The 72089-nt window shown below is 39.8% G+C and overlaps 2 protein-coding genes across 2 annotated transcripts in view; one reads left to right on the forward strand and one right to left on the reverse strand.

The window, feature by feature from the left end:
- Nucleotides 1–5493: 5493 nt before the first annotated feature.
- On the forward strand, nt 5494–59254 carry gabrr1 (gamma-aminobutyric acid type A receptor subunit rho1). The gene is made up of 10 exons (XM_017697716.2): nt 5494–5932; nt 31717–31767; nt 31956–32062; nt 36597–36664; nt 37752–37975; nt 45545–45627; nt 48425–48565; nt 50483–50635; nt 52291–52487; nt 54751–59254. Exons 1-10 carry the CDS (start codon nt 5814–5816, stop codon nt 55051–55053), a joined length of 1446 nt encoding a protein of 481 aa, XP_017553205.1. The 5' UTR covers nt 5494–5813; the 3' UTR covers nt 55054–59254.
- A 1930-nt stretch (nt 59255–61184) lies between these two features.
- Nucleotides 61185–72089, reverse strand: part of LOC108427471 (peptidase M20 domain-containing protein 2) — a 16239-nt gene continuing 5334 nt past the window's right edge. Inside the window, 7 exon segments of the mRNA XM_037537645.1 lie at nt 61185–61612; nt 62044–62111; nt 62113–62149; nt 64123–64158; nt 64161–64242; nt 69136–69290; nt 71150–71292. Of these exon segments, the coding sequence (XP_037393542.1) occupies nt 61395–61612; nt 62044–62111; nt 62113–62149; nt 64123–64158; nt 64161–64242; nt 69136–69290; nt 71150–71292 (739 nt within the window). The 3' untranslated portion in view covers nt 61185–61394.

Genomic DNA, 72089 nt, shown 5'->3' on the forward strand with positions numbered 1-72089 from the left:
GGGTTGACCCACATAAACGTATACATGTCCTACATACATATTGATGTTACTAGGTTATACAGCTTTCTAGAACATTCTCTTCAGGACACTTCACAATGACTTTTACATTGTGCTTATGTAAACTGGTGCTACATACTGATAACAGAGCACAGCTGGACTCCATAATGGGTGGGGTCATGGGTGAGGAGTTTAGGATCTCTGAATGACTCAAACACCATTAATGGCTCAGTTTATCCAGGAACAGATGAAGGCCTGAGGACGTGATGAGAAGGCTTGTTGCCTTGTCCTGTGTAAGCTTGTCTATTATGAAACAGCGGCCCTCCCCCATCCCTGCTGCCTCCATAACAATGTCACATTATTTTTCAGCAACCTAATTCTACAGACTTATCAAGGACTTATAGCTTACTTATCCTCTATTTCAAACAGCAGCTATACTCCATCTCCTTACCCTGTGATCCTTACTAGGCTATTTAGGTTATCTGTGTAGCCTAGATTCTATAGATGTTGAGGTTTATATATGATCAGATGACATATTTTGAAGTAAGAGCAAACTTTAAAAAAGCAACAGTTTTCTATAAATAATGCACAGGCAAGGTATATTTGATTGACTCAAAAATAGAAATACGCAAAACTTTAGACACCCTTCCAGTGTGTAACCTCTAGTGGTGGGGTTACAGATTGCAACCAACTGAAGCCCCACCCCAACAACCTTGCCTATGGCGGCCTTTATGTTTTCTACCATTGCTGTTGTCTCGATTTTGCTTCTACGTGTTTCTGCTTCTTTTACGGCGAGGCTTGCTTTTTCTGATGATAAATCATAAATAAGATCCCCCTCTTGTCAAATTGTGCGTTCTTAAACTTCTCACAACCCAAAATCATTAACCAGCACCGGAGTTCTAACAATTTAACCTATTACGCATGTGCACATCATTGGTTTTGTGTAGTAACTTTGTGTTTAAAAAAGACATTTGCTGGTTACTTGTTCGAATTTTCCTGTTCCACCTCCTGCAGTTACATTCTAGCATCTTCTGGCGGTATAATAACTGCTGCACCATTCAAGGTTGAACGGGAACCTTTGAACAAGGAGCTGGTGAATAAGAAGCTGAATGTCAGTGCCGGAAAGTAACTGCTACATCACTAAAGGTGAGATGGGAGACTTCGAACAAGAAGGTGGTGAATAAGAAGCTGAATGTCAGTGCCAGAAAGTAATTGCTGCACCATTTAAGGTGGGATGTGAAAATTCAAACAAGAAGCTGGCTAAAGAGAAGCTTCAGTTTCATAGTTTTGATCCTTGTAGTATTTTTGATAAAGAGATTTAAGCTATCAAAATATCTTACCTGAACATTTATGTGGAGCTATGAATATGTACTATGGTTGGACATTTCGACTAGGATTCTTCTTTTTACATCTTCCAGACGCTCTGTAGCACCACCAAATCAAGCTGCCACTTTAATGTAAAAAACACAAAGGCACTCACTTAGAGCCCATGTTTGGTTTGATTTGCAATCTCACCATAGGACAAATTAGCACAAATCTTAGGGGTAAAACTGGATAACATTCTATTATCTTTGAGTTCATTCAATACAATGGAGAGGTATGACAGGTAAGATCTTTTTATAGGATTATTACACAGGAAAATCAGCTAATATTTACATATCCACTGTCTGACCTATGTGATGAGCTTTTTACCTATTCATAATTTAACCTATGTGATGCTGATGCTATGTACTGTCCAAATAGACAAATATTATGTACTTTTCACGCAACCCCTGTCCAACACTTGAATGATTGTCTTTTCATGTATTCATTGGAATATGCTGCACTATCCACTGTTTAGTCTGCAATCATGAAAATTGACATCATATAAAGAGAAACATCAGATAAAGAGCAAAACAAAGGCCCTAACACTGAACCTTGTGGGACACCAGAAGAAATGTTTATTGATGAATGACTTCCCAGAGCAAACCAAGAACTCTCCACTCATTAATTATTCATTAAATTGTCACTTATCATTATCATATACGATGCATTATCCATGCATGTCAACATAGGTATGCAAATTGATATCATGTTTCCTAATGACATATAAAAAGGTAAAACAAAGGCTACCATCTAACCTGTGTGATTAACTAGTCACTTAGCATATATGATGCAATATCCACTGTTTAATCTATGTGATGAACTATTCACTCACTCATGAAAATATATAATGCACTATGCACTGTTAAACCTGTGCAAAGAACTATTCACTGATTCATTAACATATGCAATGCACAGGGCTGTAACCAGGATCAGAATTTTAATTAGGTCCATTTTGCAGAAATGTGACCTACATTTTACAGTGAGTAAATAACTGCTAAATATGCGTAGCACACCAACTGTAAGTTTCTCCTTTAGTTTCTGTTTTTTTTTTCATCACTGCTCCTTTTCACCCATCCATAACTGTTATGCACCGTTTCCTTTCATTTGTTCCTTCCCCATCCCTGCGTTCTTCCATGAGCTGCTATTACTCCTCCACAAACTGATTTGACCCCATTAAAGTTTATTTTACTAATAATTCAACTATTTATTTATATGTTTAGCTTTAGCTGAAAATACACATTGAAAGCTACACTAAATCAAGTGATAATTTCACATTAATTTTATTTTATTTACATCTCTCATCATAATTTTGCCTACTATGGAGTCTGCAGCCTAAACTCAGCAGCTACTGGAACTAGACTTGAATGAAAATTAGAATTCATAACCATTGACCAACAGTGTTTGCACACAGAGGAATTAGACTTCCGCATTTATCCCAGCTGTGCAGTAAAACAGCACATATACATTAGTGAACACACACTAGGGGGCAGCGAGCACACTTGCCTGGAGCAGTAGGCAGCGTTCTCCATGGCGTCTGGGGTGCAGTCTGGGGTTAGGTGCCTTGCTCAAGGGCACTTCAGTCGCGGACTGTAGGCACAGGGGATCAAACCAGTGGCCTTCCAGTCACAATGCTGGTTCCCTAACCTGCAGCCCACAATTGCAACTGCGACCTCCAGCCCACGACTATGTGGACTGAAGACTAAAGCATGCTGGTTTAGCTAGCAACATTGTGGGTGCTCCAAATAAATCAAAAAGAAAGAATAATATCGAGTTTGCATATTATCATATTGTCGTGTATTCTGTGCAGACATGTATTATAATAATAGTGGTATTTCTACGTTTAGTCTCACAAATGGAGGACAGTGAAAAAAATCCCTTCTGAAACTTCTTTGACTTCTTTGTCTGCAAAATACTGCAACGTACAGCTCAAATCAAATCATCAAATTTGCTGATGACACGACTGTGGTGGGTCTGATCAGCAAGAACGACGAGTCAGCGTAGAGAGAGGAGGTGTAGCGGCTAACGGACTGCTGCAGAGCCAACAACCTGTCTCTGAATGTAGATACAACTAAGGAGATGGTTGTTGATTTCCGAAGAGCGCGAGGTGACCACCCCCCACTGAACAACCCTGGCTCTGCTGTGGAAATCGTCAGGAGCACCAAGTTCCTCTGTGTCCACATCACAGAGAACCTCACCTGGCCCCTCAACACCAACTCCATAGCCAAGAGAGCCCAGCAGCGCCTCTACTTCCTGCGGAGACTGAAGAAGGTTTATCTCTCCTCTCCCATCCTCACCATGTTCTACAGGGGGACTGGGGAGAGCATCCTGAGCAGCTGCATCATCGCTTGGTTTGGGAATTGCAGCGTCTCTGACCGCAAGACCCTGCAGCGTATAGTGAGGACAGCTGAGAAGATCATTGGGGTCTCTCTCCGCTCCATCATGGACATCTACACCACACGTTGTATGCAGAAAGCCACTAGCATTGTGGACGACCCCATCCATCCCTCACACAGACTTTTTTCACTGCTGCCGTCTGGCAGAAGGTACCGGAGCATCCATGCCACCACTGCCAGACTCTGCAACAGCTGTTTGATGCTCTGCTTGCACTATCTGGAATATTGCCGCTACACTGTGTTACTCAGGTTTTTTCTACCTCAGTAACTGCTGTGTTTATGTCTGTCATCTGACTGCGTGACTCACAGACCACAGCACATTAATATCTCTGCACCTTATTCCACTACCACATGTCCAGAATGAGAGCTGTGTCGGTGCTGCACTGTCCTGTCAGGTTACTGTGTCTAATCTCTGTTTAATTTATCATATTTATTGTTTCTAGTTTAATTTTTTGTTTGCATGCGATGTCTGCACGTTCACACTTTTTGTTCCTTGTTGCACCGTGATGTTCCTGGAAGAAAGTAGTTTCAGTCCACTGCGTACTTGTACATAGATGGAGTGACAATAAAAGCCTCTTGACTTGACTTGACTTGTCCTCGTAGCTAGTTGCGGTCATGATGACATACTGTCCACTGTTTAACCTGTGTAATGAACTATTCACTCAGCATATATGATGCACTATCCACAGTTTGATCTGCCTACATAGCCATGCAAACTGATATCATGTTTCCCGATGACATATAAAAAGAAAAGCAAATGCACTAAAACTGAACCTTGTGGGACCCCAAAAGAAACGTTACAGTTTTTGAGTAATGATTTTCCAGGTGAACAGGTTAATTGGAAACAGGTGAGCGTCATGATTGGATATAAAGGGAGCATCCCTGAAAGGCTCAGTCGTTCACAAGCAAGGACGGGGTGAGGTTCACCACTTTGTGAACAACTGCGTGAGCAAATAGTCCAACAGTTTAAGAACAATGTTTCTCAATGTGCAATTGCAAGGAATTTAGGGATTTCATCATCTACAGTCCATAATATCATCAAAAGATTCAGAGTATCCGGAGAAATGTCTGCAAATCAGAAAACCAACATTGAATGCCCGTGACCTTCGATCCCTCAGGCGTCAATGCATTAAAAACCGACATCATTCTGTAACAGATATTACCACTCGGGCTCAGGAACGGTGATGTAACACAGTGGTAAACACGCCCCTGTCCCAACTTTTTTCAACGTGTTGCAGGCATCAAATTCAAAATGAGTGAATATTTGCAAAAAACAATAAAGTTTATCCATTTGAACATTAAATATCTTGTCTTTGTAGTGTATTCAATTGAATATAGGTTGAAAAGGATTTACAAATCATCGTATTCTGTTTTTATTTATGTTTTACACAACGTCCCAACTTCAGTGGAATTGGGGTTGTATAATGCACTTATCCACTGTTTAGTCGATGTGATGAACTATTCACTCATTAATGAAAATATACATTGCGCTATGCACTGTTTAACCTCTGTGAAGAACTATTCTCTTGCTCATTGGCTTGTATGATGCATTATCCACTGTTAAACCTATGTGGATAAACTACGTGCTGATTCATTAACATGTGAAGCACTCTCCGCTATTTAACTTGTGCGATGCGCTATCCGCTTATCCACTGTTAACCCATGTAATGCACTCTACAGAATGCATAATGCGTGTTGCATAACGCCGCACTGGCGGGCAGTCAGACATAAAGCAGCGCTGGTTTATCACAGTTTAGCTACAGAACTACATTCCACTCCTTCCCCGTGCTCCGCGCATGCGCAGCAGGGCTCCAGGGGGCTGCCATCTGATGCCAATGTTGTATAGGTTCAGTCTCAGTCGCTCCCCGCTCACGGACGCGCGCGTGAACCACCGCTGAACGGGACTCTCCGTGCGTTTGTGCTCGCGCCCGCACGACTCCCTGACGGCTCGCGGGAGCCATGGCAGGGGGCACCTGAAGGGTGTGCGGAGGCGGCGCGCGACTTTGGAGGACTCCAGCCGCTTTCGCGCGCTTTTGGAGTGTGTGAGCGTGCGTGTGTATGAGGGGGAGCACCATGCACGCGGACGTGCTCGCCCTGTTAGTCGTGTGGCTCCTGTGCGCGTGCGGCGCCTCGTCTCGTTCGAGGGGACGGACGCTGCAGACCTACAGCCAGATCAGGTAGGAACGCACCTTAAACTCGTCTCGCGCGTTTTCAATTCCTTATGCTTATATTCGCTTCGTGCATGCTTTCATTGATCTCGTGCATGCTTTTATTGATCTCGTGCATGCTTTTATTGATCTCGTGCATGCTTTTATTTACCTTCTGCGTACTTTTACTCTCTATTCACTTCGAGTATGCTTTATTTAACTTGCCTCGTGCATGCTTTTATTTATCTCGTGCATGCTTTAATTACCTCGTGCGTGCTTTTATTCATCTCCTGCATGCTTTTTTCAATTCATGCATGTTTTTATTCCCCTTCTGCGTACTTTTATTCACTATGTGCATGCTTTATTTATTTCGTGCATGGTTTAATTACCTCGTACACGCTTTTAATTATCTCGTGCATGCTTTAATTACCTCGTGCATGCTTTTGTTTATCTTCTGCATGCTTTTTTCACTCCAGGCATGTTTTTATTCACCTTCTGCGTACTTTTATTCACTATTCACTTCGTGCATGCTTTTAATTACCTCGTGCACGCTTTTAATTACCTCGTGCATGCTTTTATTTATCTCGTGCATGCTTTATTCACTTCGTAGCTGCTTTTATTCACCTTCTGCTTACATTTGTCTCACATTCTGCCTGCGGTCGTTCCCTCTTCTATACGTTTCCATGCACTGCAAGTCGAAACGCGAAACGGGTGTAGTGCGCTCGCGCAAAGCGGGCCCAGCTCGCGCCCGAAGGGGTCTTGGTGTGAACTGGCTGATAGTGAAACGTAACGTGTAAACGTAACAAGATTGGGTAAATGGGAAAAAGCGTTTGTGAATAAAAGTAGTGCAAAAATAAACGCAAACAAAAGTTTATCCAGTGCTGTGGTGCCCTCGTGTGTTTCAAGTCACCAAGACGCTTGGATACACTGGAAACAGAGGATACAGCCATAGTTTACATTAATAATCAATGCAATTAATGAATAACTCTATACTTAAGACAGAAGCGCAGTAGCGCTGGCACGCAGGGTTCTGTGCGCATCATCCAAAGCGCTTTTACGCGCAGTGCTCTCCAGATGGCCGGAACAATCAGCCAAATGAATGTCACCTGAAGGAGAGAAATAATGAGCAGAACCTTTTTCTATACTCCTATATGGTGATATACGTGCATTACTACCCCTGGCTGTCTACCCAAAGAATGGCTCTAGTAATATTAATATTAATAATAGCAATAATACATTTTTATATAGAACACCTTTCACAAATCCAATGGAAAAAACACCTGTCGATATCTTTCAGTTGTTGCATTCAGCAGTTTTATATCTAGAGCCATGCCATTATAACAGATTATAACTGTTATAATGGCATTATAACAGAAAGATGATTCTTTAGTATAGAGAGTGGTTCTACATAGAACCATGAAGACTCAAAGACACATTTGCAGGCTTAAAAGATTCCTTGCATGATGGAATAGTGCTTCAGATTGATGGAGAGTGTGTTGTGTTGTATATGGTTCCTTGTTGAACCTTTTGGAAAAGGGTTCCATGTAGCACCAAAAAGGGTTCTGCTGTTGTTACAAGCTCAATGTCATACTGTTCTCCATCAGTCTGAAGAATCGTTTCACCATGCAAAGAACCAATTAAACATGTTCTTAGATTGTTCATGGTTCTGTATACAACCATTGTTTTTACTAAAGAACCCTTGAAGAACCATCTTTTTAAAGAGATTAAATGTCACCAGTGTCTTTCCTGAGAACCCTTGAAGAACCAACTTTTTAAAGAGTTCGTATCTAACCATTGCCTTTACAAAAGAATCCTTACAGAACAACCCTTTAAGAACCCCTTGAAGAGCCATCTTTTTAAAGAGTTTATAGATAATCATTTTTACTAAAGAAGCCTTGAAGATCCGTCTTTTTAAGAGTTTCTAGAAAACCTTTGTCTTTCCTAAGAACTGCTGAAGAAGTGTCTTTCTAAAGAGTTTGTATATAGTGATTGTTTTTACTTAAGAACCCTTGAAGAACCATTTTGTTATGAGCGCATGCTCGATTCTTAGAAGTCAATAACATATTGATCTTCAGCTTCACTACAGCCCGGTTGCCAAGCACTTCTGAACTGCTGGCCTTTTAATGTTTTAGATGTGTCTGTTTTGATCTTCAGAGCTGGAATCTGAAAAGAGACATCAGTGCTGCAAAAGTCATGCGCTGGCCACATTCTGTAAACAGCAAAAGCTTGTTTCTCACTACATTTCAGTGCATTTTCTCTTCAAACCCCACCCAGTAGCTCGAAAGAACATTGTCTTTGTTTGTTGGAGGCCTATATATAATTTATTCCTTATTTAACATTCTGTTTTTTGGGTTGGCCGATTTGTGCGAATCCACCAGATTTGCTAACAGATCATTTCCTCACTCACCATGACCTAAAATCCACACTGGTGATGTAACATTACACCTCCCCTCTGAGATTACAACACTTAAAGCATTCCGTTCCGAACCCTTTCCCATTCAAAAGACGCAACAGACAGGATTGTACGTCTGAAAGCAGTCCTTAGCTATAGGTCTCGCTAGGGTTGCAAAGGGGTGGAAAATTTCCGATAAATTTTATAAAATAAAATAAAAATAAATTTCCGATAAAATTTATTTTCCGGTAACTTTGCATGGGAACTTTGGAAATATTCCAAAATGTAAACTTTCCATGAAAATTTTGTGAATTTCTTGGAACTAATAGAAAATATTGGATAATTTAAAGGAACTATATCATACACTATCATCAATGTACCGTTTTTTTTTGTCAGCAGCAGACATGAAGGGCAGCAGATAAAAACAAAGACTTTCCATCCACATTAGCTGGTGTGAAATGTCCACACACATCAGATGATGCATGTGGCATTCTTCTGTTGAATAAAATGACAAAGTGTAAAAACACTAAAGCTAATGGTCTTCAAAATGTAATAATAATCAATAAGTATTAATTCTTGGTTACAGAAACCGGTTGAGGCAAAAAATATAGGTAGCTAGCCTGCTGGCTTTGGTAAACTAGTCTCTAAAAGGAAATTGCTCATTAAGCTTTTCTGATTTAGAAGATAGCAAGCAACTGGTCAGGTTTCTAGAAAGCATCTGGACATATGCTGTACATGTGATGGAGGAATGAACAGGGCATGCAGGGGTGTGGTCTCAGTGGCCCTTCAGTGTGTAATGTGCCATGTGCTTGGGATTGAGAAGCAGCTTTGCTATTCAACTGTTTTGGTATCATATCTAATTATTTAAGCCAGGATTATGCTTCAGTATATTTTTTACCAACTATATGTAAGTTTCTCACCTTTAGCTTTGAATATTTCCATTTTATTCCCATTAATTCCCCATTAATTCCCATAATTACCCGTTAATTTCCATTAATTCCCATGGTAAATTTCCCGACATTGCAAATTCCTGGAATTTTGCAACCCTAGGTCTCGCTCTGTCCATTATTGTCCATTGTTTGGCCAGCACGAGCGAGAGCCTGGCTATCAAATGCTCCGCTGTCTCTGATTACATAATCTCTAATCTGAAACACCATGAGTTAATGTCCTGTTTGTGATTTGTGTCATTTGCGTTTCATTGGCAGGGCGAGGCTGAATTTTGATAAACATACTGTCTGTTATGACCTTTATCAGGGGGACTTGATGTCCAGAGGTTTGAGGACACCCACTCACCAGACTTTCTTCTAAAATCAAGGGTATTAATATGTAGTTGGTCCATCTTTTGTTGCAGTAGCTCGCTCAAGTTTAGGAAAAGCTTTACACCAGATGTTGGAACATTGCTGTGAGGATATGATTGCATTCAGCATTCAAGAGCATTAGTGAGGTCAGGTTCTGACGTTGGATCATTAGATCTGGAGCACTCTGCCTCCACTTCAGCTCATTACAGAGGTACTGGGTGGAGTTCCATCACTCACAGCCCAATACTGGGGAGCTTTATACCCCTCTAGCCAACAGGCATGGGCATGGTAACCTTAGGCTCTTGGGCAGCTGCTCCAGACCCTCCAATTCCATTAGCAATCCTTTAATATGAAGAATATAGGTGCTGCACATCTTGATCGCATGTCTCAGTATTTGGGTAAAGTAGCTGAACTCACTAATTAGAAAAGGTGTCTGGATACTTTTGGGTGTACATGCAATACTAAATAATGACTTGAAGTAGTACATTTTGAACATCTGAGCTTTTAGGTAAGCATTAATAAAGTCTAACAGCAGCGCTTTTACTGCAAACTAACAAAACCACATAAAGTCCTTTCAGCATTTCTTTTCATTGTTTCATTCATACAGTGAAAATAAAAAACAAATCCAAAGTTATAGTTTCATAATTCATTATTAAATGTAGCAGCATGTGATACAGCTTTTCTCTATGGAAGTGTTGAAACTTACAGACAGTGTTGTTTAGGGCTGTAGTCAAGCCCCTCTTTGACAAGTCCAAGTCCAGTGGGAGTGAGACTTCGCCAAGTCCTAGAGTCGAGACCCAAAAACAAGTCCTCGAGTCCTTGATTCATGACATCACATGTTCATTTGGTGGAGTGGTTTAAAAGTGAGCAATACACATAGACTCATTTGGAATAGCACAATTAAAGCTGGGAATTCTACAGTTATTGCTATGTTTTGCTGCACTGTTTAAATGAAATGACACGGTTGCGTAATAATTACATAGTCATGTAATGAATTACATTGCTGTCCGAAAAAAATGGTAACAAAACACGACAAGTCAAGGTTTATTTATATAACGCTTACAACAGGCATGGCGCAAAGCTACAGAGCCCTGCTAGTGAGATTCCATATAAATGAAAATAATGTGTGGCCACGTCTTAGTAAGGCATTGGAACAAGTTAATTAAGCTTTGACCACTGCTTAATAAGGCATGATCTCATTCTTAAGTCATCAATAAAGTCATGGCCCCGACTTAATTAACTTGTTTCCAAGCCTTACTAAGTCATGGATCTCATTCCCACAAATTAAAATGGTGTGGCCAAAACTTAATTATCTCGTTCCCACGCATTAATATGGCATGGACAAAACTTAATTATCTCATTCCCACACATTAATATAGTGTGGCCAAAACTTAATTATCTCATTCCCAAACATTAATATGGTGTGGCCAAAACTTAATTAGTTCGCTCTCACTCATTAATATGGTATGGCCAAAACTTATATATCTCGTTCCCACGTCTTAATATGGCATGGCCAAAACTTAATTATCTCATTCCCACGCATTAATATGGTGTGGCCAAAACGTAATTATCTCGTTCCCACACATTAATATGGCATGGCCAAAACTTAATTAGTTCGCTCTCACTCATTAATATGGTATGGCCAAAACTTATTTATCTTGTTCCCATGCGTTAATGTGGCATGGCCAAAACTTATCTCGTTCCCATGCATTAATATGGCATGGCCAAAACTTACTTATCTTGTTCCCACGCATTAATGTGGCATGGCCAAAAGTAAATTATCTCGTTCCCACGCATTAATATGGCTTGGCCAAAACTTAATTATCTGTTACTGATACCTTACTAAGGATGTGGCAACGCGTTATTTTTGTTTCTATGGGATGTCACCAGCAGGGCTCTGTACAAAACAACTTTACAAAACAAAACGGCAAAAAGTTTTTCTTACTTTTAAGATTTTTTTTTAAAATTTCAAAATATATAATTTATAGAGCTTTTCTATTGATTCATTCACCATGAACGTCACAAAATGGAAAAGACAGCTGCTGCATTCAAATAAATGCAGAAAAAAAATGCAGAAAAGTTAGAGGATAAAGTTTTGGACATTAATATTTTGCAATAAAGTTGCATTGTGATTGTCAAAAAGTCTGAACTTCGAACTTTTTCAGTTTGTTTCAGTGCCACACATTGACGAAAATGTAAAAGATCATCTTTGCGAAACAAATCTGCACATACAAAAATAACTTCCGTTTATTTCATTAAAATGCATAACATATCTTCTTCTACACACACAATCACGAATGTGGTACAGATTGAAAGTTTAGAATTTGGCCCCAACAGTCCATTTCTAAATTTATTCAGATGTGAGACGTTTTCTCACTTTCTCAGAAGACTGTTGTGCATCAACACCCTGAGTGTCTTGGCGTTCAGTGCCGGCTCTGAAGGAATCCAACCAGTGCCAATGCCAATTAGATAAACCAGAGACAAACAGACACAGTGATCTGGATTCGAGTGGCTCCAGCGCAAGTCAGTACATGTTGAATACAACCAAAAAGATAAGAAAAGACACAAATAAATAAATAAATAAATACATAATTGAGAGTTTTTTGAATGATATTTGCTTTCAGTTGAGAAACTAAATTTGGTGAGATCAAGTTTGGGACAATGGAAACGACGTCTTGAGTCTGAGACTGGACAAGAGTACCGCAGCACTAGCATTCAGGTTCAGCTTTATTGGTCAACCTCACTGGCAAATGTATGAGATACAATGAAATACTTAAATGCTTAAATACTAAATACCGTAACAGCTTGGGGCTAAATGATTTATGATAAGAAGTGATACTTGACCGCTAGGTAGAGTTTGAAAGCATGCCAAGGTAGATTCAGCGTTAACCAGATTAACCTGCAACAAGTTCAGGATTGACGGGACTAACCTATGCTGGGTCAGGTTTGCACCCCTGGCCACCCAGAAGGAGAAGTGGCTTAGAAGATCTCAGGATGGTTGTCTTTGCTTTCAAGTGCCAAGCTTACAGATATAAGCATCTAATGAGGACTACAATACTGCTCTTCCCCAGCTACGCATTGATTTATTGTACTCTGCGAATTATGATGACATATCATTACATTTCACTCATTCAGAAAGACTGTCTAATCATGCTATTCTCTCTGAATACGTCTTGGTTGGCTGCGTCTCCTTTGTCTGCGGGTGTGACTGTGTAAACACGCTTGGTGTTGTTTGCGAATTCAGCTGCTTGATGATGAAGTTACATGCCTATAAACACTCGCCATTCAGTTCATATTGATTTACTGAGATGAGAATAGTCAAGAGGGTCTTTACTGTCCGGTTTTTCTTTGTTATGTTTTACTGCAAACCATCAATTCGAGGCAAAATATGGTCTCTGCAGCAGCATTTAAGGTGGAACGGAAAACTTGATTAAGAGGCAAACTTCAGTCTTGTCTAGTTCAATACCTGTACAGGAGTTTAAAGTTGACAAACATTGCGCACTCCAATAAGGTACTTCGTCCAAAGCATTACTTTATTTTTCCAGCTCTCAGAGTGATGAAGATTTATCTACTTGAACTGTTAAGTAAAGTCAGCCATTCAGACAGTTTAGCTCTTCATACAAATTGCATTTGTATACCTGTTGCTTATTCGGCGTCCAGCTTCAGCCCCTTCACATGTAATAACTCTCTCCATCTTTGAAAAGTGATTCCAATGTTGATTGTTGGTTTGAAATGCTTCTTGTCATTTACTGGTAGCACAAAATGTATTTTTCTAACAGTATGGAGACCTGCCGGCACAGTTTCATAATGTTTTCTGTGCCATGCAGACAGCGATGGGGGAGAATAATATGGTTTAGGGGAAAGTCCTGTAAAATGACAAATGGGAGGTCAGTGTAAACACAGGCAAGCTCTCCACTTTTTCAGGCACATAATACACTTACGTTGATGCTATAGCTAAAAAAGATATATTTTTAAGGTTATTTGCTTTAGTAATAAAAGGAAAAATGGCTTACAAACATTTTAGTTAAGCTAGTTAAATTCTGCCCTCCCAAAGCAACACTAGTGGCAGTTCAAAAAGATACGGTGGCTGGCTTCGGAGGGTACGTGTGCTAGCCTTCACTCTCCTATCGTGTTATTTTGTGATCTTTGGTGACCTAGCTATTGAGTAGAATTGGACTGGACTGAATTGGGGAGAAAATTGGATAAAAAAAGAGTGTATTATGCACAGTGGAAGTCATTTGTCAACAACGTCCTGAAACACTGCTGACTTCTCTGGGCTTGAGCTCATCTGAAATAAACTGCTGCGCAGTGGAAACGTGTTTTGTGGTTTGATGGGACAACTATTCTGATTGTTTATGGAAATAATGGATGTCATGTTTCTGGGCAAAAGAAGCATAGGAGCATCCAGATAGTTACCAGCATACAGTTCAAAAGCCGTTTGTCTTGTCATGGTATGAGGAGATTTTAGTGGTAACTTGCGCATCAGTGAAAGCATCATTATGCTGAACACATTTTGGAGCAATATATGCTGCCTTCTAGATGCTGTCTTTTTCAGGGACATCCATGCCTGTTTGAACATGACAACCCAGCCGCATTCCGCACATTACAACAGCATGGCTTTGCAATCGGAGTGCAGGAGCTAGACAGACCTGACTGCAGTCCAGAAATATCCAATTAAAAACTTGCATCTTATTAAGCTCAAAATACTCCCAAAAGGCCCTGTATGGTTGCGCAGCTGATCGCTGCTGTTGTAGCAAAACCTTTATCTCCATTTTTGTCATTTTTGGGTTTTTGATATAATTTGAAAATGCCTGTCGCCCTTTACATAGTGTGTAAATTTCATGAAGGATGGACCAAAAGAATTGGCCCAAAATTACTTGGAAAAATGTCTGGTTCCATTGACTTACATATAAAGTAAAGTATGTTTTTTCCTTCTCCTGTAAATTTAAGTTAAGGTTATGCAATGATATGTTTACAAAAAAACAATTCGTCATCAAAAGTTCATCAACATCAAATATTTTTGTACAGTTTTCATTTTAATACAGAGTTTACTAATCAGTTTCTGTTTTATTAGCATTTCACATACTGTCCCAACTTTCTTTGGAATTGAGGTTGTATTACAGGATTAAATTTAATGCTAGTTCAACTCTTTGCAGTAAATTTCACACTTACACACATGCATATACAGACCCTAGAAGCTCTAATGTTCATTCTGAAGAATGAACAGCCTTCGCACATCTCAGCTCAAAGTAGAAAAATCAGCTTAGTGTTCAGCTGGTGAAGTTCCAGGAAGCACTTTCCTGTTGCTCTTCACACTGTAGGTTCGCTTTTTTGGCAAGTACATCTTTGTGCTAATATGAATTTCTATCTGGGCCAACTTGCTTCAGTTTATTCTCCTGCTATTTTTATTTATATGTCATGCACAGATATATAAAAAACTCCAGGTGGAAGATTCTCAAGGGGTTCCTTGGCTTGTCAGTGTGGGGAAGCTCTTCTGGTGTAAAAGATAACTCTTTAGAGAGGTTCTGTGAGCACCTACCAAGCAGCGGTTGTACCTAAAACCACAGCTCATTGATATAAATGTGTCTTTTCCCACATGGGGGGGCAGGCGGACATGTCTTTCACTGACGGAATTCAGCGTAAAAATTCAAAGTAAGCACCTCGTTCCATCTCTCAACAGACGTGTTGAGCATGGAATGGAATATAGTTCCACTGGGACACGGTGCCGCATTTAACGTGGAGACTAGAGGATATGGCAACACAGTCAGTAAAAACAAAAGTCAATAAAATACAATAAATACAGACAGCAAACCACAAAACTGTCAAATAAACAATGTAAAAATGAAAGGAACCATATCATGTAAAACTTTGATGTTGTATGTGGGCCACCATTCACAGGACTTTAAGTAAGTAAGTAAGTAAGTAAGTGATACTTTTTTGATCCCACAACCGGGGAAATTCCACCTCCGCATTTAACCCATCCGTGAAGTGAAACACCACATACACACCAGTGAACACACACACTAGGGGGCAGTGAGCACACTTGCCCGGAGCGGTGGGCAGCCCTATCCACGGCACCCGGGGAGCAGTTGGGGGTTAGGTGTCTTGCTCAAGGACACCTCAGTCATGGACTGTCAGCCCTGGGGATCGAACCGGCAACCTTCCGGTCACAGGGCCAGATCCCTAACCTCCAGCCCACGACTGCCAGTCTATGTATGGAAATGTAGTGGCAACAACACTGTTTGGTTTTGTTTTCCTATGAAGAGTTTAATGTAGTATATAAGCAAAAAGTTTTAAAACATATTTTCCCCAGTTTATGTAGTCCATATTGTTATGTTCCTGCCTAAGTTTATAAGGCCAGAAGATGTAATACAGTGGGGTGTATGAAAAACCACACAAGGTATTTCTCAGTTCAAAGTGTATTTACAATTATTTACAACTATTTACATACAGCAAACAAGCAAGCCATCTCTTCAGGGGTAAGCCAGGCCAAAATAACAAACCAAACCCACTAACTCCACCCACAAATCTAAGTGAAGCATACTGTACTAAAGCCTCCTCCGGTGTTAAGAGTGCGGCTTCCAGTTGAAGTGTTTACTGAAGAATTTACTGAAACACTGAAATATACAGAATAAAGCTCATTACAGGCCTCAAAAGTCAGAGTTTAAACTAGTGCTGCCATTAGTGTTTTATCCAATATAGGAAAGGCAATGTACACCACCATTAGCTTGGCACTAACGTAACATTGAAGCTCTAACAGCACCAACGGCGAGAAATATAATACTGGAAATCCCACGGCAAAATTAAGCTTTGTATTTGTCTTTTCTTTACATCTCCAAGCTGGGACTGACTTCTCTGGCACTGACTAGTGACATGTTTTGTTGATTTTCTGAGTGACACACATTTTAATGCACAATTTCTATTTATTTACCAAGTTTGGAATATTGGAAAAACAAATTATATATAAGAGATATAAATATAATATAAAATGTGCAACTAAAAATGGTTTACTTTTAACATTTGTGAGGTTTTATGTACAAAAACAGGTGGACTGCAAAACATTCATATGCAAAATCTTGTTCACAGCATGTTTTGGTGATTTTCTAAGTGAACGTGCGAAGTTGTGACCTCCTCTACAGGATATACACGTCATTATGATCTTTTCTGCTAATTGTATTGTGCATTTTCTATTCATTAAGTTTAATATATCAAAAAAAACAATAAAACATAAAATGTGCAGTAGTTTTTTGGCACAGGCTGTCATGTGTTCCTCAGGCTCCAACTCACGCAAAAACCCAGTATCCAAGAATTCCATCGTGGGAGATTGCGTGACTGTTGGATGTTCACAATTCACCAATCACTGTTCACAGTCACTTAAATACTGATCTGTTGCACATGCTCTCTGTCATGTGACCAGTCTTAGTCTAGTTTAAAAGCCTGGGCTTTAGCCTGAACAAGAAATTGCTTCTCCTAGTAGAACTACTGCGTGTTTCCTGATTCTACAGTTCTTGTCAAAACCTTCACAAATAAAGCCTCGTTTCTTGTTAATGTCAGATCAAATAAAGTCCAATTCAGTCATCTTTCAACAACATTGTCAGTTTTCTCTTTTAGAGCAGACAATGTGAAATAGCTTCCTTCTGACTCGCTTCTCCAACACCTCGTCCCTCCCTTGTGTGTGCGTCACTCACTTGAGTCTCAGAGCTCATAGCATCACGAGATAATTACAATGCACGTGATATTTACAATGCATGCGATTGGTCTGTGAATTATCCAGGCCGTTAAAGCAACACCATAATGACTAGAAAAGTTATGCTGATTAAAATAGGGCCACCCTGTCGAAATTAAATCATTCTTTGACAGCTAGGAGAGAGTCTGGGTTCGGACTCAGACCTTGGTCCGCCTATTAGTGACCTCTGTTCTAAGGGATACAGAGAGGTTAAAAAAAGGTCATGTTAAATTGAATTATGACTGTTATAGGTACATACTGCACAGATATTACAAGTGGACCTTAAGAGAAATGTAGGATATGGGCAGGAGAGCAGACAATAAACACAGAAGGACACCACCTGCTAGGCAATGCTTATTTTTGCATGTTTTGACATTAGAAGCAGTACTTGGTCCTTAGCAGCAGAGATCATTGTCCAGAGTGCAGGCAATGTGTGCAGATTAAAGTATGTGAAAGTAAGTGAAGTGAAATGTAATATATTTCATATAACGTGACGTGTTGTGATTGCTATTGTATAGTTCATGAACGTGAACGTGCAGCTCTCTGGAGGTGCTTTTTACATTGTGCCAAAGTTCTAGAGCAGAGGTCACTAATAGGAGGTCAGAGTCCGGACCGAGACGCTGTCCTATGCGGACCTGGACCTATAACTGATAAACCATGGAGAATTAATTTTGATGGGGTGGTCTTATTTTTATATGCATATCTACCGTAGCTTTAGCGGCCCAGGGACTCACAGATCAATCGCATGCGTTATAAATATCACACGTGACACTACTCATCCAATCAGATCGTGCATTACGATGAGCACTGAGACTCCAGTGAGTGTCGCACACACAGGGGAGGGACAGGGTGAGAAACAGCAGTCAGAGAAGAAAGTGGGTCAGGGAAGTCATTTCACATTGCTCTAAAAAGAGAAAATTGACAATAAATGTTGTTGAAATATGACTGAATTGTACTTTATTTGACTTCATATTCAGTTGTTGACTGCAAGATGTTGATATATCTACGAGTATATGGCACTGAATCATGATGCAAGTTAGACGTTATGATGTTCTGGACCTTTGCTTGAGGAAATTTCCTCTTAATGGCCTTGATTTTTAATTAAATACACCTGTTGTAGAGAATATTACAGTCGTCAGTGATTGAGTGGTGGTACCATTGGAGCGGTCCTTCATGCTGCAAAGCAGAATTGCAAAATAGAAATTCAATTCGCATGACAGAAGGCTTCCACCCCCCCCCAATTAAAAACTGTCTATTGAGAATGTACTGGAGAGCCTGTTGTTGCCTGATGCCGATTATTCATAGCTAAGAGATGTCTAGAACTGAAGCTCGGACAGTGTGAACAGCTGCTAATGTCTGACCGCTGGATATAAGCTGCTTCTGTACTGAGCCTCTCCGTTTAGGAGACAACGTTATGGTAGTATTTTTTTTGTTTTGGCTGCTGGAAGTGGGGACAATATGAAAAGAATATCATGCGAATTTTCCACTGTCTGGAAAAAGAAATAGCAGTGGAAAAAGTACAGAAAAGTTATATAGAAATGTACTTGAGGATAATGTGTTAAAATTAATTAAAAGTGGAAGCATTTCAGTGCGATTATTATCTGAGATTTTTTCATGTAAGCAACATTTCATTACAGAAACAAAAACAACAACAAAAAGTTCTTGATTTTGGAAACACAGAAGAGTTATGACAATAAAGTAAAATGAAGAAATGAAAAAGACCATCTAAATTCTGCACCATTTCTAGTGACAGTTACACTTAATGTTCATTTTAAACACATGTTGAAGGTTTTTTCAAGATCTTCTTTGTTAAGTAAAGCCTATATTAAGCCTGGTGCTGCTTTAGCTGGTCATCCAGAGGCATTAAGCTCTTCAGATGTCTGGTTTCTATCTACACTAGACCAGCATGTGTTTCTCTGGCTATAACAGTTTTCAGGTAAATCTTGCAGACTAGTTTCTATATAATTCATGTATTCATGTGCTAACAGTCTGTAAACCTTTATATCAGCTAGTTTTATAGGCCTTTATATCAGTTGGTTAATATATGGAGCCTTTCGAGTAAGTAGATGTAAAAAGTATGTAAGTAACCGCCTGATCTACTTATTAGTTTCATAGGAGATATTATAGGGCTGCGCCATAAATTGCACTTTGGCGTTATTGTGATATGACTTTCCAGAAACTCAGAAAAGATGTTCTCAGTTCACCCGACAAACCACTGTGTAGATGATGATGATGATGACTGGCTCTCATATAATGCAAAACTGTTAGCTCTGTCATCAGCTCATCTACTGATACAATTTATATATACATATACATACATATATCGCTGTTGTTGGATCAAAACCTTGTATCTCCAAAATAGTAACTTCACAGGAGAAGAAAAAAACATACTTTACTTTTAATGTAAGTCAGTGGAACCAGATTTTTAGGTAAATTTTAGGTCAATGTAGGTAAGCTCTTTTAGTCCATTCCTCATTAAATTTACCTACAATGTAAAGGGCCACATGTTTTTTATTTTCAAATTATGAAAGAAAACTGAAAAACATAAAAAATGGAGATTTTGTTCCGACAACAGCAACAAATGCACTGTATTACCAAAAGTATTCACTCACCCATCCAAATCATTGAATTCAGGTGTTCCTGAATTCTTACATCACCAAGCGCAATGCAAAGCGTCGAATGCAGTGGTGTAAAGCGCCACCACTGGACTCTAGAGCAGTGCAGATGTGTTTTCTGGAGTGTTGAATCACGCTTCTGTCTGGCAATGATGAACGAGTCTGGGTTTGGCAGTTGCCAGGAGAACGGTACTTGTCTGACTGCATTGTGCCAAGTGTAAAGTCTAGTGGAGCGGACACTATTAATGCTTCAGCAGACCAAGAGATTTTGGACAATTTCATGCTCCCAACTTTGTGGGAACAGTTTGGGGACGGCCCCTTCCTGTTCCAACATGACTGCGCAACAGTGCACAAAGCAAGGTCCATAAAGGCATAGTTGAGCAAGTTTGGCGCAGAAGAACTTGACTGACCTCAACCTGAGGTCTGAATTGGAACGGACACTGAGAGCCAGGCTTTCTTGTCCAGCGCCAGTGTCTGACCTCACAAATGCGCTTCTGGAAGAATGGTCAAAAATTCCCATAAACACACTCCTAAACCTTGTGGAAAGACTTCCCAGAAGAGTTGAAGCTGTTAAAGCTGCAAAGGGTGGGCCGGCATCGTATTAAACCCTATGGATTAAGAATGGGATGTCACTCAAGTTCATTTGCGTTTGAAGGCAGACGAGCGAATACTTTTGGCAACATAATGTATAGATAGATGGATGTTGTGTTGAGTACAGTATTGTACTGTAAGTGGTATGAGGGAGGTTACAACACAATGAGTATAAATGTAACTTGGAGTAACAGCAGTATTTAAGGTCTAAAGAACTGTTTCATGCTTAAAAGTTTCTGTGCATGGTGAATCATTCTTCAGATTGTTGGAGAACATGTTGTATATGGTTCCATATAGAACTATGTTGAAAATGGTTCTATATAGCACCAAACAGTTGTTCTTGGCATCGCAACAGTACCGTGACCCTTTTTTTAACCATGCTAAGAACCATTTAAGAGTGAAATGGTTCTATGTAGAACATGTGGCTCTAATAGAACCCTTACCTTTACCAAAGAACCCTTGAAGGCCTCATTTTTTTCAAGTGTGTGGTGAGGAAACGTTAGTGTGTGCCCTAACAGGCTTTTGTAGTTAAAGATGTCAAAACGTCCCACTATTGATTCATCTTCTTTCTACAGTATGTACACTGTGTTGTAAGCACTTTGGTGCCCTCAGCACGTTGCTGTGTGAGTGTTTGTCACTCTGGATCTCGTCTTGTCTCTGTCCTGCAGTTCTTCTCAACCCAGAGACCTGCAGAGGCCCTCTCTCTCCGTCACCCTGCATTTCCACATCTCATTCTGACATGTGTATGTGTGTGTTGGGTGGGGGGTTGACTCCTGCGGAAAAACTCCCATGGCTTAACTTCAAATGAAAGTGTCCTAAGAGACACGCAATGTCAAAACTCTAATATGTACAGTGATGCCTAAGGGCAGCTCGACAGCTTTAAATAAACAGTGGCCAAGTTTAACAGTTCTCTTTAAAATAAGAACAGCATCCAGCTTTTAATAGAACAGAACAAAACCTTTTCAAACTTTTGAAAAAAAAAACGAACGACTTTGAATAAAGACCCAGAAACGGAAGAGAAGACAACTTACTCTCACACAACAGTGCCTAATAAAGGGGACGTTTTTGTTCTTCAAGTTTAAACGATGTGAATGTACCCTTAAAGATGCAACAGATGTCTCTAGGTCCAGTTGCTTATCTGAAGTGTTAGGGCACTTTCACACCTAGTTTGTCTTTTTCTTTAGTTCGGTTTGCTTTAACAGGTGTGAAGGCTCCACTTGTACTCAGTAGCGCACTAAAGAAATGAACTGTGGTCTGGCAAAAATCACAGGTCTTGGTTCACTTCCAAAGAAAGCCCTGGTTTGGTTTGCTGCCAGTGAGAATGCATGCATTTGGCATGATCTGCAACAAATGACGGAATTCAACATCAGAGCAGACTTTTCCGCTTCTAGCTGCACATCAGTGCAGCACTGTCAGTATAATCTGCCTGTTTTAACATCAGACTTTGCAGATGCTCATATCAGTCTTGCAGAGCAAGCTGCTGCCATCGGCAGACGAATGATAAATTGAGAGCAAAGCAACGGCTTTAATTTTGGCACATGGATTTCATCAGCAACTTAATTTGGTTGGATTGGATTCAAATTGCTAAACCAATCATAAAGAAGCGGCTGTCGAGTAAGGTTTATTATTATATTGCTTTGACTGTGATACATGTAGATGTTAAGCGTCTCTAATTTCATGGAAAGTATTTTTTTTGGCTCAAATGGTGGCAAATGTGACTATTGTCAGAGTGCTTGTAACCCTAGAAAATTTCTGACCAATAAACAATTTAATTAGTGTTATTTTAATAAGACTTTCCAGTGGGGAAACAACTAAAGCAAGTGAAGAAATGACAATGTCACAAAAACGATGGTTTGAAAGAACTAGGTATGAAAGCAGGCTTGGGGAGCATTTATACTTGAAGTTCAGTTGGTTCTCTTGGTCCAGACCAAAGCAGAACATGATACATTGTTGTGTTTTAGTTCTGGTTCGCTTAGAATTCACACTAACATATTTAACCTCAAACCGAAGATGTAAACAAAAGTATTATGAGTAAAAGGTTGCAAGTGATAAGAAAATTCAACTAAAAGATGCAAAACTACCTTATTTTTTCCAAGCTTTTTTCCCAATTTCTTCATTTTCTCTGTATTTCCAATTCTTAGTTTTGCTTTTACACAAATGTGTCTAAAAACTACAAAATCAGAGAAACAGCACTTAAATTTATTTTCACTGTCAAGTGAAGACAAATTCTATAACAATTTGAATTTGAAATTTATAAGTAAATTAAGTCATTAAGAAGTCACACACTTATTTTCTCACTAAACATGCACCACAAGGGGCACTCAAGTGAAAATAAAGCGACTTCAAATGTCCTGAACTCACTGAAAGACTCTTAGTTCTTAGTTCTGTAATGTACTTAATTTATGGATTTCTGTGTTTATTACTGACAATATTTCTCAAAATCCACTGTAAAAAATTATGCACTTTTATTTTCTTAAAAAAGTTAGACATTTGCATAAGTTTTGGAACTTAATTATGTCAAACAGATTTTCTGCTGTTAACTTGATGTTGGAAGTTCAAAGAACTAAAGTCTTAACCAGGTTACGTTCTTAAGTTAAAAAGTCACATCATTTTTCACAGCATGAAGGTTTTTATTTAAAACGTCTTTGATTCTTTTGTATATTGTTCTTAAATGCTAAATTCCATACTTGGCAAGTTCGTGTGGTTTGTTGTGGCAGTGCTTTCCATGCTTGGCTCATGATTGTTTTTTTTTTTTCACATTCACTTAAAGTTTGCAGGTATTTTTACTTATTAACATGTATAGTGTTGATTGATACATATTTGTTAATATATAGAGTGGGTTATAGTACCAATCACAACAGAGCTCATGTACATGTGTAGCAGTATGCACAAGTTTGTGCACTCCTGCTCAAACAATATTTTTTGTTTATTTTGTGACACATTTTAATGCACAATTACTGTACATTTGCTTAAATTGACATATTAGGGGGAAAAATAACATAAACTTTGGCCTGTGCAGAAGTTATGGCACATTTTATCCTTTTTATTGTTATTTCGCAGTTTGTTAAGCTGAATAAATAAACAGAAATTGGACACTAAAATCAGTATAAAAAGTCATAAATACGTTTGTATCCTGTAGAGGATGTCACATCTTATTTTCATTCAGAACATAAGAAGGTGTATCCAGATGTTTCCATACGGTTATGCATTGTGATTATTTTTGGTACATAATATTTCATAAAATGTCTAAGTGGGCCACAGGGGTCCTTTAACTTTCAGACATACAAAGACGTTACGGAAGGGTTTTAACTTAAAAGTTGAGAAGTACATTTGGTTCCTCACTCATATTCGTGTTGTGGAAGCATATGAGGTCACTGTCATATCAAATTAAGCACTGAGCAACTGAGCACTTCAAGCAATCAGTGTCCTTTCCTGACCTCGCATATTTGCTACACTTATGTGGAACGGGCGATTGACTGAGCATTTCCATTAGGATGTTTTTTTTTTTTATTTTTACGATGACCTAAACCCCACATGCACCCTACCTGCACTCCATTCCCAATATGATTAGACTGCCACATATTCTGAGGTGACGCAAGTTTGCAGACAGTAGATTAATCTAGCGGGCAATCTGATCTTGCATGGTATGATGAACCTGACTGTATTCTATTATTGCATAATAAAATTGGTCTCTTTATATCAGTGTTTTTTTTTTTTGTCTCACTGAATCCTGTATACTTTGGTCTGTAGTGGATTTGAAAAGGTCACAGGTCTCAATCACCCATAACGTCCAGTAACTTTAATCTGCTGTGACCTTGAGAGGGGAGTATTATTCCAGAGGCAAATATTATTTCAGAGTCAGAGTGAAGCAATATGTGTTGTGTTATCAGACTGATACAGATTTCAGTGGCTCACAAACGAAAGCCTCATACTATCAGCTCAGCTATTAGCAAATGGAAACTTGTGAATTGAAGAAAATAGTCTGTCAAGACTGAGGGGTTGTTTATATCAGATGCATTGTGCATCACCAAGACTGGCACAAAGTGAATGTTATGCCAGACAAGGTCATAGCTACAACGCTTTTCATTAGGGTTCAAACATGCAGTGAGGGAACCCTGTTGTATTTGCTTGGATTTTACTTCTTCTCATTCTTTTTCTCCTGAAAAATGTGTTGTGGACAAGAGATCGTACGTTTTAGAGACGGCAAACTTGGTGGGTACGTGTCATTTGTGTGCATCTAGCCAGGCAACAAAAATTACCCCAGTTGGCCAAAGGGTGGTGCTACAGTGCACCAAAACGCTAGTTAATTGCAGAAAACGTGTTTTGCTAGTGACAATTCTTACGACAATTCCCCGACTTCAGGGGCACATTTTTACTTCAAAACAATGGGATCTAACTGCTCACCATGTGGTCATGAGGGACAGGGATGCAGTCTCACTTCTTGCTCTAAAATGCAGGGGCGTGGTAAAACTAAGGCTCCGCCTATGGACTAAAACTTTTTGTGTTTCTGTAGTGACATGAAAATGTTGGACAGCAAAGTTTTTTTAATTTAAAAAAGAAACTCATAATATATCTAAATCTTCTTGTCATTATAAGTAATACATTATTTGTCATAAGTTGAAATTTAGGGGTTAGGATTTGGGATAAACCTTCCTGTAGAAAATACCCTATATTTAGCCTTTAAGTATTACTGTAGCTTTTTATTACAAATTAGAAATTTGCATCTGATTTTAAAAAAAGATCATATTTGTGTCACAATAATGCAAAAAAATCAGATTTGTGCCGCTGTAACCTTTTGTATGCTTAAATGGTTCCTTTGACTGATGAAATTGTTTTTCAGATAGATGGCGAATGTGTTGTATATGGTTCTGTATGTGTTTCTAAGCTAAGAATGTAAAACAATAGCGAAGGTAACACTTTCACATTTGTATGCATCTATAAACACATTCATAACATGTTATAATAATTCATAAGGCATCATAACCATGGCTATAAATATTGATAAAAATGCATTACACATTATAACCATACTTATTATGCATTATGAATGGTTAACTTAATACATTATAAGTATTATAAGTGGATTGACTGAAGCACTAAAATATACACAGTAAAGCTGTGATTTAATGTAACATTTAATGTGAGAGTGCTGGGTAAGAGAAGTACGTTGTGGCAGTAATTCAGCAATTGATTTGAAGCACCTGAATATTCAGGACTGAAGTGCCAAAGAGCCCTAACAGCAACAACGGTGAAATATATAATGCTGGAAATCCCAGGGCAAAAATAAACGTTGTATTTGTCTTTATGCTCTCCAAGCTGGGAAAGACTTCTTTGGCACTGACAGTATAACATGTTATTAACGCTATTTATAATGCATTATATTAACAAGTCGTAATGTATAATAAACATGGCTATAAAGTGTAATGCAATGTAATTCATTTTATACAGATTTTAATCATGTTTATAATGCCTTATGAATGAAAATAACAGCAAATTGCAAATTGTTGCACTAATTTAGCATTACATTGTGCTAATTGTTGTGCTGAACAGTAAATCCTGCTTTGCAAGGTTGGAAGACATAGCTAAAGACGTAGACCAGCATGAATTCCATGCTCATCTGAGCTGTGTGTGCTTATGCAAACAACAGGTCGGAGTATTTGGCCTTCTTGGAGCGAGTGGGCGGGGTTCTGGAAAGGGTCCCGCCTACAGACTCCTTAGTCTTACTGGGAGACTTGAATGCTCATGTTGGCGATGACTGGGAGACCTGGAGAGGCGTGACTGGGAAAAACGACCTGCCCGATCTAAACCCAAATGGTAAATTGTTGTTGGACTTCTGTGCCAGGCATGGATTGTCCATAACGAACACAAAGTTTAATCACAAGGATATTCATAAGTGTACATGGTACCAGAGAAGGAGGCCGTTAAGGACTGGATGACTCAGCAGATGGGTACCGACAGGCAAAACAGGTGGCAGCCACAATGGTGGCAGAAGCAAAATCCAGATTGTGGGAGGAGTTTGGTGAAGCCATGGAAAAAGACTTTCGGTCGGCCTTGAGGAGGTTCTGGATGACTGTCCGGCAACTCAGGAGTGGTTTGGGTGGTTGCATCCAAGCTGTTTTCGGCAGGGGTGGAGAAACTCAGACTTCAAATGAGGATGTTGTTAGTAGGTGGAAGGAGAACTTTGAGGAACTTCTTAATCTGGACATGCCTCCCTCACAGGAGTCAGAGCCAGAAGCTTCTGTCAAGCTCCATTTCCCTGGTGGAGGTCACTGAGGTAGTTGGCAAGCTCTTCAATGGCAAGGCACCAGGAGTAGATGAGATTCATATGGAGATGCTTAAAGCTGTGGATAATGTGGGGCTGCCATGGCTGTCACACTTTTGCAATATTGCATGAACCTTAGGAACAGCCCTTGGGCTTGCAGACTGAGGTGGTGGTTCCTATTTTTAAATAAGGGGACTGGAGGGTGTGTGCCAACTATCGGGGTATCACACTGCTCAGCCTCCCTGGGAAAGCCAAGGTGCTGGAAAGGAGACTTCGACCAATAGTTGAACTTCAGATTGAGGAGGAACAGTGCGGATTCTGTCCTGGCCGTGGAACAATGGACTAGCTTTTCACCCTCTCACAGATTGTTGAGGGGTCATGGGAGTTTGCCAGCCCATGTGTTTTGTGGATTTGGAGTTCCCTGAGATATCTTGTGGGAGGTCCTCCAGGAGTATGGGGTGCTGGGGCTACTACTCCGGGCCATTCAATCTCTGTCCTCCCGGAGTGAGAGCTATGTTCATATACTCAGGATTAAGTCGGACACTTTCAGTGTTAGCATTGGACTTTGCCAGGGTTGTGCCCTGTCTCCACTCCTGTTCATGATATTAATGGACAGAGTGTCAAGGTGTAGCCGGGGTCAGGAGGGTATTACGTGTTGAGGCCGGAGGGTGGCGTCTCTGCTATTTGCAGATGATGTTTTTCTTTTGGCTGAATCACATGGATGCCTCCAGCACACACTGGAGTGGTTTGCATCTGAGTGTGAAGCAGTTGGTATGCGGATCAGCACATCCAAGTCTGACATATGGTCTTAGCCTGGAAAAGGATGGCATGCCCACTCCAGATAAGGGAAAGGACTTGCCCCAGGTGGAGGAGTTTAAGTATCTTGGGGTCTTGTTCATGAGTGATGGGAAGAGGGACCAGGCTGGGACAGGCTGCAGCAATAATGCAGATGCAGTCACTGTACCAGTAGCAGTGACTGTAGTGATGAAGAGGGAGCTAAGCCATAAGGTGAAGCTCTCTGGTGGTCGGTCTACATCCTGAACCTCACCTATGGTCATGAGCTGTGGGTAACAACCGAAAGAATGAGATAGCAAATACAAGCAGTTGAAATGAGCTTTCTTTGCAGGGGTGGTGGGCTACACTCTATTTGATAGGGTGAGGAGCTCGGAGTAGAGCTGCTGCTCCTCCGCATTGAGAGGAGCTAGCTGAGGTGGTTCAGGCATCTGATCTGCACGCCTGTGGGCCATCCGGATCGGTGGGGGTGTATCAGGCACGGCCTACTGGGACAAGACCCTGGGGTCGTCCTTGGATTTGCTGGAGGGATTATGTCTTCGTGTTGGCCTGGGAATGGCTTGGGGTCCCCGGGAATGAGCTGGAGAAAGTTGTGGGGGACAGGGTTGTCTGGGATTCTCTGCTCTCCCAACTGCTGCCGCAGCCCTATCTGGACTAAGCAGTTAACGAAGATGATGATGATGACGATGATTTTGGAGCTGGCTATTTCAAACTATGTCACGAATTAAAAAACGATAAGAACAGAGATATGAGACTTTGTCCTGACAGCGACAATATGCTGGTTTTGCTGGTGACCACTGTATTAACTTCCATTGCTGCTGACCAGCAGCCGAAAGGCAAGGTTTAGCTGAAGTTTAGCTGATCTGTCCTTCATACAGTAAAAAAGCATGAAAATATGAGCACTAAAGTTTTTTTTTACATCTTTCCCTAGTTCTATTTTGTATTGTGGTGGACGTGTGGTTTAGTTTTCTTGTTTATTAAAAAAATGTGGCTTTTTTTTTTTTCATTTTACTGCAGTTAACTTTGTTTTTTCATTGTTAGTTTCTGTTTTTATAATCATTTTCAATAAGTATATTAATCCTGATACAGTTTGCATTACGCTGAAGACTAAAACGTTCTGAGACTAAAACGTTAGCAAAATCCCCAGCACTGAATGCAACTCTTACAGTATTAAATTTTTGTCCAGCTGCACTTAAATGAACACTGAGCATTAATTCAGCACTGTTAATTCACTACTGGGGATTTTGCTGCATACCACAGATCCATTTCCATAAGTTGGGAAAGGGGAAAAAAACATGATAGGATTAAAGCACGTTTACGCAATTTCTCTATCTCTGTATAAAGGATCATATCATAATTCCAGATTGGGGGATATTTATAGTAAAAGGGATTAACATGTTAAAAAATAATAAAGCGAAATAGCAGAATGCCATTCTGTTCTGTTGGAATTGTGTGGTGGTGTGCGAAATTACTGCTAAGTGGTCCTGTCTGGTCACCTGCAGTTGGAGTTGAGGCCTTTGGTGTGACAGACTGTCAGGTTAGGTTACATCAGGTTACTTCCCTGCCGCAGTTGGAGGGAACAAGAGAAAGCACTCTCAAGAATGTCGTCACTAGAAATAATCAGAACTGCAGTGGTGAGCTTCTAGATAGTGTTGTACCACTGAGGTTATTGTAGAATTGAGTTGGTGAGGTTGGAGAGAAACACTAGAAGATGGCACTGATTTTTCAGTATTTTGTTTTGAGATGTAAACAGAGTCATTTGGAGTGGTTTGATGTGAAATGGTTTATTGTCGTGAAGCTTGTGGACTACAGTGGTGGTGATAGGAACCGGGGTCATTATGTCTTCAATGCAAATAAAGCCATTTTATTAACTATCCAAAATCTGTGAACCTACATATGTTGTGAGCTTTTGAGTATGAATGATATGGTTAATGGTAAAATGGTGGTAAAAATAGTGATAAATCTGAAAAACACGTTTTCGCTGGGACTGTTTTACCTCACAACACCCTGCATGTATCTGCAGGATCTCTGGAACCAAGATGCCAAGTGAGCATTTGACCGGCCGGTTTTCAAAGTATTGGGGCAGCGAGCCACCACTTTCTGATGTAGTTCACGATGCTTATGTAAAAAATAAAATCTCTGCTCTCCTTAAACTGCACATAGCGCTAAAAACAAAAAAAAAGCATTGGCTGAACCAATCAAAATCTTTGTTTTTCTCCAATAGTAAAGCCTTTGTGGCCTGTTCACTAGTGGAGCTGCAGCTCACTAATCCAGTTAAAATGCTTTTTAGTTCACCAATCCAGTTAAAATGCTTTTTAGTTCACCAATCCAGTAAAAATGCTTTTTAGTTCACCAATCCAGTTAAAATGCTTTTTAGTTCACTAATCCAGTTAAAATGCTTTTTAGTTCACTAATCCAGTTAAAATGCTTTTTAGTTCACTAATCCAGTTAAAATGCTTTTTAGTTCACTAATCCAGTTAAAATGCTTTTTAGTTCACTAATCCAGTTAAAATGCTTTTTAGTTCACCAATCCAGTAAAAATGCTTTTTAGTTCACCAATCCAGTTAAAATGCTTTTTAGTTCACTAATCCAGTTAAAATGCTTTTTAGTTCACCAATCCAGTTAAAATGCTTTTTAGTTCACTAATCCAGTTAAAATGCTTTTTAGTTCACTAATCCAGTTAAAATGCTTTTTAGTTCACTAATCCAGTTAAAATGCTTTTTAGTTCACTAAAATTGCTAAATGTCATTTTTCCTCATTTCTGAACTAAAGTTGTCTTCACACCTGCCTTTGACATGTAAACGCTCCACACGAACAAAATGAACCACAGTCCGGTAAAATCCGCTTTAAAGCAAACCTTCTAAAGTTTGCTGCTGATGGGAACACATTTTTACGGTAGTCCCCATTAATGGAGAGAATTCAACACCAGAACACACTTTGCCCAGTGCACGTCAGCGTTGTGCAGCCCGTGTAATCTGTCTGTATTAACATTTGACTCTTTACAAGCACTCTCGCAACACAAGCTGCCAAAAACAGCAGATGAGCAATAAACTTATAGCAAATACATGCATTTGATTTTGGCACATGGACCGCAGCGGCCTCATTGGTCTCATCTCTTATCTTCTGTTTTTCTATTTTAATGGAAGTAAATGTGAGAGCAACAGAGCGTTTGTATCCCTGCAAAATTTCTGACCAACAAACAAACACCCACATGAATAATTTGGTGCAGTGTGAAATCCATCGAACCAAATGAAAAACTTATAATTTAACAAAAATCAGACTTTAGAAAATAAAACTGGGTAGGAAAAAAGCCTGATGTTCCTCAGAGGTGTCAGTGATTGCCTAAAAAAAGGTTTGTTTATTTATTTACTTATTATTTATTATGAAAGGTTGTTTAATTCAGTTGATTTTGCCCCACCACTTAGTCCAAAACCTTCTCAAAACTATGGGAAGCGGGGAATATTGAGTATTCATAACCATTTTGTGCAAGAACGTAATGTGACTGACCTTTTAGAGACATTGGGCCTCATTCAGCAACCATTCTTAGCCTCTTAAATGGCCAGGGTTCATCAACAGGCCCAAGGTTTTATTACCCACTTCTATAACATACGAGTAGCTCAGCCAGTTTACACTGAGGTCCTTGTAGTTACTAAATAATAAGTCCTAGTGTGTAATAAGCTCAGTTTTCTTATTTGGAATTTGTTTTTAGAACACAATCTAAACACAATTAAGAGCACAAAGTTGCGGTCAGTTCTGCGAACACGTCATCAATCTGATGTAGACTTTTTCGCAGAACAAATTTAAGAGAAACTTGGACGATATTGGTGAGCGAGGCCCATTAAACTCGTTAGACATCTGGTTCCCATCACCACCACTGTGAGCAATTCTAAACCTCTCTGAATGACTGTTTGCATCTAAATGTTCAAATGAGCTCTAAGAAGACTGGGGCCAAGACCAGTCCTGCTGTATGGATCTATAAATAGATATGCATATATATGTGCATATCACTGCAACCTTATACATTACAGATATGTAAACAGTTGTATATGATGCAATTGAATTAATGATGTACTGCATGTAAGTGTCCTGTAACAGCTCAGTGCTTTGTTACAGTGATCTAAATATGCACTCATTCCAGGTCCCGACGAGAAACTACAAGAACAGAAGGAGGAGTCCGTAAGCCTGGAAGGTAATGAAATATCTTATTATTTCTCACAACACACACAGGAACTAATTTACTGCAGTCTTTTGGGGTGTAAATTTACATTCTTCTCATTCTAAACCGGCAGAAAGTGTGTTAAATGCACAGTGTTGTTTTTTATGTCAGTTTGTTTATTTTCTATCTTCTAACTCTGTGTGCGTTAATCCCTGTGGCAGCCCTATTCTCAAGAGGAGCCCTGATATCACAAAGAACCCAGTGACGAAATCCGAGCAGTTGCTGAGGATAGACGATCATGACTTCACGATGAGGCCCGGCTTTGGAGGTAAAGCTTTAGTTCCTGATGTATCTTCAGAACAACTTTTCACAGGCTGAATTTAAACTACAGCATAGAATAGTACGATGCTGGATAGTTTGTTTATGTGACAGTATGTATTAGTGATTGAACACTGTCATTTTCCGATGTCATGTTCTTTTTCTTATCAATATTTTTCCAGATTTTTGTCTGCTAACTCGTACCGTAGTATTTGACATATAAACACTTCGCCAACTACAGAATGTTCAGTCTGATTTAGAATGGTGTGCTTTCATGCGGCTTTTGGATTGTACATACGGTTTTTGAAAGTAAGTTGTTTTTTTTTCCAATAGGAAATGAATGGCAGAATTGTGTGCAAATGTTTGTGCACTCCACATGCACAATGATACTAAAAGTACACTAGCAACATCCTAGTATCTACATGGGATACCACAGTAAAAGCCTAGTAACCACCTGGGATAGCATAGCAACACCCTAGCAACCACTTAGCTACACTTTAGCAAACACATAGGATGCTACAGAAAACATCTAGCAATCATCCAGTATCATACAGTAACTGCCGAGCAACACTTTCACAACTATCCTGCAACACCTTAGCCACCACCTGCAATACCATAGCAACACCCTAGCAACCACCTGTGATACCATATCAACCACCTAGCAGTCACCTGGGATACCAAAATAAATACCTAGGAATCATCCAGCATACCATAGCAACCACCTAGCAACACCTTAGCAACCATGTAGCAACAAGATATGAACCACCTGGGATAAATAGCAACTATCTAGCAATACACTAGCAATCACCTGGAATATAGCAAAACCTTAGCATCCACCTGTGATACCATAGCAAGCAGCAAACAACACTCTAGCAACCTTATTGGATAATATAGCAACCACCTTGCAACACCCTAGTAACCTACTGGAATACCATAGCAACTACCTACCAACACCCAAGTAACCAACTGGGATATCATAACAACTACCTAGCAACTTTGTAGCAACCACCTAGAATACTATAGCAACCACCTAGCAACTGCCTAGCAGCACCCTAACAATCACCTAGCAACACCTTAGCAACTGCCTAGCAACACTGCAGCAACCATCGGGGATACCAAAACAAGCACATAGCAATACCCTAGCAACCACTTGGCATACCATAGCAACAACCTAGCAACTTTGTAGCAGCCACATAGAATACCATAGCAACCACTTAGAAATCCCACCTAGCAGCACCCTACCAACCACCTACCAACACCTCAGTAACTGCTTAGCAACACTGTAGCAACCATTGGGGATACCAAAACAAGCACCTAGCAACACCCTAGCAGCCACTTGGCATACCATGGCAACTACCTACCAACACCCAAGTAACCAACTGGGATATCATAACAACTACCTAGCAACTTTGTAGTAACCACCTAGAATACTAAAACAAAACAAGCACATAGCAATACCCTAGCAACCACTTGGCATACCATAGCAACAACCTAGCAACTTTGTAGCAGCCACATAGAATACCATAGCAACCACTTAGAAATCCCACCTAGCAGCACCCTAACAATCACCTAGCAACACCTTAGCAACTGCCTAGCAACACTGCAGCAACCATCGGGGATACAAAAACAAGCACATAGCAACACCCTAGCAGCCACATAGAATACCATAGCAACCATTAGAAATCCCACCTAGCAGCACCCTACCAACCACCTACCAACACCTCAGCAACTGCCAGGCAACACTGGAGCAACCATTGGGAATACCAAAACAAGCACTTAGCAACACCCTAGGGACCTTTTGGCATATTACAGGGACCGCCTAGGAACATCTTAGCAAGGTTAAGTTTCACAATTCTGCATTTTCTTTGGGAAATTGGAGCACTTTTCTTGTTTTTGTCAGTACATCAGTACATCACCATAGCTTTTATGAGCATGTCATGAAAACTGTCAGTACTTAAAGAACAATGACCACCTGCACATTTCATTACAAAGAGAGCAAAATTTGACCTGTTTAACCAGATTTAATACAGCACAGTATATGGGAATCAAACAAAAAAAAATCTTTCCACTCATAGGCTTTAGATAGTATTTTTAAAACGTGCCCTGATGCTTCTTTTTTGTCGGTACTAAGTTATTAAACATCACAAAAATAGCTAGGAAAAAATGGTTATAGCTATTCAGTGCTTATTTACACAACTTAACAGCCATTTAGAAACATTGAGTTTGCACAGACGTTCAGTTCATGTTAAGAATGTCACAAATGGGCAAACCAGCACACAGTCCAGTCTTCTTGCTTGGACAGTTAACTTTTTTTCCTTGTTTCTGATGCGAGGATGAATCTTACTCAGCTTAATTGTCCTTGATGTCAGTGTAACACACACTTGCGTTCCCGAAACGTCTGGCTAGCCTAGTGGGAAAACGTGGCCGTCTCGTGCTGGGCTTCTGATGACATAACATCTCAGGGATTTCAGCCTGTGGGGCAGGGGCTGAGCCAAGTGATTAATTACAGACGGGCTGCCTACTACGGTTCAGTGCTTCACTAACCCGTCTCCGACTTTGCTAATCTTCAGCTTTCTTATGTCAAAAAGCTGGAAAGCTCGGGGAAAAAAAGATGTCAATAGATAGGTCAGTTCCAAAGCAAAAACAGGAAACAAAATGGTCACAGACCATTTATGGATTTCTTGTCCAGGTTTCTTAACGGAGACTTTTTACAGAGGGCTTATGTGAGACAGAGCATGGGGATGTCTCTGTGTCAAGTTTTCCCATTTCGAACTAGATTCTGAAAATATTGCAAACTCACGGTGCTCTGAATTATAAACGCTGCGCACTCGATTTGAACCATTTCATTCATTTTTGTCCCCTTATAATTTTGCCAAATGATGTCACAGGCAATTCCCAATGTAGTACTTTAGGTTCTCCCCCTACATTTATCACATGTTCACCTCAACACCAGTGCAGTCTGAGTACTTTTTTTAGGCTATATACCTTACATTACCGTGCTGCCTCAACGCGCTTACAGGAGAACCCTAATCGCTCAAAACTGTTTCATGATTGTGCCAAAGGCAGGTTATGCTATGGCTAGATCACAGCACAGATGGGGCTGGGCTTTGAACCTGTTAGACCTCACCTTCTCACAGTTAAGCCACAAATATATGCCGCAATTTGACCTGGACCCATTTTAATTTCACCTAGAGGAAATCACAGCTTTGACTTTCGGAAGTCCAACTGTGCTGTTTGTACTCATGGCGTTCCATTTCTCTGTACTTACACTGCAGGGATTTACTGAGCTAGGAGCAATGTGCGGCAGGATTATGGAACGAGTGCTGCTTCTTATGGCATTGTGGATTACATGGAGTGATGTATGCATTTAAATCCTCAGTCATTTACTTCCACATGCTATGTAGAAGAGCTATGAAGATGGATTGTGTGGATTGGATGTTAGGCCGGCAGACCTATTAAATTTTGACCTTCAGTGATAATGCTTCCCCCCTCATGCATGGGATACTAAGCAAAAACTATTAGTGATGTATCATGAACATAAAGGAATGCAAAAAAAGCCCAATGAGTTCTGGGAACCTAATGCATTGTTACATGCCAAACACAAAGCCCTGGAAAGCTCATGCAGTTGGAGCTACAGGGCACTTGGTGCAGTACAGTGATTTATTTTGGCTAGTATATGACTGTGTGGGAGCGCTGTGACCTAATTGTGTCCCCTTGCCCTGAAGATGTGACGAGGACACACAGGCCACAAATAGAATTGCGGAAATAATTAATTTTTTGCCGCATCCACTCCGCTTCTGAAAACATCCGCCTGGACTGTTCAGGTCTTCAGAGCTTGCCTTCTGTTGGGGCTGTAATTGAGCTAAACAGAAATTTCCCTGCAAATAAATCAGTAAATGATCAAATCTTTTGACATATTGGATTTGCCAGTCTCAAAACAGCGCCACTAAACCAAAATGTGTTTTTGCTTTGTCGTTTTAACCCTTAACTTGAACATCATGAAATGTTTTATGCGTTTTGTTTTTTGAAGTTGCTTACATAATTTAAATTCTTTTTTTAATTTCTAAAAATTTAGTGGGTTACTTGGTAAACTGTTGCCATTTGGTAACAATGAGCGATTGTACCATAGCACCATAAAATCTGGGGGGAAAAACAAGCGCCATAAAGTTTATTTTTTATTTATTTTTTCCATTTATTTTTCTCTAAAAACATTCTTTTATCCTTTTATTGAAAACAAGAACAAATCTAACTTATACATAGTGAAATGTATGACCCAATGTTTACAAATATTGGAAATGAATACAGTTTCAAATGGTATTTAGAATGTATTGTAATAACAACATCATAATAAAAAATCCAGTTCATGTGATGTCATGAAGTAATTGTCCTTTCAAAATAAAAGTCTTTTCCGCAATTAAATAAGAAAACACAGATTTTATATTACCACTTTTTAGTAAACTGAGGATAAAGTAATTGTTGCCATAAGGCAACACCGTGGAGTAGAGGGTTACGTTGTAAATGTCATAATTCTCATTTCTTTTCAGGCCCAGCTATTCCTGTGGGAGTGGATGTTCAAGTTGAGAGCCTGGACACCATCTCAGAAGTGGACATGGTGAGAAGATCAGACACTTTTTCCTGAAAATATGCTTTTGTTGTCTAAAGCCTGAACAACGTTTAATACTAGCTAGCAGTTAAGATGAATTCCAGAGCATTCAAAGAGCTCGCAGCCTTAACAGCAGTGCGATGATTCAGTGCGGCCCTCCTGGCTTAGTGATGGAGAAGCATATTCGTTGGATCTCCTCTGAAGGACGTTTCCATGGACTAGCCCCAGGCTCATGCTTTCAGTGGAGGGAAAACAAAATGCTAATATGGATGCACATATTAAAGACCTTATGTTGCTCATTTTCTTAGTATCCTGCCCTGATCCTTCTCAGTTTCAACTGAAAAACATCAAAAATCAATGTACAAGGGATGTCACAATTGAGTTTTTTGCCTAGAAGCTATTTACTATTGAATGCCCACTGGCAGTTTTATTTTGGTAGACCACAATGCAGCCACACAGTGCATTAAAGGAGACAATGTTGAGTAGAACAGTGAGAAACCGAACAGGGCTCAGAGCTGTGGAGTAACGGCACAGGAGCCCATGGTAAGGTTTTGAATTTATGGACGCTGAGTATGTTCCGTGTGTGGTGGTCGTATATGTTTGATCCAGAGTCAGAGAACACCAGAGACTGTTGCGGAGGGCCAGCCATCTATCAGGACTCAGCAGGATGTTACTTTCACATTCATAGCCCTGTTTCGCTTTGCTCGTATCATACTGAGTTATCAAACATACATAAGCATTTTTAGCATTAACTGTTCTGTATAGATCCATCAGTTACTGCAAGTATTCCATCCATCAGAATGGAGATTTTTCTAAAATGTAAGGCTCGTTATCGAAAGCCGTATCAAACAGGACATCACTGCAAGCTGCAGGAGGACATCATTGCAGTGTCTGCACATGACTGTAGCAAAAGTAGTCCAAGTCAATTCATGAGACAGCAAGGGGCGAATCTCAGCTGCATCGTGAATCAGGTTGCAACTGGACTCTGAGTCACTGACTCGGAACACTATTTCTGTTGATCAGCTCTGATACTGATCTTTCAGATTGGACTGGCAGATCCCTGAAAGGTACTATAACAGCTCTTGCTCTGCTGCAGGACTTCACCATGACCCTGTATCTGAGGCACTACTGGAAGGACGAGCGACTCTCCTTCCCCAGCACCACCAACCAGAGCATGACCTTTGACAGCCGTCTGGTGAAAAAGATCTGGGTCCCTGACATGTTCTTCGTCCATTCCAAACGCTCCTTCATTCATGACACCACCACTGACAATGTAATGCTCAGGGTCTACCCCGACGGCAAAGTTCTCTACAGCGTCAGGTATGTTACTACTAATCTTATTGATACTGCTTCTGTACGTCAGTGCTGCTCTTATTGGTTCTTTTTTATTGCTTAAAGTTAGCTTTCTCTTTTATAGCCTGCTACTTGTAGCAATGCATTGCCACCCTAGTAAACCCAGTGACTATGATTATGATGCTGATTATGCATTTGGTGCTTTACTGCTACTCCTTTGGGTTAGTTTTTATTGTCTACGTATAATTAGGGCTAAAGAATCAGCAGAACACTTAACTTTCCTTTGTAGTAATTCATTATTAGCCTAGCAAACCGGATGCATTCTACCCATGTCTTATGTACGTAAACACGGTTTATGAGCCGTGTGCAAATGTGCTTATCTTCCTGATGCATGTGCATTTAGGGAGGGCCACACAAAACATGCAGATGATTGCATGTTCTACTCGATTTACTAAAGTTGGAGAAATGGGCCGGATTTGCATCGTTTTTCCTCCGCCTTTTAAAACTAGCCATAAAATTGCATTACAGCCTCAAAAACGAGTCCCTGAGAGACTTCCTTTTAACAGTGACAGCAGACACAGTGATTAGGTGGAGGCACGGTCTTTGAACATGAGCTGAAGGAATGTTTACCATCATAATAACACTGCTTAAGCGCTCTGGACCAGATGTATGTAGGTGAAAAGACATGGCGCAAAATATGCAATGATGCAGACGCAGTATGGACTTGCAGGTCATTGTTATTGTTTCATAAAATCTGTTTTCTTGACTGTAATGAAGTAGCACCCCTCTTGAATATTTTGGTTATTTTGCCTCCAGTTGGTAGGCATTCGTACATACATTTGGCCCTGATCTTCGTCATCTGTAAGCCTAGTGAGCTCTGTAATTATGCAGTGGATAAGAAGAAACATGGGACTCTGCATTTCTGTACATTTAATTGTGTTTGATTACCAGATGTTTTGTCAGATTGCTTGTATTTCCTTCTTTAGTAGCAAGAGTATTGTTGCATTAACCCGGAAAGAGCATCGTTGTCATTAACCGGACTAAGGGTGCTTTCACACCTAGTTTGTTTGGTCTGGACCTATGGAGTTTTCAGTTTGCTCCGAACGAAAATAGCAGGTGTGAAAGGTGCCACAGTCCAGAACAAAGGACCAAAATTGGTGTGACTCTAGTATGTGAGGGTTTTGACATGCAGTCAGGCTAGTTGGACACATTAAATTGCCCCTGTACGTGTGTGATTGTGTATATCTGCGTTTCGGCCCTGTGATGGACCTGTCCAGCGTGTATCCTGCCTTCGGCCCAGTGACCGCTGGGATAGGTGCTCCTGCGACCCAGAGGATAAGTGGTTTTGAAAATATGTGTATGTGTAAAAGAGGTGGTCTTGGTACAGATCAAACTGAACCATGGTTGGTTAATTTCCATGGTGAAAACATTTTTCTGGATGGTTCCGATTTTCAGACCAATTACAGAAAGTTGAGGGACGCTATCATCACCCATTAATAGAAAGTAAAAAAAATGAAAGTAAAAATCATATCTCATTGTATTTTGGTCCAATGAAAAACTCAGAAGTCAACTTGAAAGTACACATAAAAACACCAAAATATATACCTTATTTTTTGTGAGGATGAGAGAAGATATTCATTCTCCACTACCCTCTGATTTGACAACATGCTGACCTCAAACGCGTGCCTCTCTACAAACCAATCAGTGTGAAGTACAGGGAGACGTAGCCCACGTAGGTGATGACGACAGGACATAAATGTGTAATGAAAAGTTCTTTAGTGCGCTGCTAAATTGCAGCGTGAAACAAGAACTGACCAGATAAAATGTATACAATGTAAGAAAAATGTGACCCGTGGTTCTGACCTTGGTCCAGACTTTTCAGGTTTCAAAACGGCCTAAATCTGACGTCTTAAATGTAGGTGAACACCTCACAGGTTTTTGTTCTGTCTGCTCGTCACAGAATTTAAGCCTGACTGCCTGTGTGAGCAAGATCTGTTTCACTGTCTAAAATCTGTTCCAACATAGCGCAATTCAGGGAAAATAAACGTTGTGTCTTGAAGTATCATGATATGTTTTCGCCATATTGCCCATGTCTATTATGGTTGGCAACATATGGCTCTTTTTCTGACCTGTTGTAGCTCAATACCAGAATTGGATTTTTAGGTCAAAATAAAATAATGCTCCTTTGCAGTAAAATACGTCTCTGCTGATTGGTCAACACAGTTATTAATAAGTATAACTGCTAATTAATAAGTATAAGCTATTAATAAGTATAACTGCTTTAAGTAATAAGCTATTAATAAGTATAACTGCTAATTCAGCCTTTAGTCCTGAAGGTTGGCATGCAGACTGTTGGTCACCATAGTAACGCAGACAACAATTGCACCTAGCTAGTCGCTAACAAAAAGGCACAGAGAAAGACGAATCAGTAATTGGAGATAAACTGTGTTGTTTGTATTTATTTGCATTTATAATGGGAAAAATTGAATAACAAACTGACTTCAGCCCTATAAAAGTTGAGAGACTCGAGAAACTCTAGCACTTCTATGGAAACATTTCCTGCCGGAGATGTAAGGAAAGAGGCTATAGCTGAGCTAAAGCTTAAAGCAGGGCAAAGTAAATCTATGTTTTCGCTTACATTTTTAGCCTATCCTAGGACGTCAGCACACACTGAGACATTTACAACCAAGATGATAAAATGGACATAAACTATTGACTCTCAAAGTGGTTTCATTTTTGTTGAAAGGACAAAATATCTCTTGTTAACATTTGGATTACCGACCGCTGATCTATCTAATCTCTTTTCTACTCATGGGTAAACCAGTTCAAGAGGTGTCAAGAGGCATCGCTAACTGAACGCAGCCCCGATGCTTGGAAGGTAGCGCGCTGGCATCGGTGGACCGCTGGAACGCTTCTGCCTTCTCGTTTAATCTTCTGAAGCTGTGTTGGAAAAACCGATGCTAACCCCACACTGAGCCCGAGCATGAAACAGATGCTAGTTTGTTAGCCATAGCCAAATCATCCGCTGCCTTGTTACATAAGGAGAGGTGGCGCAGCTTTGCAGACGACAAAAAAATGATTCTCTCCGAACTCAGTCAGCGAGATCAAGAGCAGGCAGACATTAAAAAGAGGATAGACGAGGAGAAAAGGATAGCGTCCCCAAAGAGCTCCTTCTGATCAAGCAAATCATACAGCTGACAGTTAGGACTGTTTTCAAGGCATGTCTGATGAATTCGGCAGCTATCCGCTGCTGAGCTACGTTCAGAGCTGCCCAGGATAATCTCTTTACAGAAACAAATGGGGAATGTGCATTTGTTCTGCTTGATAATTTCGTTGTTGTGGATTTCGAGTGTTGTCTGGCAATGTGTGCTGTTTAAAACCCCTTTGAAAATGGGTGAGTAATTATCAGAGTGCTGAAATCAGAGAGCATAATCCACACACACTGTCTCTGTCTCACTCTCTCTCTCTCTCTCTCTCTCTCTCTCTCTCTCTCTCTCTCTCTCTCTCTCTCTCTCTCTCTCTCTCTGAGAACCAGCGCTTGTTAGAGCTCATAATCACTCAGGCAGTGGATTGGCTGCAGATCAGGCCACCCTCTGGATTAAATTAAGTAATATTTTAACACTGTCCAAAGAAAAAAAATCTACCTCTATAATAGTAACTTTACAGTAGACAGCAAATACATTTTACGTAAAGATTTTGGAGCATTTCTATTGCTTCATTCATCATGACATTTTTTACGCAATATAAAGGACAGCTGTTGTATTCAAATGATATATGAAAAAAAATGGGCAAAATTGTGCATAGTTTTTTGGACAGTGATGATTTGCTCCTTTAGCACATACAGGTCACATACATAGTACAGTTGTGGGGTGGGGGTTGGGGCATTAATTTTGGCTGGATTAATTTAATTAAACTTTTTCGGAAACAAGGAATCAGTGCATCTTGAAATCTTTCATTTCACCAAGAATTATTTTCAGAATTCGCAAGTAGTTCACAAATATGACCCTGACATGCTTATAACCGCTCCATCTACTGTGTATGCTGTGTATACAATGCACTTTAAGCAGCTTTCCCATTTCCTTCACCTGTAGTCAGTGGACACATGAATTTTATATATTATAAAGTATTCATATTATATGTCTTAAAAATGCACTCAAATTTCAATTTTTGATGTAAGAGAAAGATAGGTAAAACATTTTGAAGGCAGAAACAAAGAATAAGTAGGTCTACAGCTAAGCATAAAAAGCTAAGACTTTGCAAATAATTTTACTGGTAATGCAAATAAGCAATAGGGTTTGAAAATGCCTGTTTCCTTCACTGTGTGCACTGGCACAGACACATTCAAACAGTGTGAGTGGCAGCAGATCAACAATGAAAATGCCATTAAATGTAAAACAATGCCTCAACCTATAAGCTTCATACCACAGAAGCAGGAAACTTCCTGCTAGCAAAATCTAACTAAAAAAGTATGATCAATCACCCTGGATGATCAGCTGTTCTCTGCTGTCAAGAATACTGGATTTTGTGGTACTTCCTGTGGCCTACATACTATTAGAATTTTCATAATTCTGGGTTAACTTTATATGTAAGTATTAGTTGTGGGGTACTGCAAGGTTCTGTTTTAGGCCCAATTTTATTCACTGTACATACTTTCCTGCTAGATTTCTTTCAAAAATATAACATTTCTTATGATCTTTGTGCTGATGACACAAATTAATCATAGATTTCTTGTGTGCTGTCTTTTTTAAGAAAACATATAGTATGTCTTTTTTAGTGGTATATCCGTTTCATTTTATTTTATATTGACACCTGTATTAAGAAAATGGTTTGCACCTCTGACACTTGGCAAATAAAGATTCTGATTCTAATATAATCAATTCTAACATTCCAAATCAATGCAGTTGAATCACCATCTTAACACTGTTGCGTCACGATGCATCAATGCAATTTTACACCAGTACAATCTGTCCTGTCTGCACAGCTTGAATTGGTTAAATCTCCGCAGAACAGGCAGTGATTGAAGAGTGAAGTGCATGACGGTGGAGCTGCGGCAGCCTTCGGTAATCCCACTCCTTTTCTAGGCGTGGATTAGGGTATGTGCTGATGGAGTTGGGGGAGAGGCCACGTGGGCGGGTGTTCTGGGGCAGATGCAAAGCTGGCTGATTGGTGAGGGGTTAATCTTCCGAGCCCACTACTGCAGCTGTGCCCCATTCGCTCACTCTGAACGTGGGTGAGGATTTCTTTTCAGTTATCAAGCCTGCATATGGACTACGTACACTCCATAGTCAGCCTTCCCAGTCTGAGCCTCTGGCCAACTCTGTCCCACAGCCAGATGGATGGCTTCTGTGGATTGCGTTTATTCCGAGGGCAGATATCGCTCATCAGTGCAGACTGGATGATTTAGGCTTCAGGCGTGATCGTAAATGATTCCCCTGCAAAGTATAATTATTGCAGTAGTGGAAAGAGAGTTTGAAAATAGAGTGTCTAAAATACAATGAGGTATTAAACCATATAGGGCTTTAAAAAATCAAATAATAGAGGTGAGAGCAGGTGGCAGCTGCGTGCCATCTGCATGAATATGATAAGAATGAGTTGACACCTTTGCAAACCTAAGCAAGAAGGAAGGCTGTTTCTCACAGACTTCCAATTTTACTCCTGAACCTGTAATTTCAAAATTATCTCATTATGCTTTAATAATTTAAGTGAGTCTGGGAAATGGTTGAACCTAGAAAAGAGGTGCAGTAATTTTATCTCAAATGATAAGAAATTTTATATTTTTGAAAGGTACCAAAGAAGGATACATATGGAGAAAAAAATGGGACTAGAATAGAACCTTGCAGTACCCCTCAAGTGATAGATGCCATAAAGGAAGAGAAATCAAGCTACAGATGCTTCAGTATTCATTGTCTATTCATATCTGGAAAGCTTTTTCTTTCCTTTTTGCTTCCTATAGGAGCTAATCCATCTTTCCAGCCATCCATGATGAACAAAGATACTACATACAGGGATTTAGGTATATACACTGTAAGTGCATTTTGATAGGACTGCCACCTTTGAACAACTAAAGAACAAATGTGGAGTATTTTGTTAGGTTTTTGCAGGTCAGAAGCTACATTTAAGCCCCCCTACCCAGATTTTCAACTGCTAAGTCGTCACCTTTAAATAGTCACCTCAAAGATCATGTTAGCAAAGATAAAATCATGTGTTGTCTCTATAGAATATTACAAGCTATCAACCCTCCTACAACAATGAATTAAAGCAAACTGGCAGAGGGATTTAGAAGTTAAGATACCTGATGATAAAATCTGGGGAAACAGCCTGAAACGAATAAACTGATGCTTTGGTAACTCCAGGCACTCCAGGTCTTATCCAGTTCAAAACTATTTATAGACTTTACTCCTCCAGATATTTTCACGTGTCTCACCTATCAGTGATAAATGTATTGCAGCGGAGGTGCTTCAGTACATATTTACAAACTCTGCCATGATCTACGTGGTTACTGGCATGAAATTTTCCTTAAATGTCAGACTGAGCTCAACTAGCAGCTCAACAACAGTTTCTTTCATATTAATTATTGACAGGCCAAAAGCTCATTTTAACCTTTGTGAAAGAAGAAAGAAGCACTCACACTTGGGTTATGACTCACAGACCTAACAAGTACCCTGAATGAATATGATTTCTGTTAAAATTTGCCTTGCCTTTGTCTGATGTCTTGAGTGTGTACAAAGTTAATGAGGTAGAAGTGATGGAAGACCCCAGTTGGGATTTGCCATCTTCCTCGCTTTGTCATTTTTCTGTATTCCTTCCTTTTATTGTTATGCTGAGGTGAAGGGAGTACGTCCCTTCTTTGTGTTGCATTCTCTGTAAAAAATATACAGATAGTAACATGTATGTCAACACTCCTATGTACCGGAATTCTCCAATAAATCTAGGTTGGACATTTTTTTAGGAATGTTATATTTTTGAAAGGTGCCTAAGGGGAATACATATAGAGAAAAAATAGAACCTAGAATAGAACCATGCAGTACACCACATGTGATAGATGCCATATAGGAAGATAAATTCACAGTCCTAACTGAAAACCTTTAGATAGATCTTTAGATAGAAGGCAAACCACTTACATACACTACCTGGATGTCAGCCAGTTTTTAAAATTAATATAATGTCAGTGATAAATCAGTCGACACTTTATAGAGGACTATAGTGCACCCTGAAACCTTGCTCAAATTTGTCCAGAATGTCACTGCAAAATAAAAAGAGAGCTGAACAATCTTCACAGTGAGTCTAAAATTATTGGGAACTCTTGGGTCGAGATTTGGCTTTTTGATTAGGGGCTGGACTGCTGTATGTTGCAAGCATAATGGTGCACTAAAACTGACTCAACATCTATATATGGTGGACAAAAAGCTATGACCAACTGTAACTAACACTGCTCAGAGAAACCATGAGTGAAGTTCTATGGTTCCAGAACTCCAGAACACTCCCAAAATTCCCCAGGTTAAAACTGAGAATCTTTCTCCAGAGAGGTTAAAAGCTGAGGACACAAGAAGAAAAACGACACTCCTAATGTTGTTGTCTATGTGTTTTTTTTTCCAGGGTCACTGTAACAGCCATGTGTAACATGGACCTGAGCCATTTTCCTCTTGACACCCAAACATGTTCACTGGAAATTGAGAGCTGTGAGTACCACATTACTCTGTTTTTAACCAGTAGATATTTCTTCAGTCAATTACTCAAATCAACCAACCATTCAGTCAATCAAATAGTCTAATCACAAATATCATCCAATATCCCTCATGTAACGCGGAGCGATAAGGCGGACACATGTGCGGAGGTAAGCGACTTTTATTAAGGGCAAATCTAGGGTCATAATTGAGACAGTCCAGGTTCTTATAGCCAACACGGACAGATTGGGGGACAGACATGACATAAACCGGAATAAACAGCAAACAGAGACCGAGACATCAAACAAAGACCGACAAACACAAGGGGCAAACAAAGGGCTTAAATAAACGGATCAATGAGGGACAGGTGAACACAGTCAGGGGCGGAGTAACCAAACAGGGGGCAGGACTTAAACCAAAACAAAGGAGCACATGGACAGGACTGGGAGGGGCCAATCGTGACACCTCAAGCCTCCACTGGCCTTTTTCATTACCTATAAGGCAGACATGCCTAATGCATTGTACGTTAAGTCTTTTAAATGGTAACTTTCAAAACTTTTTTTAAACTATCCGTGCCCACTTCAACTGATCACTGATGTGCACCACACCTGTTTAACACAAGTGGCTGCTCATGACAGAATTGGTGGAGGGACGACAATGAGCTAATCGGCTAGCCCTGCACGTCTGGCTATGCAAAACATTCTTTTTTGGAAAGCTTAAACATAACACATAAAATATATGAATATTTGCCTTGTCTGGCTATAAACTTGATGTAGAGCCACAATGTAGTGACCTTTTTTTTGTCATTCCTAGTGTGTCTTAGTGTGTAACCTTGAATATGCTAACTAGCCAGCTAGTAAAGTGTTGGTGTATCCGCAGTCACGTCTAAGTAGAGTGACCATATTTTGGTTTTCAAAAAAGAGGACAGTAGTTTCATGAGGGTAGCACGGGGCAGACTGTAGAAAGCAAATGTCAATTTAAAAGCCAAAACCCAGATGCTTTATGCACTTGAGAAATCTCAGCTGGACACTTGTTTAGGTCCCAAAAAGAGGACAAATCCTGGAAATGGAGGACGCCATGGTGTCCCTAGTGTAGGAAATGTAGTAGTTTGTAACTCAAGACCCAGCAAATCAAATGCTGGGCTTACAGTTTTGAAATGTTAAGCATTTTGAAGTAGTTTAGTGTTGGGCTTATAAAGAGCATTGTCTGCCATGATTGCATCAGTCATTACTCTATCGGATTGCAATGATCTGTGGGCAAGCTCTGCTACTGAAGTCCACACTGATGTTCCTCACTCGGTTCCTCACTCCTCTAAGGACTCATCTACCACACTTCACTTGAGCTAATAAAGCAATAGAATGGACCTTAGGATTGCGTCAGGGACTCCTCCGAGGGAAAATGATGAGGCCTTCTGGATAAGGGCTTGTTAAAACCAATACTGAAATAGGTGGTATGTCTTCTGGTGTTACAGAAAAAATGATGACCTATCCACTATCCAGTGTCCACATTTGTCCACAGAAAAAAATTTTAAACATGAAAACTTGATGTGGTAAAGCGAGTATGGCATATTTTAGTCAGCTCTCCACCATATTTTTTTTATACAACCTATTTCAATGCCGGTTTTATCAACTGTCCACATGGCGTCAGGTTAATAACTGTTTTTTACATTTAAAACTTTCTTGAGGCAAATGTGGATAGTGGATAGGTCATTGTTTATTTCTGCCACACATTTCAGTTCAGGTTTTAACAAGCTCTCGTCCACTTGGCCTCATCATTTCCCCTCTGAGGAATCTCTGATGCCATCCTAAGGTCCGTTTAATTACTTTATGAAATGTGTTAGATGAGTCCTGATAAGGAACGATGGACTGACTCCAGCGTCGACTTCAGCAGCAGAACGTCCACATCATCGCAACCAGATGCATTTCTCTTTTTAAACCTCAAAATGATGGCACACAAGGCTGTTTATAAGTAAACTTTAAAATGTGTATTATTATAGAATCCAAACATTCTAATTGCTGCGGTTTAGGTTGCAAACGACTCCGTCTGGTACACATGACTGCTTGATACTTTATCACTTTCCTCTGCTAGTGCTAGTTAGCATGCAGACTTGTAGACCTTTCAAAGCATTTACTCATAAATTATGTTTACGTTACGTTCTTGAAAAAAGGGTTTACAGTGAAAAGTTTCCATGGCTAACAGATTAGTTTACTGAGGCTAATAGCCCGAGGGCCAGTAATCTGCTCTTCACTGTCCCCTTCTTTCCTTCTGCCACGAGTGGCCGTTTGTGTAACGTAGGTATGACGCACATCCAAGTAAAGTCAAAGTGGGCGTGGTCATGCTAAAAAAGTATTGAAACAGAGCCCGTGTCTTCATTATAGCTAGATCTCCAGTTTAGTTATTGTGGCGCGATCCGCCCCAGGTCCCGATGATGGTAGCGAGAGCCTGCCAAAAGGTGGGCCCCGAACATCGAGCAGTAACGAACCGCAGAGAGGACGGCAGGGAGAGAGCTGCGAGGGGGGTTGGGGACCTGAACGGAATGTAAAGCCCGAGCTCCGCTGAGGGATGTGAGTGACGGCTGGAGGGGGAGGACAACGGTACCGACAACAAGAGGCACGAGTGCAAGAAGCGAGTCCTGAGCTCTTCTGCCCTGGCCCCGCCCCCTTTTCCGCAGCGAGGAACACTAAACCTTACGTTCTACCCTAGTGCGGAACAGGGCAGGGCGACGTTATCTGTTCTTATCTGGTCATAAAACATGGAGGTATAAAGTGTTCTGCAGTGAGATGATCTTGATGGTTCCTCGCTCTTTTTGCAGATGCCTACACTGACGATGACCTGATGCTGTACTGGAAGAAGGGGAACGACTCGCTGAAGACGGATGACAGGATCTCGCTCTCTCAGTTTCTCATTCAGGAGTTCCACACCACTACAAAGCTGGCCTTCTACAGTAGCACAGGTACTAGTGTTTTGACTGAGTTATTAGACAGCAGGAACAGACTATTGGTCATGTCTGTAAAGCGAATGAATTGAGAACATTGGGCCTCATTCACCAACTGTTCTTAAGAGGAAATTTCTTCTTAAAACCCTTATACGCAGTTTTCTGACATTCCCCAGTGTTTTCTTCTTTGGGATTTGTTCTTGAATAAGAATCTACACACACTTAAGCACAAAGGTGTGAACAACTCTGTGGTTAAAAACGTCATGAATCTGATGTAGACTTTTCTTAGGACCTTTCTCAAGAACATATTTAAGAACAAGCTTACAAAGATATTGGTGAATGAGTCTCTTTCTTCCCTGCTCTGCAACAAGCGCTGCAATAGAACTTGGAGCAGATTTACAGTTGAACAGGGAAAACTATTGTGCACCTAGTAGTTACCCCCCATCTCGAAGCATTTGTGTGGTGGGCTGAATTTATAATAAGAAGTGATACTTGACCGCTAGGTAGAGTTTGAAAGCATGCCAAGGTAAATTCAGCATTAACCAGATTAACCTGCAACAAGTTCAGTATTGACGGGATTAATCTTTGCTGGGTCAGGTTTTAACTTTAACTTTTAAGGCTTTAATGACCAAGGCAGTGGATTAGTGGCCCAGTGCTCCCTCCAGTGGCCACATACTGTAACTCAGTTTAATCAACCCATATCAATCTCTTTATAGGTCATGTAATATGTACAGTACCAATTGAAGGTGTGGACATGTGGCTCATTGATGTTTCTTCCTTGTATTTACTGTTTTTCGCAAATTATAATAATAATGAAAATATCAAAACAATGAAATAACACTTCAAAGTAGCCCCTTTCGTCTTGGAGCAGCTTTGACCGTTGTAGTTGTCTCTTAGGCAGCTTAATTTTCTATTTTTTTTTTTGTTTGTTTTGGAAACAAACAGTTTCGTAAGGTTACTAAAGTAGAAAGCAAATATCAGCATGAAAGCTCAGCCAGAACCCAGACGTTGTATGCAATTTAGAAATCACAGCTGGGCACTTTTTCTATTATAGTATAATATAGTTCTGAAGTGATAAGCACTTTAAAGCAGTTCACTATTAGGGCTTATGAAGAGGTTTGTCCACCATTATTCTGTTTTGAAAAGGGTATTGCGTCAAGTCGCAATAATTTATGGGCAAGCTCTGCTGCTGAAGTTGATGCTGGTGTATGCTCGGTCCATTTCCCCTCCAAGGACTCATTTACCACATTTCACTTGCGCTCATAAAGTAATGAAATGGACCTTGCAATTGCATCTGGGATTCCTCTGAGGGGAAATGATGAGGTCAAGTGGACAAGGGATTGTTAAAACCAATAAGAAATAGGTGGTATAAAATGAAATGAAATGGATGGTCCCATGTTATGAAGAAAAAAATCCATTTAATCCATTTAATTGGCTACAAGAAAGTTTGAAACGTGAAAAATAGCTATTAATCGACTTCCAGTCTACGAAATTAGGGCCAGTGTGGCAATAAACCCCAAACAGATATTTTCTGCTCTTCTCCGGAATTCTTCCCTACGGCCTGTTCCGATAGCGGCTTTAACAAACCTCTCATCCACTTGGCCTCACTTCTGAGGTCCATTTAATGACTTTATAAGCTCTATAAAGTAATGTATATGTGTGTTGAGCTAAGAGTGCTTGGAGGATTGTGGGACTGAGCGAACACTAGTGTTGCCTTCAGTAGCAGAACTTCCAAATCATTGCGATTTGACGTGTTTCCCTTTTCAAACCCCAAAATAACGGCATACAAAGCTGTCAACTGCTTTAAAATGCTTATTATGTGATTTGCTCTATTCAGTGCTCTAAAGAGCATCCACTGACATCCAGTACACTATACATTTTATAATGTAAAAAATATATTACAATAACACTTTGCTCTTCGGTTTGACCCTCCAGGTTGGTACAACCGACTGTACATCAACTTCACCCTGCGGCGTCACATCTTCTTCTTCCTGCTGCAGACCTACTTTCCTGCTACTTTGATGGTCATGCTGTCCTGGGTGTCCTTCTGGATTGACCGCCGAGCTGTCCCTGCCAGGGTGCCTCTGGGTAAAGATTCTCACTTTTATAAGATCAAAAATGGCTTGGATGTCAGTTTGCCAAGAGCAAATGGATTACGCACCATTCACAAGATGATGAAGGTGATCTGATATACCACCATCGATATACAACACAACTGAAATCCTGGATTTGCAATGAAAGAGCTGCTTTGAGATTAAAGAGCAAAATGTCAACTTTCATTTGAGGGTATGTGTGTCTAGCCATTAAGGAATCACAGTCCTTTTTATATATATATATTCCTTGGGCTGGATGATGGCAAAAATATCACATCATCACAACATTTTCACAATACTTATCATAATAATTTAACACACCTACATAATGCACAAGTAGTGCCATGTTTAAAAAATGCCATCAAAAACTCTGGACACACTACATGGATTGATTAATCAGGACAAATTATGCTCTGTTTTTAATGGAACACGCAGTTGGTCAGTGCTCTTGAGATATATTTACGATATGCTCACAAAAGTGTATTATCACAATAACAAAATGTATCATGATACTGAAAATATCATTGTATTGCCTGCTTCAACATACCAGCACCATTTCACTATTTCAGCACCAGATCTTCTTCTTCTTTCGGCTGCTCCCTTTAGGGGTCGCCACAGCGGATCATCTGCCTCCATCTTTCCCTATCCACTGCCTCCTCTACTTTCACACCAACCATCTCCATGTCCACCTTCACTACATCCATAAACCTTCTCTGAGGTCTACCTCTTCTCCTTCTGCCCAGCAGCTCCATCTCCAACATTCTTTGACCAATATATCCACTATTCCTCCTCAACACATGTCCAAACCATCTCAACCTGGCCTCTCTGGCTTTATCTCCAAACTGCTCCACCTTCACTGTCCCTCTGATCTGCAGATGAAAATATGAATTAGTTAATAAATGAAGGGTCATTGTCCTGCTGCAAGCCCAAGTCCCATTCAACTGTTTTGAGGCATTTGGTTGGATCTGAGAGCCTCCAGTGCTTCAGTTTACCTCAGATTAAAGACAAAGTGATCCAGTTTCATTGGAAGCCATACAAGCAGTGACACTACCACCACTATGTTTCACAGATGAGGTGACTTACATTTCGATCTTGAACAGTTCTTTCTATCACTCTGTTACATCTAAGCTGTCAATAAGACTTCCTCCAGAACTCTGCAGGCTTTGTTTGGGTATATTTTTCTTTGTGGTTTCCCCTAGAGCAACATTCTGGATGTTTTTATTCTGTTTTTTTTGCACAATTTAAAGTATTTTTCAGTCATATTTGTTATATATTTGCTAGGTTGTCCTTCCTAAGCACAAAGCCTTCTTAACAAAGTAAGCTCTTTTGTGCATGAGCAAATATTAATACACAGGTGTGGAAGAAAGAACTGAGCAGCTGCTTGTAAAAGTCCCCTGAATTTGGACAAGTATATATAAAAAGGGCTACCATTCCCATTTGGTTCACTCAGTATAGTAAACATTAAGAATAACATTCTGCCTCATTTTAAACTCTATACTTAAATTTCCTTCGTCCAATTACTTATGGACTGCACTGTATATCTTAAATTTTTCTTCACTTGAAATGCTTATGCAACGTATTTTTGTTATGTTAAACTGTCCCAGCTGTTAGCATCTGTTGAAATTTTGTGCTTTATTTTTGTGTCCTCAGGTATCACCACGGTGCTCACCATGTCCACCATCATCACGGGGGTGAACGCCTCCATGCCCAGAGTGTCCTACATCAAAGCCGTCGACATCTACCTGTGGGTCAGTTTCGTCTTCGTCTTCCTCTCTGTCATAGAGTATGCAGCCGTTAACTACCTGTCCACTCTGCAGGAGCGCAAGGAGAGGAAGCTGAGAGAGAAGGTAAGCATCTTACAGCTATAACTACCCTCTGTTATTGTCTGAATGTTTCCTACTGGTACTGAAGTAATCTGAAAAGTTTATCATTTGAAATCACTGTTAAAGTCTCCATTCCAAACTTTCAAAACGTTTTTAAGTGATTTGAACACAAGATGTGAGCCATTACAACTCAGCGGATAAAGAGAGAGACAAAGTAATGTTGTCACAGCAGACAGTTATTATGTCTGAAATTGGCCTTGATGTTTTTCAAAAGATTTAAAGGCTATATTGCAGTGGTATTGATATTTGAACCTTTGGTACCTGAAGTATTGTCCATGCAATAAAATGGTCAAATGCTCATGGATTTACATAAATTCCTAGAAAGAACTTGGAGGTTAATGTAGAGGTTGATAATCCACCATGTCTTAAAATATCAGCCTTAAAGTAATAGTTTGGTTAGAAATCACTTTTATGCCGTTTTCCCCTGTTATACCTCAGACAGAAGAAACCTTGATTTCACCAGAAAGAATCAGCTTATTTCTTCTCTATGGTAACATATTAATATAGACACCGATAGGGCATAACATTATGTCCTTGTTTCTATGCTCATTGTCCATTTTATCAGCTCCACTTACTGCATAGCTGCACTTTGTAGTTCTACAATTACACACTGTAGTCCATATGTTTCTCTGCATACTTTGTTAGCCCCCATTTACCCTGTTCTTCAGTGGTCAGGACCCCCATGGACCCTCACAGAGCAGGTACTACTAATTGGAGCTCCACTAAAGTGGAGCTGCTAAAATGGACAGAGAGAATAGAAACAAGGAGGTGGTCATAATGATATGCTGTTGGAGATACAGAGATATAAGGTTTTCCTCCAGCAGCGCTATATCAATAATAATGTTTCCCAAGTGAATATCTGCCTTAATCCATGAGATTTTTCTTTCTGGTGAGATCAAGCTTTCGTCTGTTGGAGGTAGATTGTTGATTACACGCTTGCCCTACTTATGGGAGAACAGAGCTTGCAAACCATCACTGAGACAGGAGTCCTTAGGCTAGACATCTAACATTGCAGTTGGCTACCAGAGTCAGTTGCTCTGGGTCAATGCCTTTGTTAAACATGAAAGGAGAGAGCCAGATAAATGTTATCTACTTCACTCTTCTGTTTTGCTTCAGTAAAAAATACTATAGTGAATGTAAACTTTGAGATAAAAGAGAAAGTTTTTGTTTGGAGCTGTAGTTTGCAGTCAAAAGTAATAAAGCAAACAATATATCAAACAATATGTCATTTTACAGTGATTATTGTAAGCAAAATCTGGGCACTCGTGGCAAAATGACGTCAGTTTTTTAAATGAAAGGAAGTAAATACAGTGTCTGCAGCAATCTGTTAAAAATAACATTTTCTGTAAATGTTAATGCACAAGTATATTATATTCGATTAATTTCAAAAGAAAGAAAATAAAATAGAGTAACAGAAATTTTACTTAGTGCTTCATCACCCCCTAGATATCACAGCTTGCATTTTTGTAGTTACCTAGGAGGCAATCTATTCTTGTTTTCAGGAAACCTTCCTGCAGCTCATTTGCGTCATGTGGGGGTTTTGCTTTGCCTTTCTGGCCAGGATATAAGCAGTTATATCTGAGAGTACTTCCAGATCTTGCCTTGACAACTTCTACACTTTCCTTTAACTGCCATTTCTAAATGATATTTTCAACAGTGGAAATTGTGAGCTGGAGGCACTTTGATGTCTTTTTATAAGCTTCCTCTGCTTTATAGGCATCTACTAGCTTCATTTTCAGATCCTCAGCCACCTGCTTAGAGGAACACATGGTTGATGAATGTTAGCACAAGGTCTGAAGAGTCAAAGTAGTGTATTATGCTCTAGATCCATTATCAGCTGACAATTCCAAATGACAGTTGACCTGCCTAACCAGATGTATGCATCTGTATCATAAGACTTGCAACAGAATTGCATCATGGCTCAAGTATTATGACAATATATTTTTGGGGCTGCAGAGATTCCAAGACCTACTATCTACCTGTCTAGCTAACTAGGAACCTTATTATCCCAAGTTGACTTGCTTCTTGCACTGTATAATGTAGATTATAATATAGTTTTCTATAAAATGCATATAAAACAATGTTTTTCTCAAACTATTCTTTAAGCCTTCTCTATTAAACCTGTGCACACGCATGTCACTTCCCACTGGCACATTGGCCTTAGTGGCACCAATATGTCAATAAGCATTACACAAAGCCCTGACCGTTCTTTCACCTTTGTGTCCAGCTGCCATGCACGTGCGGGATATCTCACTCGGGCCAGATCATGATGAGTAGCAGCTACAGCGAGATGGACGCCATGACCACAGGTCACTATGGCATGCCGGAGATGAACGGAGACAAGCGCGAACGCATCCTAGTGCAGCTGGCCCTGGACAAAGAGCAGGGTGCTCACGGCCAGGGAGGAAACACACGCTCCTACAACAGCAGCATGTGGATCGATACCCACGCCATAGACAAATACTCGCGGGTGATCTTCCCCGGAGCATACACACTCTTCAACATCATATACTGGTCTATCTACTCATAACAACTGTTACTGGCGTAACTAGTGGTGCGATGGAGATGTCCTGAAGGCTTTCGGGCCATTTAATGGTCATTAAGGGAGACTGCCTCATGGAATGCTAGAATGTTCTCTCCATTCTGTCTAAGGACAGAAGTCCTAGCAGAAGTCAAGCAAGGAAGCCGGACTCTCGCAACATTACACAGGCCCAGAGACCTTATTCACAGTTTTAAGCTATCAGGTTGCAAGAAAAACAAAGAAAATAGACGTTTGTCTTTATTGTTCTTCTCCTCTACTAACTTGTGCATGAGAGGGATGTTATGTTCTTTTAGCTTTAGACTGTCTTCAAAACTACAATAGATTGACACAACAGAAAATGACTTTTTAGACATTTGCAATGCATAGATATTGTAGTTTGCATAGAAGCAGTTGTTTATCAGTATTTTTGTTTTTCCAGGATACCTCCAGGTAGGGCTGGGCGATATGGATTTAAAAAGATTCACTTGTTTTCCACATCATTATTGATAATGACTATATCCGTTTTCTAATGATCAAATATAGGTCAAAATAGTATTTTATAACAGTCTACATTTTAAAGATATTGCACTTTTACTGAGACTTTTGATATACAGCAAGACTTTTAACATGACTTAGGCTACATTCACACAGCAGGTAAAAATGGCCAAATTTTCTCACCAAATCCGATTTTTTTGTTTGGCTGTTCACAGTATCTTTTAAATGTGACCTATATTTGTAAATTCAATGCGCAAATGAACAGTGCTTGACATGACGCGCTCATCCAGAGGTAAACAACCATGACTGCCAACGAACGCAGGTCCACGAATTAAGGTTTCAGTTTCATCTTTGCAAGTATCACAGGAGCGATCATGAAGTTCTGATGGCTGACAGTTCGGCTAATCGCCCAGAACGTGTTCGAGCTCACCATAAAAAGGGTGCAGTCACTTCTTTGGTTTGGATTTCAGCACCACATATGAAAGCGTCTCAAATCGGAATTGAAGATGTCAGATTCTATGTTTTTTTTGCTGTTTACACTGACACACACACACAACACATCTGTGTCACATATTAAGGAAAAGATTGGATTTTGGCCACTTTTACCTGCTGTGTGAACAAAGCCTTAAAAAGGTCCAACAAAGTGTAAGGCTATGTTCACAATACAAACTCCATCGCTCAAATCTGATTTTTTTCCAGATCTGATCCCTTTAACACATGATAGTTCACACTATTTAGGTAAGCAACTTAAACCTGTTATTAATGTAAACAAACTGGCATCCTAAAATGACTCACATGCACACATCCAGTAACATTACGTGAATGAATCACAGGCGTCACGAACAGCAAACTAATGAGAAGATCTGCGAAGATAATTATCTCTGAACAACTCTCACTGTTCATTATTAGAGCGAGACGAAGGCGAAATAGGGTGCGATGTGCTGCTTTTCAACTGTTTACTGGCTTTAACTTCATGGAAGCGCTAAATGATGGCGCAGTGGGAAAAAAGCACATAAATTCCAATCTGAGTGTTCAGATTAAGGTCATATGGCCACGGATATGTATCTGATCTAGGCCCACGTAGGTGTGTGTCGCACGTCGTATTTAAAAAGATCAGATCTGTGTCACATGAGGGCAAAAAATATCAGATTTTTGCCACTTCAACCTGGTTATGTGAACGTAGCCTATTTGGCCTCAGTTGCCCTCCCTCTCCCCATCAGAATTGGCAGTTAGCATTCTCCTCTAAACATGTTCAGCTATCCTGTGACATCGCAGAGAAAGCATGTGGTGGCCTTCAGCCTCCCAGCTTGAAAGTCTAGCTAGGCCTAGCTAGTATGAGGAATTGGATATGAATAATTGGGAACATAAAGAAAGTTTCTGATAAATATATGCAAATGATATACAGGAAAACGGTACCTAAGTTCATTTAAATTTAAAGGGAACATAAAGTGAGGCCTTTCTACATTTCAACATCGAATAACTAGCTAGCTAACACTCCTAACTGTCACGCTGGCTTGTGCTGTTATGAGTGAATGGCTAGACTTTTCCCTATTGTTCAAATTTCAAGCTGCTTTGACTGAATGGCATCATCATTTTACTGAAAATACCTCAAATGGACATTATCGTGAAAGATGTTTGATTATTATTGTTTTATTGCCCAGGCCTACCTCCAGGTGTGCCAGATGACATTTCTGTGATACATTCTATGTAGTGTAAATAGAAATGTGCATTGTGCAAAAACTTCAGTGGATGCATGGGAACAGTTGTAGTGTGAGTCCGTCGTCTCAACTGGTCTTGCGGTCCTGAAAGTAAGTTATAGCGACGTAGCCTAGGCTAAGTTTTGCTTATTTTTCTCATGATGTAGACCAATCTGAATCTCCCCAGCCACACCATGAAGAGACAAACTCAGCACTTGTAATGTGCAGCATTTGATGTCATTTAAAGACACTTTAAAAAGAAAGGGAAGCGTCATCAATGCTATCACCTTTATTTCTAAAAAATTGTGGTTTATATAGCATATTTAGGGATGCACTGATTTTGAATACACAAACACAGTCACAGCCACTTCCCCAGTACAAGTGGAAGCACAGAGACAAAGCAAGGCAGAGACAAGACAAGTAACAAGACAGAGACAAAAAGACGGCATCTGTGGTACTAAAGTCTATGTGAGGCACAAGATGACAAAGCTGCTGTAGCAGTTTCTCAGTGAGTGCATTTACCTGCACTTAATGATCCAATAACTGCAGAAAATCAGATTTTGTCAGTGATCAGATCATCACCTTTACACACACTTGATTAAGTGCAGAAAATGGGGGTCTACATGAGTCTCACAATAATCATAATCAGCCAATAAACTCACAGAAGAGTAATATAAAGCATCATATAAAACTCAAACTTCATGATGCAGCCTTTAACAAAAAAAAAAATAAAACTTTGCACCACTTTGCCTGAAAATCTGAACATACGTCATCTAGATGATAAAGAAAATTTGCGGTTGGTTTCAGCATTTCTTCAAAAGTGTTTGTCTTGTGGCAATGCTACATTCTTATTTTCGGGTACAAGTGTCTGTTTTAACACATGCACAGACAGAGAAATCCGAAAGAAATGAGATTAGGGGTTTACATGCACTGAGAAATCTGATTACTGAGCTAAAATCCAAGTCTCTTCATCAGATTTCTTAATAATTCTAGACCTTACTCCGATCAAAGAAATTAGAGTATGCTGTCATGACCATTTGAATAATCAGTTAACTGCAGAAATCTGATTATGATGGTGTGATAGAGTGCATGTAAACGCTCCGTGTTTTTGCTTGGTCCTCAGGTGCACAGCATGTTGTTTTTGACTGAAGCAGACAGTGTGAGCATGTAAATTGCAGGCTTTGTCTGTACTTGATGGTCTATTCAAATGTACAGTGTGAGTCAAACACAATTGTTAAAATCACACAGTGTAAGCCTGGCTTTAGACGACATTCAACTACCGCTCAATCAAAAGACTGCAAGAAGACATAAAACTCAAAATGTGAGATGCATCAGCCTTGGATGTGATTCAGAGACTGAATCCTTTCCAAGGCAACCAAGACTTGTTGAAAGAGACTGATGAGTGGGGATCAAAACTATGAAACATCATTTATTTACAGCTGTATAGAGGTAGAACATTTTTGATATGGAACAAAACCCTCTGTTCTCTGGAATGCTACTCAATTCAACGTAACTAATGTAGCTAATGCACTTCATTGTATTCAGGTACATTGGAAAGGGACATTGTACATTACACTAATAACTGCTCAGCTCTAAATGTGTTACTTAGTATGGTATCAGATTCATTATCAGTGGGTACTAAAAAATATGTACTCATACTAAGTCCGAAAAAATATCGATGCATCCCTAATTGTTTCACTCCCTGGTCATCTATTAAGTGAGCATCTATTTTGTGAAGAATGCTTTTATTGTGCTGGTTTTGAATTCAGTTTATTGGCAAAGTAATAACTTAAAATGCTGCACCAAATATGTACTTGTTTATATCTGTGAATACACTGTAATGTATATTGTGATATTTTTGTTCATTTTGAGTAATGAAGATGCTGTTTTAAGAAAATTTCATATTCTAAAAAGTCTTCGCTATCACCCTTCCATGCATGGGTCATCTCTAAATACATCAAGAATGTCCACTGACTACTACATTAGTCCCTATTAAAGGAAATGATTAGAAAGTTCAATTGTTTTAAGTGTTTTTCATGTAAACCTTTTTCTTTAAAACGTTTTTCTGCATTGTTCTCTTTGGACCAAACTGCGGTTTTGTGTATGCTCTGGTAAGCATGAATAACATCTAGAATTATGATAAATGTTGAAAACACCAGTTCCTGTATGCTTACAATGCCTCATTTATTGAATTAAATGGTTTCAGTTGCATTCTTAGTCTTCTCTGCACTGCGCTAATTTTTTTTGCCACAAATATAATTTGCTAGCTCAGGAAAGAGACAGTAACTACAGTGAGGAGAGCAACTATAGGGGCTATGAAGTTGGTTCAAAACTCATGTAGAAGATTCTGTTCATTTAAGCTGCTGCTTTAGTGTTCGTTGCGCAAACGGTACAGATTCAGAGGCATAGCTAAGGTGTGGCTGGAGTGGTCACTGCTACCCTGGAATGAAGCATGGCCACCCCAGTAATGGAAACTGCGACATCAATCAGTCACAAAAGTCTGATGATGCTGCATAGTATAATTGGCGTATCTTACTGTGACTGGCTAATTTACCAGGCAAAGAGGTGAGTGAATGTGCGCTGGGACCGTCCAGCAGTGGGCTTGCGTTATGAAGTGGGCTGTTCAATGGTCAAAAACTATCAAAAACTAATAACATTTTTAATGTTGAATATATGCACATGTTGCAGGTTCACTTATACAGTGCTGAGCTTTCTGATCATTAGACTGATGTATACCCTGTAGTGAGAGCAGTCTAAAGTAATAACTTCTATGGTCTTATCTTTATGAAATTTTTATTTTACAGTTAATGTTGTGTACTGAGAAAAGTGATGCATTAAATTCAGTTGATTCAAATACATGATTTTCTCATGAACGACTAAAATATGTTACATCAAAACAGTTTTGTCTTTCTTAGTAAATGTAATTAATGTAATATTTTATTCATGTGATGGTGACTGACAGATTTAGCTTGTTTAGAGGAAAAAAAACATGACATTTCATTTTAATACAGTAATGCCATTTAACTTTGTTCTATTCCCAGCATTGTGCCATCCCAATACAAACTCTTACCTGGCTATCCCATTCTAAAAGTTTGAGCTCTGGTTCTGTACAGATTTAAGGGAGAAAAAAAAACAATATAAAAGGGAGAGATAATGGCCTTTAATCATCAAGAGATGCATAGAAACAAGTGTGGATTTGACCTGAAAGACGTCCAAACAACGCCACATCTGGTTTGGGAAAATTGAACAAAATTTAAACAGAAGGAGATTTGGGTGAAACTGATGCACCAGCTTTAGTGCATGTAAGTATCTTGTCTGCGTATCAGTTACAAAGGACACACCCCAATTTAACCTCATATGCATATAATTAGCATGACGTATGCTGATTCAGGTATTTGAATAGTGAGACAATCCACCCTATTCTTACGCCTCATGGTGGTTTGTGGCTTATAGACAGAACCCCCTGTGTCTCTTACACAGACAATCATAAACTGTCTAATGCATAGCAACATCAGCACAAATATTGGATTTAGGGTGGCACTGCATGTAAGGTAGCAATGAATTTAAGATGGCAAAGACATTAAGGTACCAGTAAATTTAAGGTGGCAGTGAATTTAAGATATCAGTCAATTTAAGATGACAGTACATTTAAGTTAGCACTGAATTTAAGGTGAATTTAAGCTTTTAGTTAATTTATAGTGGTAGAATTTACCTTCATAAACATGTAATTAGGATGAAGCAAGTTAATTCACTGAATTATGCTCATTGTCCATTTTATCAGTTCCATTTACTACATAGGTGCACATTGTAGTTCTACAATTACAAACTGTAGTCCATCTGTTTCTCTGCATGCTTTGTTAGTCCCCTTTTACCCTGTTCTTCAGAACCCCTATAGGACCACCACAGAGCAGGTACTGTTTGGGTGGTGGACCATTCTGAGCACTGCAGTAACACTGATGTGGTGGTGGTGTGTTAGTGTGTGCAATAACACTGAGGTGTTTAAAAACTCCAGCAGCACTGCTGTGTCTGATCCACTCATACCAGCACAACACACACAAAACTAACCATGACTAACCATTCCTGTTCCTAATTGCTACCTTTAAAATATAAAATAGTGGTCTGAGAAATTAAAACTAAGATTTTCTCCAAGTTATGCCTTTAAACTGTGTTGTATGTGGTTGCATCTTGGCTCTTGTTGGGCTCTGCTTCAGCATGTTTTTTTTGCTGGCGTTTCAGGCCTTCTTCCTCAATGACTTTGGCCTCTGTAAACTCTTTCCTGACCCTTTCTAGAACCCCTGGGCCAAAGAGCACATCCACTGCAGTCATAGCCAGGGCTTTGGCAGCACGGAGGGTGAAAAACTGAGCCTTCTCTGCACCTGCAAACCCTGAAACACAGACGGATGTGCTTCAAACACAAGGGTAACGATTCGAAAGTGAAAAATGCCTTTATAGAGCATGCTACACTGCAGTGGCTGCCTTGACCTTAGCGTAGGATGTCACAATATCCATTCCAGGTCCTCCTAGACCCGCATGTGCACTATCCAAACGTCAATTTCCACTTACTGTATATCTTAATTTCAATGTAGTTACTCTTAGTATAGTCATGAATGGGTTAAAGATTTGAAAACATGCTCTGCAATCAAGAACGCATACTAATCCAAAGAAGCTCCTGTTTTAAAGCTCCAGTGCTTCTCTTTCACATTCATGAATTGAGTTTTAGACCCATACAGTACTCAAAGGCCTGGAACACACACAGTAACATTATAACACAGGCAGAGGGAGCTGTCCCCCTTCTTTTCATACTCACCAGAAGCAGCTGTATATTCCTCAGTGTGATTGAGGGCATCAGATCCGATGTAGAAATAAGTATGAGCATGGAAGAGCATGGGTCACATTCCCAAAATCTGAAGAGCCTGATGTGAGGAAGAGTGAAACCATAAAGAGGGTGCAGGTTATAAGAGTGCTGGCATTCTTTCCCACATGTTCTGTCCTTTTAACTTACAAACAGGCAGAAATACACAATCCTGCACATCTCACGCCAAGGCCAAAACAGTTCAGACAGCACTGCCTCATCTATCCACAGAAGCCCATTCCCACCAAGCAGAGGAGAAAAACGACCTGTTTTTTCCATCCTTCAGCAAAAAAATTCCACCCAGTCTCTCAATATAATTACTTTCTTGAAATATTGATTTAGCATCTCAAATTGATGACGCCCTGCTGGTGACATCCCATATAAACAAAAATAATGCGTGGCCCCAGCTTATCAATGCGTGGAAACAATCCTAATGCGTGGCAACTACTTAGTAAGGCATGGGAATGAGATCCTAATGTGTGGCAATGAGTTAGTAAGGCATGGGAATAAGATCCTAATGCGTGGCCCCATCTTAGTAAGGCATGGGAACGAGATCCTAATATGTGGCAATGACATAGTAAGGTGTAGGAACGAGATAATTACATCATGGCCATGACCTAGCAAGGCGTGGGAACGAGATCATGCCTTACTAATTTGTGGCCATGCATAGTTTTTTTATTTATTTATACAGGATGTCACAAGCAGGGCTTCGTACAAACTAATGGCATTCTCTTAAGGCTTAGTATCTCAGGATTTTAAGTTATTAAGCTGAAATTTTGACATTCTATGTTGAAATAATGAGTGATTACAATTTCAGAAAGGTTATTTCTGAATAATCGGTTATTATTTTGGGATGCTGTGTACTTAGTTTGAGAAAATAAGCGATTATTATTATTGTGATTGTTATTGTAAATCAATATTCCAAGAAGACATTTTGGATCTCAGGATTTTGAGTTATTAAGCTGAAATTTTGACATTCTATGGTGAAATAAGAAGTAGTAACATTTCAGAAATGTCATTCATTTGGGATGCCATGTACTTATTTTAAAATAAGTGATTACTATTATAATAGTGATTATAATAGCAAGTCAATATTTCAGGAAAATCAAGCAAGCAACTGTTGTCACAAAGCAACTTTAGAGAACAATCACTATTCAGAAAGAACATCTGGGTCCAAACCCCCGATGAGCATCACCAGTGGCAACAGTGACAAGGAAAAACTCCCTAAAGGCAAGAGGAAGAAACCTTGAGAGGAACCAAGACTCAGAAGGGGAACCCATCCTCCTCTGGTCGACACCGTACAGCAAACATTGTTAGTATAAAGTATTATAGTATAAAGCGGGAATAACAAGTGGGCAGTGGTTAATTTGATTCGTTTATGATTATGCAGCAGCATCTGAGGGTGAGGATTGCACAGCGTTGTACCGCATGAAGCTAAATTGTGGTCAAGACAGTCCAGAATGCTGGCAAGCAGTGGTGCACCCGATCAAGGCAGAAGAGGCAACAGCATCAGACGCACAGTATGAGCAGCTGTTCAACTCGGCAAAGAAAAAGAAAGAAAACAAGGAATGGAAAAAATATATTATTTTGACAAAGTAAGTCAACATTCCGAGAGAATAAGTCATTATTTTGACAAATTGCTGCCATAAACAGAGAAAGAGAAAAAAAACAGGCAAATCTTCCTGGTGGGAATGGGCTTCCATTCCATAAAACTGCCTTTTGGTGTTTATTAATTTCACGTAGATCCCACTGTGGAACAAAAACAGTGCAGTCACAGCCAATAAGACTCCATTATAAAGTTGTGTTGAACAGCTTAGGCCTTCACTTGTGTGTATCAAAATAAAAAAAAGAAGAAGTTTGTATTCTATACTAAATGATAGGAAACTCTAACCAGACAGGCACATGCTTTTTAGTTTACTTTGGTTCCAGATAGATCTCCTAATGCATCAGAAAGCCAGGTTGAGACGCCAGCTCTCTGTATTGGTGAGCAGGTAAAGATGTGAATTGTATGATGAAGTTGCATTATTTCCTTACCAGAGGAGTCCTCTGTGATAAAGTTCATTCCTAGAGCTTTCCATTCTCCTCATACAGGCCCTCCAGTGTGTGGTTCCTCAGGATTTCGTAAAACTCGTTCTTCACAAACAGGATCTCGACCTTTAAGAAACAGGATCATTCCACTTTACTTTATAGTGCATTGTGCACTAGCATTAAGTCTATTAATTTCTTGATCTGTGATTTTTCATTAGGGTTGAAAAAGTTACCATGTTGGAGATACGACATTTTGTCCTGACAGCAATGATACAGCGGTTTTATCAACTTTAAAGTGTTTATAACATGTTAACACAATGATCAACATCATCAAATTTTAAAATACACTATATTTCCAAGAGTATTCACTCGTCTGCCTTCACACGCATATGAACTTGAGTTACATCCCATTCTTAATCCATAGGGTTTAACATGATGCCAGCCCACCCTTTGCAGCTATAACAGCTTCAACATTCTGGGAAGGCTTTCCAAAAGGTTTAGGAGCGTGTTTATGGGAAATTTTGACCGTTCTTCCTGAAGCGCATTTGTGAGGTCAGACACTAATGTTGGACGAGAAGGCCTGGCTCACAGTCTCCACTCTAATTCATCCCAAAGGTGTTCTATCCAGTTGAGGTCAGGACTCTGTGCAGGCCAGTCAAGTTCTTCCACACCAAACTCGCTCATCCATGTCTTTATGGACCTTGCTTTGTGCACTGCTGTGCAGTCATGTTGGAACAGGAAGGGGCCGTCCCCAAACTGTTCCCACAAAGTTGGGAACATGAAATTGTCCAAAATCTCTTGGTCTGCTGAAGCATTAAGTGTTCCTTTCACTGGAACTAAGGGGCCGAACCCAAATCCTGAAGAACAACCCCACACCATAATCCCCCCTCCACCAAACTTTACACTCAGCACAATGCAGTCAGACAAGTACTGTTCTTCCAGAAACCACCAAACCCAGACTCGTCCATCGGATTACCAGATGGAGAAACATGATTAATCACTCTAGAGAACACGTCTCCCCTGCTCTAGAGTCCAGTTGCGACGCTTTACACCACTGCATTTGACGCTTTGCATTGCGCTGGGTGATGTAAGGCTTGGATGCAGCTGCTCGACCATAGAAACCCATTCCTTGAAGCAACACATTCTTTCACTAATGTTTGTAGAAGCAGTCTGCAGGCCTAGGTGCTTAGTTTTATACACCATGGAAGTGATTGGAACACCTGAATTCAATTATTTGAATGGGTGAGTGAATACTTTTGGAAATATAGTGTATGTAGCTATACTATGGAAGGTTAAAAGCATATTTTTTAATGAAAACATTTCAAATGAGCATGGCCATTTGGCACTAAACTTGTAGAATGATTTAAAGGGGAATTTCACTGATTTGCATGATTCCATCGATGCAATGTCAACAAGTCATTCAGAGAGGTTTGATAAAATGTAAAATGTAAAATTGTAAAATGATCCGCTGCAGAGAAATGTACAGACTCAGCTTTCTTTACAGAGGTGGTGATAGGAACCAGGGATCACAATGTCGACAAAACAAGTATAGCCATTTAATTTACTATCCAAAGCCACCAGTGAAGCTACACGTCTTCTGGGTAATATGTAATGTTGTTGATGGCAAAATAGTAGAAAATCTTTTTTGCCTCACAACACCCTACATGTACCCCTCTGCCCTGAATGGCTTAAAATAAAATGGACTAACAAGACGTTTTAGGCCTAAACTTAATCACAAAACTATGGTCAAAGAATGTCTTAGGCATCAGACAGTGCATTCATAACCATTTCATGTAATAACTTCCTGTGCTTTAAGTAAATGTCTCTAGAACAAAGCATTTCACACCAAGCTACTCTAAATGACTTTGTGCAAACCATTTAGTGATGTAGACACTTTGCAAAATTGGTGGAGTTCCCCTTTAAGCCCTTTCAATGCTTGTAGCACATGGAAGTCTTATTCTTCACACTTTTAAATTAGATGTTTATGTTAGAAATGAACACATTACTCACTACTACAGAGCTCTGGCAGTGTGTAGTAGCAGCGCTATCTGCATTTCCACACATCCTCATGTGTTAAAACGTGTGAGACAACGTGACCGAAAAAATCTGTGAAAAGCTTCTACAGCGAGGAAGTCATCACTATGGAAACAAGCACCATGTGAGTCCTGTTCACACGGTTAAGGACAGCGGCTGTGTTCCAACTGGCATCTTTGCTTTCTGAGCACTTGTGTTCTAGCTATGGACCAATGTACCACTCCACCCGCACATAGTACCACTACTGGTACACTTGTACAGGGTAGTAAGAACACTGCAAAAAGTGATGTCCTGGCAAGTGAAACTGTCTTAAATCTGCCTAATATTTCTCATAATGAGACTGTTTTCTGAAGATTCTAAGAATTTTCAGCCCATTTCTGGATATTTTCATTTGCTTGTTATTTTGTTGTTTTAAGTCATTTTAACTAGCAAAATTCTTATTCCACAACAGATCATTCTGATTGTTTCTAGCGTCTGTGAAGAAAAGATGAAATTGCATAACATACCCATACAGAAAGTAAATGCATGCACAGTGTATGTATTAAATACATTAGAAAATGTACAGGAATGTCAAAAAATGTTGTTTTTTTAAGTATTTTAGTGTTTGAAACACATTTTTGGAACAAAACAATGTATTTGATATGTAAAGTCAAAATAAGTTAACACATTCTCTACAAGGAATGAATTTAAATACAATTTTCCTGCACAATTTCTAGGTAATATTGGAAACAATCAAACAAAAATTTTGTTTTATTTTTTTCCCACTATGTTAAATTCAGCAAATAAACAGTACAACCCCAATTCCAATGAAGTTGGGACATTGTGTAAAACAGAATACAATGATTTGCAAATCCTTTTCAACCTATATTGAATTGAATACACTACAAAGACAAGATATTTAATGTTCAAAAGGATAAACTTTATTGTGTTTTGCAAATATTCACTCATTTTGAATTTGATGCCTGCAACATGTTCCAAAGAAGTTGGGACAGGGGCGTGTTTACCACTGTGTTACATCACCTTTCCTTTTAACAACACTCAATAAGCGTTTGGGAACTGAGGACACTAATTGTTGAAGCTTTGTAGGTGGAATTCTTTCCCATTCTTGCTTGATGTACAACTTCAGTTGCTCAGCAGCCTTGCTAATGAAGGCCTTGCTAATTAGCTAATGAGATGAATTGGCTGTGTTTAATGAGGCAGTGTGATGAAGTCTGCAGTGTTTTGGCCCGTGAGGACTGGAGCCTGACATCTGCAAGTCATTTTCACTTAGAAAATCAACGAAACATCATTTGACCAGGGGCGCCCAAACTTTTGCATACATCAGTAAAAATATATGCCTATGTATTTTTCCATATGGATTCGTAATGTAACTTCACTAGCCAAGACATAATGTTTGGTAGTGTAGTGTAAACTTGCCAGTCCATCCAGTGCTCAGTAAAGTCCAAACCACCACAGCTGGAACACCTGCCTTCAGGTTATTAACTGTGCTGGAAATGGTCCTCTAATCTCTGGAAAGCCTTTTTATTTCATTTATTTAAGTCAAAATTCATGAATAAGTAGTTATAACAAAGAATGAACAAGGGCAACAGTGACGTGTTGTTTGCCTAACAGTAAACCCACACTCATCTGTACTGTTAAACCTGTTCAATTTGACTGGCTACTTATCTTACACTGTCTTCTTGATCAGTCAGCATTACACCTGTCTGTTATTCATGTGTATCAGATATAATAGGCCACATATGCTTTTTTTATTAATGTGTTTAAACTGTTTATTAATGATTTGATGGTATTTGTGGCTAAATTAATAACATTAATAAGTTTAAACAAATCATAAACCCTCCATAAAGGTAGTCTTATTCTAAAGTGGCACCCAGAAATCCCAACAACTAAATATAATATCAATACGTTCAGTATTTACAGCATCCACGCTGAATTCAGGAGAACTTCCTTTTTCCTCAGGAGACTCACTTCCAGTTTTTCAGTGAAATCTGCAATTGGGATATTTTTCAACCTCCAAAGTTCAGTCTTAGAAGTTGGTTGAATCTGTGATTTTTCACCATCCAAGTAATCCCAATTGCAAATTTCAACTCATCAGTCCATAAATCTTCCTTCCACATCTCAGATGTCCAGTTTCAGGGTTCTACTGCATTTTTTTCTCAGTAAGGGCTTCTCGATGGCTACATGTACTTCCCGACTCACAGTGTTCTCAAAATGGAGGGATGGACAGAAACAACTTAGAGGTTTCTTAGAAATTTGTACGGCAGCTGAGGTGAGTGTGGGTAGCTGCTTAATATTAGTGTCTCTTTCAAGAGGATTCTGATGTCAGTGACCCCTGAAAGCCTGGCAATTGGGTCGTCACAGCTGAAACTGTTTAGTTTTAAGATTAGAAGGATGGAGGTTATGGTCAGGAAGGATGGTGCAGAGTGGACAAACTAAATGCTTATAGATTTGATATTATATTTAGTCTTGGATGCTACAGAGAACACAACTTCTGCACATTTCAATGAACAATTTCTGTTTATTTGCTGAATTTAACATGTTGGGGGAAAAAAAACATAAAATGTGGACTGTGCAAAAGTTATGGCACCCCTTACATTATATCTATTATTTTCCAATATGTCAAAAACAATTTAGAAACTGTGCGCTACACTACTTACGTCTGTTCTCTGTAGAGGATTTGTTTATTTATTTTCACTTAGAAAGTCAATAAAACATGTTAGTATGACTGCAATCTCAAAGCAGTTTACTATATAATGAATAGCACACAGTTATAGACTGACTCAGCAGACAGTGCTACACAGCAACAGAGCAGGCATCTGCTCTTTATACCCTAGAAGCTTACTGCCTGTGAGCAAGTCGAACTCTGTCATGCTTATTTCTGGCTTGCCAACAGTCTGAAAAGCAGAGCACGCTTGCAAAGCTTTGTATAGAGAACGTAAGTACTTTTAAGCATATTGGAGCGCATGCAGCGCTCAACCAACTGACCTCACAGCCTGTTGCCATGGCAGCAGCTCTGAAGCAGGCCTCCACCTTGGCTCTGATAGTGGCCAGGTCCCTGTGGGAGGGGGTGCGTAAATAATACTCTAGCTCACTGTAATCAGGGACATTATTGGGCTTCACACCTCCGTGCTTTATGATCCCTGAAAGACGGGACGTTTCAAAAACACTCGTGACAACCTCCACATTAGATGCTCCGACCACATTGAGTAACTAGTATGTTTGTTTTGACTATTTTCAAATGACAAAACGTCTACTCAATTACAGTCATGCAATGTTTATTTGCCTGGTTTAACATATTGGAAGAAAGTAAAACAAAATATAAAAAGTGACATAGTATTGGCATAGGCCATATTTTCGGTTTTTTTTTCCCCAGTATGTTAAATTCAGCCAATAAACAGTAATCGTTCATCAAAATGTGGATGTTAACTTTTTTTTCACCTAAAAAAAATGGGATGTCATTTGAGCAAGGGTGCAGAAGCTTTTGCATACAATTGTATATTTATTTACTCCTCTGTCATCAAAAATATTTCATTCCTAATTCATTTTTTGGGTTTAATTTCATTTTGTGTTGCTGGGCTGCTTTAGTCTTGCTACCACCTCCATTTTAGAGCTTTAGCATTTTATTTAAGGATCCCAAAAATAGAAAAATAATTACAATTTCAAACTGTAGTCCATCTGTTCCTCTGCATACTTTGTTAGCCCCCTTTTACCCTGTTCTTAAGAGCTCAAGACCCCACCAATGGACCCTTACAGAGTAGGTACTATTTGGGTGGTGGATCATTCTCAGCACTGCAGTAACACTGAAGTGGTAGTAGTGTTTAGTGTATGTTGTGCTGGTACAAGTGGATCAGACTTGTGCTGCTGGAGTTTTTAAACACTGTGTCCACTCACTGTCCACTCTATCAGACACTGTTACCTTGTCAGTCCACCTTGTAGATGTAAAGTCAGAGACGACAGCTCATCTGCTGCTGCACAGTTTGTGTTGGTCATCCTCTAGTCCTTCATCAGTGGTCACAGGACACTGCCCACAGGACGCTGTTGGCTGGATGTTTTTGGTTGGTGGACTGTTCTTAGTCCAGCAGTGACACTGAGGTGTTTAAAAACTCCAGCAGCACTGCTGTGTCTGATCCACTGAGACCAGCGCAACACACACCAACACACCACCACCACATCAGTGTTACTGCAGTGCTGAGAATGATCCACCACCCAAACAGTACCTGCTCTGTGAGGGTCCATGGGGGTCCTGACCACTGAAGAACAGGGTAAAAGGGGGCTAACAAAGTATCAGAGAAACAGATGGACTACAGTCTGTAACTGTAGAACTACAAAGTGAACCTATACAGTAAGTGGAGCTGATAATAAGTGGACAATAAGTGTAGAAACAGGGAGGTGGTCATAATGTTATGCCTGATTGGTGTATGGACAAGACAGTACACACTTCATTTCATTAATTATATAATTTATGGCCATCATCAAACAAAAAATAGGCTTGTAGGCTTGAAGCAACAGTCCAATCACAAGCTAGACAACCACTGAGGGTAAACAAATGCACATGCTTTTAATCTTTATTCATTTATAATCTACCATCTTTATTATTCGCATAGCAAAATAGACACAAGACTAAATCTGTGTAATGTTTGTTGCGATCTGTGAATTTCCAGTATGTAGGTCTGCTTAACAGTTTCGATGTGGGAAAAAAAGGACTGTCGGGCTTGGAGGATGGAATGATACTGGAGCAATTTTGGAGCACAAAAGAACACAGATGCCCCCTGAGCAAAATCACATCACTCTGCTCCCAATCCACACTCACGCTCACATGCTCTACTGACAATAATGGAAGCTTGTGAACACTTACTAGCACCAAAACTGCATGTCTAAATCATCCCACGCTAGCCTGAAACTCGCTGTCTCAAACGGTTTTCTGAGGCCGTTTGATGAATGTGTGCTTATTAGATTGTTCGCTGAACAATCGCTTTAACACTACAGTAATGCCGCTCACCGTGGATCCTCCAGTCAGGCCTGAGCTGCTGCCGGAGCACAGAGAGGTTGCTGTAGGCCATCACGGCAGCATCTAATGCATTCACGCCTTCGCAGGGGTACGCAGACGCATGAGATGCTCGTCCATGGTACTTCACCACCACACTGTAGAGTCAACACGACATTGATGCTGCCATCAGTCTGTCTGAAGTTATAAAATCTATTCAGACTACAGCAAAGTTAGCTTCAAAGTAAAAATACACACTGTCCTATTAGTCATGCATCAGTCTGAATGCCTGTATTTCACTCAAAATACTTTGTTTAAAGTTTTTTTTTTAAAGTTATTATAATGTGTATAGTCACAGTTGCAGATGCAGCTAAACAGTCCTGAAAGGAGGGGGTGCTGTAGCAAATTCAGCACCTTCCCAGTTCCCGGTCAAACAATTTGTAACAAAGATAAGAACTCCACTCTTTTAAATGCATAGTTAAATCATTCAAATTTAAGCAAAGTCATTCAGAGTGATTTACAGTGGTGGTGAGAAAACAGACGCCTGAAGCTTTTAATGCCTTTAAAAGCTACATCACAGAAAGCTGTTATATAAAAAGATTATGAAGACACTGCCTGGTGTCTGAGATGTTGTTTCAGAATAGGTTTGCCCTAAAATGTTTTGTTTTTTAATTTTAATATAAGGCAAAACACTCTCCAAAGAAACCTTAATATGATTATTGTCATCAGTATTACATGTAAAAAGTAAGTAGTAAGTAGGCTATAATTGTATTATTTGTATTATTTGACTAATTGTATTAGTCCTGCTTCCTATCACCACCATTGTAAAGAAACACAAGTGTGTAGGTTTCTCTACAATTAAACATTTCACATTAAACCACTTCAAATAACTTCAGTCTTAACAACGGAATTATTATACATACAAAACATTCTCCTTTCATGATGTTGGATAAGT

This window comes from Pygocentrus nattereri, chromosome 4 (assembly GCF_015220715.1).
Source record: "Pygocentrus nattereri isolate fPygNat1 chromosome 4, fPygNat1.pri, whole genome shotgun sequence".
NCBI lineage: Eukaryota > Metazoa > Chordata > Actinopteri > Characiformes > Serrasalmidae > Pygocentrus > Pygocentrus nattereri.

Coding starts and splice junctions, on each gene's coding strand:
- gabrr1 (XM_017697716.2), top strand. CDS start 5,814: ATGAGGGGGAGCACCATGCACGCGGACGTGCTCGCCCTGTTAGTCGTG. Junction 32,063..36,596: donor GATGAGGCCCGGCTTTGGAG/GTAAAGCTTTAG, acceptor ATTTCTTTTCAG/GCCCAGCTATTCCTGTGGGA. Junction 50,636..52,290: donor CCCTGCCAGGGTGCCTCTGG/GTAAAGATTCTC, acceptor TTGTGTCCTCAG/GTATCACCACGGTGCTCACC.